The 72,089-nt window shown below is 40.1% G+C and overlaps 2 protein-coding genes and 1 long non-coding RNA gene across 3 annotated transcripts; 2 read left to right on the top strand and 1 right to left on the bottom strand.

Annotated features, from left to right (window-relative positions):
• Positions 1-28,062: 28,062 nt before the first annotated feature.
• LOC127440573 (uncharacterized) lies at positions 28,063-32,447 on the top strand. The gene is made up of 4 exons (XM_051697258.1): positions 28,063-28,405; positions 28,602-28,928; positions 31,286-31,311; positions 32,436-32,447. Exons 1-4 carry the CDS (start codon positions 28,090-28,092, stop codon positions 32,445-32,447), a joined length of 681 nt encoding a protein of 226 aa, XP_051553218.1. The 5' UTR covers positions 28,063-28,089.
• Positions 32,448-34,018: 1,571 nt separating this feature from the next.
• Positions 34,019-64,741, top strand: dhx30 (DEAH (Asp-Glu-Ala-His) box helicase 30). Its single transcript, XM_051697468.1, has 20 exons — positions 34,019-34,302; positions 34,394-34,521; positions 37,074-37,184; positions 37,896-38,068; positions 39,175-39,283; positions 39,443-39,592; positions 41,904-42,056; positions 42,181-42,657; positions 42,868-43,251; positions 46,122-46,197; positions 46,301-46,405; positions 51,022-51,197; positions 51,301-51,507; positions 52,921-53,002; positions 54,922-55,115; positions 56,097-56,244; positions 57,342-57,499; positions 57,893-57,996; positions 59,205-59,344; positions 59,829-64,741. The coding sequence occupies exons 1-20, from the start codon at positions 34,128-34,130 to the stop codon at positions 60,092-60,094; spliced, it is 3,516 nt and encodes a 1,171-aa protein (XP_051553428.1). The 5' UTR covers positions 34,019-34,127; the 3' UTR covers positions 60,095-64,741.
• Positions 64,742-69,925: 5,184 nt separating this feature from the next.
• Positions 69,926-71,373, bottom strand: LOC127440932 (uncharacterized). Its single transcript, XR_007897242.1, has 4 exons — positions 71,128-71,373; positions 70,933-71,035; positions 70,781-70,837; positions 69,926-70,038 (listed from the first exon to the last, which is right to left on the bottom strand). It is a non-coding gene; the product is annotated as an uncharacterized LOC127440932 (long non-coding RNA).
• Between the last annotated feature and the right edge of the window lie 716 nt (positions 71,374-72,089).

Here is a 72,089-nt window from a genome sequence, read left to right as displayed (position 1 = left end):
TTAAAATCAGAAACATGCTAAATGGGAAACTACATTGAGCAAAAATGTTGACATTTCAATTGACTCTAGAAATGCAGTTAACCTTGCTTCACTTTTACCTGATGAAGGAATGACTCATAACTGTGTACATGCATTACAACATGACTAAGTCCTTTGAGCACAGAACTCTTACGGACACTATAAATCACTTTATAGATGGTTCCAGGTTTCATGAAAAAGGAGTTCGTTACACAGGCTGGGCTGTCATTAATAGACATTGCAAAACTGTCAACTGTGAATCTCTTTCTGAGGGTGGTGCTCAAGTGGCAGAACTGATAGCCCTTAAGTGACCATTGCAGTTTGCTAAAGGGAAAATGGTTAATGTGTACACAGACAGCAAATACGCTTATGACGTGGTGCATGATTTTGGACCTGTGTAGAAATGCAGCGGATTTTTAACTACTGCTGGATTACCCATTTCTCACCAGAAACAGGTTGTCGAGCTAATGGATTCATGCTCGCTCCCCACAGAGTGAGCCGTTATCAAAGTTACAGGACACACCAATGACAACTCCTTTGAATCTAAAGGAAAAAATGCAGCTGATCTGGCTGCACGAGAGGCTTCTCTCTCTCTCTCTCCAGTGGATGTGGAAGATGTGGAAGTAAATGATAGACATTTTTTAATTTTATGCTATTAATGATGGGGATGAGCAGGATCAATGGACTAAGTTGGGTGCACAATTGAATTCTGATGGACTATGTAAATTAAATGATCGTACTGTATGTCCTACTTCTGTACATGTTGAACTCATGTCTTTGTATCACAGTTTAGCTGAAAATCTTTATCGCATGATTTCAAAAACATGGTGGTGGCCAAAAATTAAATCCGCTTGCATTGATTTTGTAAAAGATGTTGAGGTGGTGGGGGCGTGGTTGAACGCCGGCTTGTGAATGGAGAGCAAGATCAGGAGATGAGAACAGTAAGGATCATGACCTGACAATGATTGTGTCTAACAGCTGTTTGTCATTGCAGTGAGAGTTGGAGACAGATTTAAGAGCGAGACTTAATGCCAGTGAGGGGAGAGAGAGAGCTACCACATGCCTACTGAGAGTTGTGTGCTGCGAAGAAATTGATTTGTTGGAAAAATAAAATACCTTTTTGTACTGGAACTCGCCGACTCCCACTTCCTCCTTGCACCCCATCACAAACTCTTTACAATGAAGCTGAAACCCAGGATTGGAGGAAGAACGCCGCTATGGAGGCCTCACCTCTGAAGGAAATGTTTAGGACCCTCACCAGCATCTACCAGTCGCAGCATCAGGCCCTCTGAGCTGTGCACTGAGCAGGAGCAGTGGTTCATTGCGCTTCTCCAGGCCCAAGCTCTGGAGCTTGCTACCCCAGGAGGGGGCTGCCGCTGTGACCCCGGACCCATGACCACCTCGGCCTATATTCTCCTCATCAAGATGGGCCCCCAGGATGATCCAGAGGCTTTCCTGGAGCTCTTTGAGCGGACGGCGGGGACATGCAGTTGGCCGAGCACTCAGTGGGCAGTCCGCTTATTACCGCTGTTGTCCGGGGAGGCCCAACTCGCAGCGCAGCAGTTACCAGTAGAGAACCTCCTGGTGTATGCTGATCTAAAGAAAGCCATCCTGCAATGGGTCGGCTGGACTTCAGAACAACAGCACCAATGCTACCTTTTGTTGACCCTTGGTGAGCACGGCCACCCATTTGCCTTCACCCAACAGCTCCGGGACGCCTGTCAGCAGTGGTTGCTGGCTGAGCAATGTGACCTCGGTGCTGTGATCAACCTAGTGGTACTAAAGCAGTTTATTTGGCGTACTCTGCCAACTCGGGAACTGGTGAGCCCCAAGATCCTCTTTTCTATCTCTCTCCTGTCTCCCCTCACTTGCTCTCCTCCCCTTCCTCCCGTCCTATTCCTTCTCCCCGGAAATGGGTAGTTCCCCCTCCCAAACCAGCTCCCCGGCTTTGGGGATTGCACATCCTGCCGGTTTCCCCTGTCCATCTCCGCTCTCACTCCCAGGTCGGTGAATCCACCGCCACGGGTGGGAAGTCTGGGCTGGTGTGCTGGAGCTTCCTCAGCCCTTAGAGGATACCCTGCCAGGGATTTCCCTCTTGAGCAGACACGAGATGAGACCATTTGGCACAGGATGCTCAGACAAGAGAGGATACAACCCAGTTGTTGATACTGAAGAGCCGTCGGGAAATGTTATTCCAGACGGCTCATCATAATCCGATGGTGGGTCACTTAGGATGAGAAAACACTAAATGGTCTAATGGCCCGTTTTTATTGGCCAGGCAATAACAGAGATGTTCGCAAGTGGTGTGCGGCATGCCGTGAATGTCAGCTGGTGAATCCACCGGCCACCACAAGAGTGCCTTTGCGCCCGCTTTCTTTGATTGAGGCCACTTTCGAGAGAATTGGCATGGACCTCGTCAGGCCATTAGAGCGGACGGCATGCGGACATCGCTTTGTGCTGGTTCTGATGAACTATGTAACGTGATATCTGGAAGCAGTGCCTCTACGCAACATTTCAGCATGTAGTGTTGTGGAGGCACTATTAAGAATCATCTCCCTAGTGGGGATTCCAAATGAAATCCTCACCGATCAAGGCACTACTTTCATGTCACGTACACTACGCAAGCTGTACAGATTATTGGGTATTAAATCGATGAGGACAAGCATGCAAAACCCACAAACGGACGGCTTGGTCAAACGGTTTAATCAAACCCTGAAAAACATGATTCGTAAGTTTGTGCACAAAGATGCTCGGGATTGGGTTAAGTGGCTTGAACCCCTGTTATTCGCAGTTTGAGAGGTCCCACAAGCCTCCACGGGGTTCCCCACATTTAATTATTGTATGGGCGTAAGCCTCGTGGTGTCTTAGACGTTGTGAGGGAAAATTGGGAGGAGGGACCTTTTCAAAAAGCAAAAATGAATTCAATACTTTCTTGACCTGAGAGCAAAACTCCACACATTGGGGCAACTATCACAGGAGAATTTGCTAGAGGCTTAAGAACGTCTGTCCCAGCTGTATAACAGGGGAGCTCGGCTATGGGAATTTGCACAGGGAGATAGAAGTCCTTATATTACTACCCACATCAAGCTCTAAATTACTTGCAAAGTGGCAATGACCCTTTGAGGTCACACGGCAAGTCGGGGAAGTCGATTATGAGGTTAAACGAATGGATGGGGAGGAGCACGGCAAATTTACCACCTCAACCTCTTCAAATGAACCTCACAAAACACCATATCGAAACAACCCCAGGGGTAGTGGTATGCTGTTGTCCCTACCGATTACCCGAGCACAAAAAAAAGTGGTTCGGGAAGAATTAAAGGCCATTCTCAATATGGGGGTAATAGAAGAATCCCACAGTGACTGGGCCAGCCCGGTGGTACTGGTCCCGAAGAGTGATGGCTTGGCCTAGTTCTGTGTGGATTATAGAAAAATCAATGCAATGTCTAAATTTGATGTGTATCCAATGCCTTGTATTGATGAACTGCTCAATCGGTCAGGCACGGCTCGCTTTTATTCGACACTGGATTTAACAAAGGGTTATTGGCAGATCCCCTTAACACCAATGTCCCGTGAGAAAACTGCCTTCTCCACCATTTGGCTCACACCAATTCGTGACCCTTCCGTTCGGTTTGTTTGGGGCCCCGGCTACGTTTCAGCACCTTATGGACCGAGTTCTCAGACTGCACTTTGCGTACGCTGCTGCCTATCTGGATGACATCATTATATACAGTGATGTTTGGCAGTGGCACATGCAGCAACTGAGGGCGGTTCTGCGGTCGCTGCGACAGGCGGGACTCGCAGCAAAAACCAAGAAGTGCGCAATTGGACGGGTAGAAGTATGGTATCTGGGGTTCCACTTGGGTCACGGGCAGATGCGTCCCCAAATTGATAAGACTGCAGCGGTTGCGGCCTGTCCAAGACCCAAGACCAAAAAGAAGCTGAGACAGTTCCTGGGGCTGGATGGCTATTATAGAAGGTTTGTGCCCAATTATTCATTCCCGCTGACCGATCTCACTAAAAAGGGAGCCCCAGACCTTGTTCAGTGGTTGGAGCTGTGCCATCAGGCTTTTATGCAGGTGAAAGCTGCGCTTTGTGGCGGGCCGTTGTTACGTGCTCCTGATTTTGCTCTCCTTTTGTTGTACAGACCGATGTGTCAGACAGGGGGTTGGGAGATGTGTTGTCCCAGGTGGTCGAGGGGGAGGAGTGCTCGGTGCTGTACATCAGTCAGAAGCTTTCGGCGAGAGATGTGAGGTAAAACACAGTTGAGAAAGAGTGACTGGCCATGAAGTCCTCATGAAGAGTGACTGGCTCCATTGCATGAAGGATACCTACACATGGATCATCCGTTGGTCTCTGGCTCTTCAGCCTTTTAATTTTGAGGTGGTCCACAGGCCAGGGGCGCAGATGGCTGTTGCGGACTTCCTGTCAACCACCAGTCGTGCGGTGGGGGTATGTGGTGGTGGGAGCTTGGTTGAGTACCAGCTTGTGAATGGAGAGCAAGATCAGGAGATGAGAACATAAAGGATCATCACATGGCCATGATTGTTTCTGACAGCTGTTTGTCAATGCAGTGAGAGTTGGAGACAGATTTAAGTGCAAAACAGACACCAGTGAGGGGAGAGAGAGTGAGGTGTGCTATGAAGAAGTTTTGTTGGAAAAATAAAATACCTTTGTGTTGGAACTCTCGCTTCTTCCTTGCACCCGCATCACAAACTTGTTACCAATGTCTAGTATGCTTGAAGGTAAATTCCCCTTCAAAACTGAAAATTCTTTTGGGGCATGCTCCTATGCCACAGGGCCTGTTGAGACATTTACAAATGGATTTCATTGGTCCTTAACCTCCTAGTGGGGGTTGTACATACATATTAATGATTGTTGATTTGTTTTCAAGATGGGTGGAGGCTTTTCCACTGAGAAACTGTACAGCAGATGCCACAGCCAAAACAATGCTTAATAAAGTATTCCCTAGATGGGGACTGCCTTTGCAAATTGATTCAGATCATGGAACTCATTTTACTGGTAATGAAAAATGTCATGAAATTGATGGGAGTCAGACAGCATTTTCATATACCTTTTAGACCGCAGTCTAGTGGTTCCGTGGAGCGTACAAATCGTACTTTGAAAACTTCTCTGAGAAAGAGTGTGTTGGAGTGGGGGAAGGGATGGCACTCAGTTTTGACAATGATTCTCTTTAGCATGAGGGCTAGCCCAAACAAAACAATTCAGCTTAGCCCTTTTGAGATCATGACAGGCAGATACATGCATCTTCTGTGGGATGCTCCTTTACAACATGAGGGTCCTACATGTCCTATGAAAGATGCTCTTCAAAATTATTTGAAGGTTTTGGATCAAATCTTGAAAGATACTTGAGTAAGTGTCATTATTAGACAGGCCTAAACAGGTCAAAAACATCCAAAACAAACACCGAATCTCCCTGAAGTTGAAGTTATGTTGCAGCGTGAAATTGTTACTCTTCTTGCTCCTAAATTTGACAGACCTTATATCGTATTGTTGACAACAAACACATCTGTCTTACTGGATAGGGGAGCTATAGGGTCAGTATGGAGGCATTGGTCACAGGTGAAACCCATTGGGAGAGATCACACCTAAACCCTATTTCCTAATTTTCCCCTTGAGTAACACTCACATTGTTTCTTGCCTTTTGTGTAACTAACCTCATTCTGGAACCAGTCTCTTTTCATTGCAGATGGCTGGGCCAGACAATTTATTGAACGTACTGCAGGATGAAGTCCAGAGAAATAGAAGACTGAAAACATTATTGAAGAAGATTCATTATTGCCTTGTCATTTCTAATGTGGATTCAAATTTCTCTCTGGACAGGTCGAAATCATTCCTTTACTACCAAATGGGAAGTTCAAGACTGCCATCCATCAGGAGTTAAATCCCCATGTCCAGAACGTAAACATTTCTGACTGGACGGTGAAGCAATAGTGATTTATTGGCTTGGTCACTCCCCAAATTAATCAGAGAGCACCCTAATATTACAGAAAGGTTGTGGATAAACAGAGGAGACTTGAATGTCTTGATGCTGATTTCACTACTCTCAGTTGGATTCCAAAAAACCCTAGCTCAAGAAAATTCAAGTGCATGTAATGTTACACTTAACCATATAGGCCATTATGTAATCAATCAGAAGCCTGTAAAAGATAATAACAGACTGAAACGAGCCATCACAGATAATGACAGACAATATGAAATAAAAAGCAGATTAATCAGATTCCCTCTACAACCTAAAGCACCAGATCCCAGACATATTATGTCTTACCATGTAACAGCTGCTCGAGACAAAATAGAGTCCAAGATGGTAGTGAAGAAAGTGATCCATAGCTATATTGACAAGAATAGCTTTGCCCGGGAAGTTCCTTCTAACTGGTACAAAAATATAGTGACAGATATCTTTCTGATGAGGTGGAATGTACTTAAGCCAGTTAAAGCACATGTTGTTTGATGGGATGTAAATAGAACCTACGGGGCGATATGTGATCGATTGGGTAGAATTAATAAGACTTCAAAAGATGGTTTTGATATGAATGGAGAGTTCCAACAGACCTGTGTAATGCATCTTTTGTTAAACTAGATTATAATTGGGATGGTTTTACTGATGTCTATATACAATATAACATGGCAATGATGTTTGCTAACAAATCAGTTATTAGAATGGAACAACTTTGATCATTTAGAAAGAAAATGTCAGAATCCCACATTCATGGTTTATAATACAACTGTTTGGATGCATTTGAATATGTTCCACTTGATTAAGGAAATTATCTCCAGTAGGATTATCAAATTACTTGTGCCTGTGTCATTTACTGATCTTGAAATGGAAAGATTACAAGCCTTTCCCAGTTTTCATGTGGCCTCGGGTTTCAGATGTAGCTCTAGGAGATGTGTGGATTGATCAAGAAAAACAATTTTTGCAATTTCTAAGACCAATTCCTTCTGTACAAGTATTAAGGGATCTTCAATCCAAACCCAAAACTGGACAATGTTCCAAATTCAAATAGTTCATGCTTTTAGTCTTGATTGGAAATCAAAAGACAGTTGTTTTTCATGCAAACTGTGCAGAGATTGACTCCTGTGTAGCTGAATTTTGTAGAACAAAAATGAGTATTATCCAAAACTAAAATCTAAACTCGCACAAGTAGCTTCCATTGACTCATTTCTGAAACAGATCAAAACTAATGATGTGTTTGCAGGATATGAATATCTAAAATCCGCCTGGCTCCGATCGGATGGTAAACCATTCTTATCTAACTTTAATTGCTTTAGCTATAGCTTGGATGTTTGCATTTACTGTTGGTAGTGTTTTCACTGATATATCAGAATCTGTTGAGGAATTAGTTGAAGAGGCTTGGGAGGATTTTGTAGAAGCTTCAGAATCTGTAAGAGTTGGTTTAGGGAGATATTTATTGTATGCTTTTGGCGCACTAATGGGACTAATTGCCCTTTTCTTAATTGTATGGATGATGTTTCACTTTTGCTTTTCATATTTGTTCAAGTCTGCTTGCAGATCTGTGAACCCCTCTGAAGAAGATGAATGTCTGGTGAAGCTGGCATTGAACCTAAGAACCCATCTGAGGGAAGAAAACACCAGTGCCTCGTTGTGAGTGCGAGGTTGGGGAGCTTCTACATGGGGACCAGAATTTTTAGATTCTGGCATGTCAATGTAGAAGTGAAAACGTTTGTGTGACCCGTCAGGGGAGCACATGCCATATCTCTCACCTCTTTAGTGTCATCACCTGTAGACCACTGTGGGGTGTTTGACCCCATACCGGTCTAAAACGGGGGAGTGAAGGGGTGAATATTCAAATATCCTTTTTTTCTTACAAGTTATACATCATCTTTTATAATCCTCATTTATTCTTGTTATATTTATCAATTTTCTATTTTCCTTTTACAATAAGGTGCAAGTAACATGTATGTCATCTGTGGGGTGACTGAGGGTATGATTTATATCAGGAATCACAATAACAGTGATTATTTATTTAGCCCGGCTCCTGGAGGATATGCATTTATATTGTACTGCATTTATTCACAAAACGATATATCCGTAATAATCATTTCATGATCAGTCAACTATTCTATAACCATTTGATTCTATTTTAATTCAGTCATTAGTAATTGTATGAGAGAGAGAGATTTTAGTTATGATTTTATTATTATCCATGTTTTTATATGGTTCATAAAAGAAACCATGGCATACAATATCTAACTCATGTAATCATTTAAACTGGAACTTCCGAGTTTCTTTATAACATTTTATTGTCATATTAGGTGACTATATGCCGCGTTTGGCCTTGTGTGTGTGTGTTCTATTGTTTTTCTCCTGGCTCTGTCCTAATTTTCCACAGATGGCAAGAGGCACTGCATTCCATTAAAAATTAGGGAGAAAGACTCCTGTCCTAGGGAGATAGCGCCTACCTGTTGCAATATCTAAATCATTCAGTGTTTGGATTGTTTACTATAACACGTAACTGCCATAGTCAAAGACCTCAAGGATTTTAATTGCTTTCCTTGGTACTTTCTTGATGAAAAGATAAAGTTGTAGTCATAACTTATCGCTATCCCTTGACATCTGCACATAAGTTCTGTAAAACCAATGATAGGAATATGATGATAATGTTATGGCTACCTAATGATTGTTTGCACAACGGTGGAAACAGACCATATTTGTAAAGTGCTAAGATGTTTGAAGTGACCTATCAGAATCTCAGAAAGTGTTGTACTGTGACACCTCCAATTCAATTAGCATATGACTATAATTGCTTGTGAATGTTTTTGAAAGTAGGCTTCTTTTTCTTCTGTATTATTGAACTACTGGATCCCATTAACTTGATGTAAATTGGAACTGTAGAGAACAATCAGTAAACTCTCTCTCAATTGATTGCAAACCTGAGCCTTGAGTTTTTATTCCTCAATATTCATACTGGGGACCAAACTGTTACCCCCAACACTGCCATGTTTGTTGATTTGTCCACTTGATATTTTAGGATACAGGTATGTCAGCACTTGTAACAAAAAGCAGCACACCAGATTTCAACATCATCATCGATCAAACAGTTGTGGAGTTTGAAGCATTATTAGTTATAGCATCACCTATTGGCGGAATTCTGTGAAATGATGTGTGCGTCCTCAGACTGTCCAAAACTTGTTACTTCTATCTAAAGTCATTTTTAACTATATAGAAATGAAATAGGAGACAAACATTTGTCTTGACCAGAGGAAAGGATTCAGAGGAAAGAATTGAGTTTCAGAGTTATGTGCAAAATTAAAATACAAGTACAAATACAACAGGGTTTCAGCAGCTGCTTGGACCCCTAATATATAACCATGTTTACTTTTATTATATTTATTATATAGGAATATATACCACCAGACATGCAATATGCATCTTAACTGCTTTATTGTTCTACAAACAGTAAGTCATATTTTACTTCAATATCATTACAGTAAAATAGGAACTTAACAAATAGGGGTGTAAATCGGACGTTTCATCACGATACGATCTTATATCAATTCTCTTGGCCTGCAATCTGATATTTGCCGATACTTCAGAGTCTGCCATGATACGAATTCGATTTTATTCAATTCAGGGCCCTGCGATCAATATTCCGATATTATGTGCCTATTTTACACAACTTGTTTTTGCCCTCAAATGCAACCAAAATATAGTCTGAATATTTTATTGAGCTCTCTGAAAAGTGTAAATTTAGTATCCACATTGGGACATCCACAACAAAATAAGGTACTTCAGATATTGAAAAAAAATAAAATAATAATAATAATAATATAAAAAATAATGGCACACACAAGGTGATCAATCGTTTGATTACAGCTTATTTTTCAGTTTAATCCAATTCAAAGTACTTACATACCCATGACTCGTTTCCAACTATCCATGCTATCCGTGGTTTTCTTGGCTACAACTTCCACAGTTGTAATGAAAAATTCTGTTACAGTTAACTGGGATAAATGCTAGTAAGGGTGTTGATGTGTAGATGTGTAAAGTCTTATAACTAATGCTAGTGCTGAGCAGCAGGTGATTTCTCTCATTAGTGCCGTTCAGAATGTCGAGATGTTTCACATGATGGTTGAACCACTCCATAGTACTTTAAAATAGCTAATTCTCATGTAAAATTTAAATGGGTCGCATACACAACGATATCGATGGAAGCCAGAATTAACCACGCATGTGAGCCGCTCTGCATTTGTCACGAGAGCTCACATTTTAAGAAGCGCCCGGTTGACATGCTCGCACTGATCCGGTCACTGGAGCTTGCACTGGTAAGCCCGGCTGACACATGCACATGGATAGCAGGGCGCAATTTGGCTTCACAGACACTGCACACATCCTTGTCCCACATGAAAAACATATTTAGTGCTCATAAAGTGAAATGTAATAAGGTTGCTTCGTCGCCTGATGGAAATGTGTATGGACGTGGCTGACATGAGTATTTTATTATTATTTCGTTTTTTTTTTTTCTCCCCTTTTCTCCCCAATTTGGAATGCCCAGTACCTAATGCGCTCTAAGTCCTCGTGGTGGTGTAGTGACTCGCCTCAATCCGGGTGGCGGAGGACGAATCTCAGTTGCCGCTGCGTCGGAGACCGTAAATTCACGCATCTTATCACGTGGATTGTTGAGTGAGTTACCGGGGAGATGTAATGTGTGTGGAGGCTTCACACTATTCTCCGTGGTATCCATGCACAACTCACCACGCGCCCCACCGAGAGTGAGAACCACACATTATAGTGACCATGAGGAGGTTACCCCATGTGACTCTACCCTCTCTAACAACAGGGCCAATTTGTTTGAGACCTGGCTGGAGTCACTCAGCACGCCCTGGATTCGAACTTGCGACTCCAGGGGTGGTAGTCAGCGTCAATACTCACTGAGCTTACCCAGGCCCCCACTGACATGAGTGTATTAAAATAAATACAATTTCTATATCGATATTTACGCGTTGTACCATTAACACTGGATTGTTGGTTATTGGATCAATGTATCGATCCAGATCGATGGATTATTACACCCCTAATACCAAATACCTGTAGTTTTGATTAAACAAGTTACTTACTGCAGTCCAGATGGTCTGTAATGTAGTTTGATTATATGCACTATGATTATAGGCAATGTTAATGCTATACATTAATCCAATTTGTTGGGGAAATGCACAAAATTACAAAAAAAAAAATTGTGCCACATGCTACTTTTGCTAAACAAATGTTCTTTTCAATGAAACTGGCCATTTGGGAGAGATTTCATGCTTGGGTTTTTTTTTTTTTTTATTTCATATTTATGGTGGAACTGAACACAATTTTTTTAACTTTTACAACGCTGGACAAAGCTTTTAAAATATGAAGTCATACATTATTACCTGATGTGCTGACATCTCCAGAATGAATTGTTTGGTGGTCTTCTAGGTCACAGGGTTTAGTAAAGGTTTTTCCACAGTCAAGGCACATATGGACACTCACATCTGTATGTCTTTTCTGGTGCTCTTTATAATGGTCAAGCTCTAAGAAGCTCCTTCCACAAAGAGAACACAAGTAAGGCTTCTTATCTGCATGAATTTTTAGGTGTCTTTTTAGGTGTGATGAACAAAAAAATTTTTGACCGCAAAGATCACAGTTAAATAGTCTTTCTCCAGAGTGATAGCGCAGATGAACTTTGAGATGTGATGCCCGAACAAAACTCTTGCCACACTGAGAACAGTGGTGTAATTTCTCTCCAGTGTGAATTCTCATGTGTCCTTTAAGGCTGTCTTTACGTGTGAAAGTCACTCCACACTGTTGGCATGTGTAAGGCCTCTCTCCAGTGTGAGTTCTTATGTGGATATTAAAGTGTCCTTTATGTGTGAAACTCTTTCCACACTGAGGGCAGGTGAAAGATTTTTTTGGTTTTGTTCTTAGAGTTCTTTTTTCAGAGAATTTCTTTTCAGTCTGTGAGCTACTGGAAGACTTTTCTCCTTCGATGGAATCATGAGTTTTCTGAACCTGATGTTTCTCCTCCACTTCATTCAGTTCTTGATTTTCTGCATTCTGCTCCATGTCTAAAATGAACAAATTTGTCCAAATTAAATTCAAAAGGCACAAATGAGGAATGAAAAAGTGATCCCCAATATAATGGCAACAGAGGCTAATTATCAAGTATTTTTTATAGTATGTTACATACTTTAAAAATGTTAAAAAAAAAAAAAAATCTAAATTTTCCATGTTATTGCCATCAACTATGGTAAGTGACATGTAAAGAAGGTTGCAATGTTAAATGTAACAATAATATTCTACTCTTACGAGGGAGTAGTAGTATTAGCACTCCAAGCACAACAGCAACAGCTATGATTAACAAAATTAAACCTAAAAGAGCTGCTGTTTGTAGCAACTTCATAGAAGCTTTAAGCTAAAAAAGTACAATAAAAGTACTGTTAATCACAGATCTTATTTTACTTACAAATCAGAAATATGCTCAGTACCGCCACTCCCTATAAGCATACTGCACAGTCCACGTAGGGCACCAACTCCCTAAGAGGGCACTATCTTACCCTAAGGGTGCACCAGAAACTCCAACTGCTGCCCTCTCGCATGTTATCCGTTATTGAAGGACCCGATAGCAATTCCTGAGGGAACTTCCACTGGATTTTAGAATAGCATATTCAGGACCGGCACTGGTCAAAATGATTCCCTACACAGAGTTCCTTGATTGTTGGTGGTGGGGTTTTGGGGGGCGTGGCGGCATGGAGGTAAGGGTGTGTGTGAAGCGATAATCAAATTGATGTCATTACTTTTTTTGCAATGGCTCCACTGAGGAATAATAATGTTGTCACTTACTCTGTTTACAACCCCAATTCCAAAAACTTTGGACAGTATGGAAAATGCTAATAAAAATGCGTGATTTGTAAATTCTATTCTCCCAGTTCTCTAATGAAACACTACAACACATTATTTGACATTTTACTATGTGAATAATGTTTTGTTTTTTTTGTGAAAATATACATTTCAAATCATGTGATTGCAACATGGCCCAAAAAAGTTGAGATAAGAGCAATTTAGGACTAATAATCTGAAGAGTTGAATAAGATGATGTTAAACAGGAGAGGCAATAGTATTAGAATTTCAAGAGCAAGGATGGGTCAAGGCTCACCAGTTTGCCAACAGATGCGTCAGCAAATAATTCAACACTCTGACAATAAAGTTCCCCAAAGACATATTGTTAGTATTTTGGGCATTTCACCATCTACAGTGCACAATATTGTTAAAAGGAATCCGGACAAATATTGATGAGTAAAGGGCAAGGCCGAAAACCAATTCTGTAATGGATATAGTGACTTAGGGCTCATGGGCTCGGGAATACTTTGGTTAACTTTCGTCAGTCAACACCAATAGCCGCTGCATCCACAGGTGCGAGAAAAGACTTTACAACGCATAGCAGAAGTCATCCATCAACACTGTCCAGAAGCGCCGCTGAGTTCTCTGGGCTCGGTCTCATCGGAGATGGAAAGCAGAACAGTGGAATCGTGTTTTGTGGTCTGAGTCCACATTTCAAATAGTTTTAAGAAAAAACCACCATCTTGTTCTCTGGGCCAAAAAGAAAAAAAAAAGACCATCCAAGCTGTTATCAGCATCAGGTCCAAAAGCCAGTGTCTGTTATGGTATGGGGGTATGTGTCAATGCCCATGGCATGGGTAATCTATGAGGGCACCATTAATGCAGAAAGATATGTAAAAATTTGTGCAACATACACCGCCATGCAGACACTGTCCTTTTCAGTGATGTCGCAGCATTTTGCAGCAGGACAAAGTCAAGCCACATACTGCCTGGATTACAAGTGCAAGGCTGTGTAAGCAGAGAGTATGTGTACTAGATTGTAGTGTATACGTGGCCAAAGTTTCAGGAGAGACAACTGCATTTAAATGCGGGAGTGAAGCACATACATTTTTATTCTGTGTACGGAATACAGGACTGATTCCCGCAATTGCGACGATTGACAAGTGATAACCATAGTAACGCTGCAGCGTCTCGCGCCTGTGAACAAGACACATGAATGCCACCGGTTTAACCCTGTAATGGTTAAAGTGGCAAGGAGGTGGCGGGAACCGGCTGAACAGTCAACAAACTTTTAATGTCAAACTTAAAACAACATAAAACATAAGATGAACACAGACACACATGCAGCACGGCCGCGTGTCTCTCTCTCTTGAACTGGCGTCTTCGGTCCCCCTTCATCTCGCTCTTCCGCTGATCATCCGATTCAGTGCTGGCCACACACCCTCACTGCCCGGCCACACCCTCCTCATCACACTCCTCCCCCACCCGATACAGGCCGGGGTGCTACCAGACTGACTTACTCTCTCCAACCCCCCCACCCATCTCTGGTGAGGAGACACTGCCCTTCCGTCCATTCTGTCAGCCGGTGGTCTACCCAAGACACGCTGTCGCCCGGTCCTCAACTGCTCCTCCACCCTCTGCCGGACAACAGCTCGCTCCTCCCCTGGCAGATGGCAGCGAGCCCTCCGACACCTGACAGACGGAACTGCTCCTCTCCTTCTTGGCGGATGGCAGCAGTTCCTCCGGCTCTTGGCGGCTGGCAGCAACCCCTCTGTCCCCAGGCAGACGGCCGTGGCTGCTCCTCTGACGGACGGCAGTGGCGAGGACTCCATGACAGCGCATCCATCCTCCCTCCCGGGCTTCGCCACCACTGTAACAGTTACGGAGGAGGCAGGAACCGGCTGAACAATCAAAGTTTTAATGCAAAACTCAACATAAAACATAAAGGACACACACACACACACACACACACACACACACACACACACACACACACACACACACACACACACACACACACACACACGCAGTGCATGCGTCTCTCTCTCAAACTGGCGTCTCTGGCCCCTTTATCGCGCTCTCCTCCTGCTGATCATCTGATTCAGTGCCGGCCTTGCACCCTCACGGCCCGGCCACGCACTCCTCCTTGTCACAAACCCATTTTGTGTTTGCTGTTTTTTAGCAAAGAGATCATCCACCAAATATGTATTATTATCCGGCAATGTTAATTAGCTGTCGTCGACAGAATGGCTGCATTTTGTTTATGCGCATCTAAGCGGCTTTTGTTAAACAGCGTGCTCTCTCTATGGACTGTTATGTACCGGTTATCCCGAGACCACAGAGCTGATGAGAGAAACTACAGTGGAGAGAGACTGGAATATACAGTGACAAGAAAAAGTATGTGAACCCTTTGGAATTAACTGGTTTGCTGGATTAGTCATAATGTGATATCATCTTCATCAAAGTCACAAGTATAGACAAACAATGTGCTTAAACTAACAACACAAACAATTATAGTCTTTCATGTCTTTATTGAACATATACCATTAAACATTCACAGTGCTGTGGAAAAAGTGATCCCTTGGATTTAATATCTGGTTGATCCTTTGGCAGCAATAAACTTAACCAAGCATTTCCTGTAGCTGCAGATCTTCCTTACAGATCTGCTTCAACTCAGCCATTCTGTAGTGGATTTACTTCAATGTTAAGGGTCATTGTCCTGCTGCATCACCCAACTCCTGCTGCATAACCCAACTTCTACTGAGCTTCAGCTGGCACACAGCCACTCTGACATTATACTGTAGGATGTCTTGATAAACTTGGGAATTCATTTTCCCCTCGATAATGTCAAGTGGTCCAGGCCCTGAAGCAGCCCAAAATCATGATTCTCCCTCCATCGCACTTCAACGTTGAGGTGATGTTTTTATTTTGGAATGTTGTGCCCTTTTTACCCCAAACAATTCAACTTTAGTTTCATCAGTCCACAAAATGTTTTACCAGTAGGGTTGTGTAGAGTCAAGGTGGTCTTTGGCAAACTTCAGGCGTGCAGCAATGTTTTTGTTGGAAAGCAGCAGCTTCCTTTGTGGTGTCCTGTCATGGACACCATAACTGTTTAATGTTTTCTTTATAGTAGACTCATGGACAGAGATGTTAACTAGTTCCAGTAATTCCTTCTAGTCTTTAGGTGTCACTAAAGGGTTCTTTTGTTACCTCATGGGGCATTCTGCGGTGTACCCTTTGAGTCATCTTGGCTGGTCGGACACTTCTAGGGAGAGTAACCACAGTACTAAATAGTCTCCATTTATAGACAATTTGTCTAACTGTGGACAGATGAATATCTAAGCTTTTCAAGATAAATTTGTAACCCTTTCCAGCTTTATGCAAAGCAACAAACATTGATCATAGGTCTTCTGACATCTCTTTTTTGCAAGGCACGGTCCACATCAGCAAATGCTTGTGAACAGCAAACTCAAAATGTTTGAGTGCTTTTTATAAGTCAAAGTAGCTCTAACCCACACCTCCAATCTCATTTCATTCAACTTCTGCCTCTAATTAGCTTTTGTTGATATCATTAGCTTAGTGGTTCAGATACTTTTTCCAACCTACACATTGAATGCATCATTCAAACATTCACCATGTACAAGAACAATACAATAATTTGTGTGTAAATAGTTAGAACAGATTGCGTTTCCTCAGTATTGTAATAGTTTTTTTGTGATCCAATCCCACAAGTTTGATCGTATGTATGAAAGAGATAACAGACAATTCTACTCAGTTGCTTTTGTGTTTAGATTAAATTTCAGCTAGATCTGGGATAAATAGCATGCCGTTTTTTTCGTGCTTTCTTTGTCTTTTCTTGTTGCACTTTAATGTCATGCAGTAACACACTGACATAGTGATTGATGCATGTCATCTTGAAACTGAGTCCCTTCCATCCAAATACGATCACAAGTTGTCACAAAAGCGCACTTAAGCGACCAGGTGTAAACAGTGATTTGTCTCACCTGACTACATGTGATTGGATCATCCGAGACGCGTGACCAGTGGGCTGCCAGGCTCCGGGGAAGCCCAGCTTGCTGCTCAACAACTGCCAGCGGCTAACCTCCTGGTTTATGAGGACCTGAAGAAGTCCATCCTGCAGCGGGTTGGCTGCAGTCCAGAGCAGTACCGCCAGCTCTTTCGATCAATGAAACTGGAGAGGACCGGCCGCCCGTTTGCTTTCCACTGATGGAGGTCCCCTTTGAGAGAATTGGAATGGACCTCATTGCGGACATCACTTTGTATTTGTCCTAGTGGACTATGCAACACGATATCCGGAAGCAGTGCTTCTACGCAGCATCTCAGCATGCGGTGTTGCAGAGGCACTCTTCAAAATAATCTCCCGGGTGGGGATTCCAAAAGAAATCCTCACCAATCAGGGCACAAACTTTGTCTCAGACACTAGGTGAGCTGTATGAATTACTGGGCATTAAATCAATCCGCACCAGCATTTACCATCCACAAACATATGGCCTGGTGGGGCGATAGTTCGTGCACGAGGATGCTAGAAATTGTGACAAATGGCTCAATCCCCTGTTATTCGCAGTACAAGAGGTCCCGCAAGCCTCCACTGGGTTTTCCCCATTCGAGCTGCTGTATGGGCGGCGCCCGCACGGCGTGCTCGATGTCATACGCAAAGCTTGGGAGGAGGGACCTTCAACCAGTAAAAACTGAATTCAATACATTCTTGATCTTAGAGCAAAACTCCACATTTTGGGGCAACTAACACAGGAGAATTTGCTCCAAGCTCAAGAACAACAGAGCCGACTGTATGACAGGGGAACTTGGCTGCGGGAATTTGCACCGGGAGACAAAGTGCTCGTATTATTCCCCACATCATGCTCCAAATTACTCGGCAAGTGGCAAGGACCCTTTGAGGTCACACGATGAGTGGGGGATCTTGATTATGAGGTAAAGCGAACCAATAGAGTGGGCGCACATCAAGTATACAGTATCATCTCAACCTCCTGAAATTGTGGAGGGAGGCGGTCCCTGTGATGTTGGCTACGGTAGTTCCGGAGAGGGCGGAGATCGGGCCGGAGGTGAATACAAAATAATTTCGGTCACTTGCAGAGACCACCTCTCACCATGTCAACTCGCAGAGGTTGCCAAGTTGCAACAGGAGTTTGCACCGGGTTGTCCGAACCTCATCCAGCACCACATCGAGACTGAGCCGGGGGTGGTGATACGTAGCCATCCCTACAGATTGCCAGAGCACAAAAAGAAAATTGTCCAGGAAGAATTGGATGCAATGCTCGATATGGGGGTAACAGAATCCCACAGCTATTGGTCCAGCCAGGTTGTTCTAGTTCCTAAGTGCGACGGGTCTGTACGGTTCTGTGTGGATTATAGAAAAGTCAACGTGGTGTCTAAATGTGATGCACACCCAATGCCTCGCGTTGATGAGTTGCTCAATCGGTTGGGCACTGCTCGTTTTTATTCAATACTGGATTTGACAAAGGGTTATTGGCAGATCCCTTTGACACCAATTTCCTGTGAAAAAACAGCCTTCTTCACACCGTTTGGATTACACCAATTTGTGATGCTTCCGTTCGGTTTGTTTGGGGCCCCGGCTATGTTTCAGCGTCTCATGGACCACATCCTCAGACCGCATTCGGAGTACGCCGCTGCTTATTTAGATTACATAATTTACAGTAATGATTGGCAGTGGCACATGCAGCATCTGAGGGCGGTTCTATCGCTGCGATGAGCGGGACTCCAAGAAGTGCGCAATTAGGCGTGTGGATTCTGGGGTTCCACTTGGGTCATGGGCAGGTGCGTCCCCAAATTGACAAGAATGCGGCGATTGCGACCTGCCTGAGGTCCAAGACCAAAAAGGGGATGAGACAATTCCTGGGGCTGGCTGGCTGTTATAGAAGATTCATGCCTAATTATTCGGATGTCACCAGCTCGCTGACTGGTCTCACTGAAAAGGGAGCACCAGACCTGGTCCAGTGGACGAAGCAGTGTCAACAGGCGTTCAATCAGGTCAAAGCCGCACTTTGCGGGGGGCTGCTTTTACATTCACCTGATTTCTCCCTCCCTTTTGTCTTGCAGACGGATGCTTCTTACAGAGGGCTGGGGGCCGTGCTCTCGCAGGTGGTGGAGGGGGAGGAGCGCCTGGTGCTGTACATTAGTCTCAAGCTCTCGCTGAGGAAGACAAAGTACAGCACCGTAGAAAAGGAGTGTCTCGCCATCATTTGGATGGTCCTCACTCTCCGGTAGTACCTGTGGGGGCGGGTCTTCATCCTCTGCTCAGATCACACCCCACTCCAATGGCTCCACCGCATGAAAGATACCAATGCGTGGATCACCCGTTAGTATCTGGCTCTTCAGCCGTTTAAGTTCAAGGTGGTCCACAGACTGGGAGCACAGATGGCTGTCGCCGACTTCCTTTCCAGAAATGGGGGGGGGGGGGGGGAGTGGTAGACAGGCTGGATGCCTCCCCGGCCTGAGTCGGGCAGTGGGGGATATGTGGCAGCGGGGGCGTTGTCAAGCATCCGTCCGGAGAGAAAGGGTGCTTGCACATGAGCTAGATTATGTTTAACGCCTGTTTCTAATTCCAGTGAGCATGGGGAGAGTGGCATATAAGCAGACAAGGGCGCCAACAGGGCTCGTGGAAACTGATTTATATTTGTGAAGCTAATGTGTTTTAAGTTCATGAAGCTAATGAGTTCGAGTGCCTACGTGCCTCTGAGACTGTTGAGTTTTGTGAAGCTATAAAGCATTGAAGTGGCCAATTAAAAGCCTTACCTGAGTCTGGAAAACCTGCTTCCCTGTGTCCTCCTTCCCTTCTGTTTGTGGAAACCCTCACAAGCGGTAGTCACTACCTGAATTTTTTTTGGAGTTTATTTGGTTGTAGAATGCGGTTGTCATTCCCGTAAATTAATGAACTGTGTGTGTACAGAACAGGATTAAGCACAAGAAGGTGAACTGACAACCATATTTAACTGCAGTGTGTATGTGGCAATTGGTCTGTCTGCAATCCTGACCCGTCTCCAATTAAAAATATGTAATCTGAAGTGCAAAAACAGCAACGAAGGCCCCTTAAAATTGCACAGCTGGAGACCTGCATAAATGGATGAATGGGGAAAATTCCATTTGCTAAACGTAGACTTGTGTCTTCAGTGCAAAAACGCTTAAATGTTATTAAAAGAAATTGTGATGTTACACAGCGGTAAACACTAGACTGTCCCAAATATGTTGGAGAATGTTGCAATCATCTGATGTGAATAAAATTCACAAGGTAAAACAAACAATGTGTTGTGGTGGTTTCAAGAACAGGGTGAACAAAATAAAATCACACTCTTAAAAGAAATTTAGAGTTTATAGTTCAATTATGAACTTCCACCTTTAAAAACGCCTCCATGCCCCTCGCACCCTGGACCCAGGAGGGAAGAGCATGCGGCCATCGAACCTCACCCTTGATACCCAGACCTAACCCTGTCTCATATTCCCCACTGCACCACGAGGACACCAGATTCCCCTTTCTTTTATCAACAAATAATTGGCCGGGGCTAGGTTTCTCAAAAGTATCGCAAGCTTAGATACCATTGGCACCAATGGTTTCTACGATTTACTTAGGCTTATGGTGCTTTTGGGAGACACAGCACAGGCCAGTATGTTGACCTCACTATACAAGAGTACTTTAAAAAAGCTAAGTGCTATTGCACTGAAACAGTGTTCGAAAAAACAAGTATAACCTAGCCTTAACGATGTTTGATGAAGAGGACAATAATGGTGATAATAGGCTAGGTTACTTTATTAGTAAATTACATGCTCAAAATTACTACAAAAACGGTGCCATTTCAGATCACCACATGGTCTTTTTCACGAAGAATGTTCTTAGATGAAAACTACATATTTGGGAGAGATTTCATGCTTGGAATTTATCTGAATTTCATGTAATTAATGTTGTAAATAAACAAACTTCGGTCACTGCTACAACTTTGGACAAAACTTTTAAAGTTGTGAAGTAGTACATTATTACCTGGTGTGCTGACATCTCCAGAATGAATTCTTTGATGGTCTTCCAGGTCGCAGGCTTTAGTAAAGGTTTTTTCACATTCAAGGCACATATGGGCACTCACATCTGTATGTTTTTCCTGGTGCTGTTTACATTTGTCCAGCCGTGAAAAACTTTTTATACATACAGCACACCAGTAACGCTTCTCATTTGCATTCCTTTTTTTGCATCTCTTCAGGTCTGAGGCCGGAAGAAAGTTTTGACTGCTCTGATCACAGTTAAATGGTTTGTTTCCAGAATGATGGCGCAGATGATTTTTGAGAGTTGAAGCCCATGTGAAACTCTTGCCACACTGAGAACAGTGGTGTAATTTCTCTCCTGAATGAATGTTCATGTGATCTTTCAGGATTTCTTTACGTGTGAAACTCTTTCCACACTGAAGGCATGTAAAGGGTTTTTCTCCAGTGTGAATTATCAAGTGTCTCTTCAGGCCATCACTGCGTGCGAAGCTCTTTCCACACTGAATGCATGCAAAAGAGCCTTTGGCTTTGGTTCTTCGAGGTCTTTTCTGAAGGCATTTCTCCTCCACTTCATTCAGTTCTTGACTTTTCTCTTTCACTTCCATCAGGTCTAAAATTAAAATATTAAATTGCAAAAATGAAAAGAAATCAAGGTGACCTCCAATTTATTGCCAGAAACATACCAAGTATCTTTTTTTTTTTTTTTATCGTTAATTGAAGTGTTTACTTAGTGCTATAAAAATAGAAATTAGATTATTTCATACAAAAATAGTACACCAAAAACATACAAATATCTAAACATTCGATAAATGAAGGCAATTTAAGCTAAATGACATAAGATTATCTTATTAAATAGTAGCCTTAATTTATCTGGTTTTAGATTTCTGTGAAAACACGAGAATATCTTAAGAAAAACAGTAAGAAAGATCTTAATAGGTAAAACAACACACAATCTTTTCTTGTTAAGCAGAAACCCCACTAAAATTTGTTACATTTGTTTGAAAACAAGACTTAATATCTTAGTCTTAATATTTTTACTTGTTTTAAGGATGTCAAGATATTTTATTGGAAAAATAAGTCAAAAATACTCAGAAAGAACACATTTTTTGCAGTTTATGACTTGCATACAATGTTATGATCATTTAGGACCAATTTTTTACAATGACTGTTATATATATATATATATATATATTATATAAACATACACTATATTGCCAAAAGTATTCGCTCATCTGCCTTTAGACGCATTTGAACTTAAGTGACATCCCATTCTTAATCCATAGGGTTTAATATGACTTCGGCCCACCCTTTGCAGCTATAACAGCTTCAACTCTTCTGGGAAGGCTTTCCACAAGGTTTAAGAGTGTGTTTATGGGAATTTTTGACCATTCTTCCAGAAGCGCATTTGTGAGGTCAGACACTGATGTTGGACGAGAAGGCCTGGCTCGCAGTCTTCGCTCTAATTCATCCCAAAGGTGCTCTATCGGGTTGAGGTCAGGACTCTGTGCAGGCCAGTCAAGTTCTTCCACACCAAACTCGCTCATCCATGTCTTTATGGACCTTGCTTTGTGCACTGGTGCGCAGTCATGTTGGAACAGGAAGGGGCCATCCCCAAACTGTTCCCACAAAGTTGGGAGCATGGAATTGTCCAAAATCTCTTGGTATGCTGAAGCATTCAGAGTTCCTTTCACTGGAACTAAGGGGCCAAGCCCAGCTCCTGAAAAACAACCCCACACCATAATCCCCCCGCCACCAAACTTCACAGTTGGCACAATGCAGTCAGACAAGTACCGTTCTCCTGGCAACCGCCAAACCCAGACTCGTCCATCAGATTGCCAGATGGAGAAGCGTGATTCGTCACTCCAGAGAACGCGTCTCCACTGCTCTAGAGTCCAGTGGCGGCGTGTTTTACACCACTGCATCCGACGCTTTGCATTGCACTTGGTGATGTATGGCTTGGATGCAGCTGCTCGGCCATGGAAACCCATTCCATGAAGCTCTCTACGCACTGTTCTTGAGCTAATCTGAAGGCCACATGAACTTTGGAGGTCTGTAGCGATTGACTCTGCAGAAAGTTGGCGACCTCTGCGCACTATGCGCCTCAGAATCCGCTGACCCCACTCTGTCATTTTACGTGGCCTACCACTTCATGGCTGAGTTGCTGTCATTCCCAATCGCTTCCACTTTGTTATAATACCACTGACAGTTGACTGTGGAATATTTAGTAGCGAGGAAATTTCACGACTGGACTTGTTGCACAGGTGGCATCCTATCACAGTACCACGCTGTAATTCACTGAGCTCCTGAGAGCGGCCCATTCTTTCACAAATGTTTGTAGAAGCAGTCTGCATGCCTAGGTGCTTCATTTTATACACCTGTGGCCATGGAAGTGATTGGAACACCTGAATTCAATTATTTGGATGGGTGAGCGAATACTTTTGGCAATATAGTGTCTGTTCATGTGTGTGTGTGTACACACACACATACATATGTATCTCAAGGAGAGAAAGGGGCTGGATGAACAGAGTAAAAGTGACTAATGACATTCCAATGACATCAGGACACAAACAAAACTTGTAATTATTTTTAGGCTAATAATGTTGTCTTTTTTGGATAAATTGGATGGTCATGCACAGCAGTTCACAAAATGATATGCTTTGTCATTTGTGGGAAAATGCTTGTGATGCTTAAATACTCTGCTGAAGTCTCTTAGTAGACACGTAGATTTTAATGTTATATTTTATATAGTATAATTAGACTTGTTTCTGTCATGAATGACTCTGTGCTTTATCAGTGGTTTAATAACTCACCCAAAACACACAAAAGATGTTCATTTGTTGCCACTGGCATAACAGTGTGATGATTTAAAATGAAATGATACATTTATTGTAGTAATAATAGGTTTTGTGTTGTTTGATATAAAGTGATTTTCCATAAAAGACTATTTTTGTTAATAAACGGAAGATAAATTATTCTTTGAATGGTTCTTTAAGCCGTTTCAATTATTTTTTATAACTGTACAAGTGTTTTTATTTTAGAAAATGACAATAGTCTGAATGAATATGAGCTGGCCATCTTGAATGACAGAAACACGGTTTAAAAACAAAACACTATCTTTGATGAAGAGTGAAATACTTGAAATAGGTGCACATCTCATAGTGTCATGGGGGGCTGAGTCCCCCCTAAGACTGAAATGCTAGAATCGCCCCTGAATACAGCCACAAAAACTGTCTGGAGTTCCTTATAAAGACACCAACCTCTTTGTTCCTCTGTATACTCTTGATGCCTCTGGATCATTAATGTTTCACTCACCTCTCATCATTTTCATCTTAAAAACGGGCAAATCGTCAAGAATTCAGCTGTTCCACTTCTTGTTAATTAAGCTTGATTAGAAACGTTTCTACTGGCGTCTTAAGATGGTTGGCAAACAAACGGACTTTTGCTGTATTTCTGCTCCCTACTGGACGGAGTGTTTAGCGCCAAAAAGGTTACTACTAACTAACTAACTAAATGTGATAAGATAAGGCACTGTTCAAATCCTTTTAAAGAGATTAATGGGCGGATTTCCTCTTATGTCAAGCTCCAGTCTTCTGAAGTAATAGCTCTGCCGTCAGTAGGTGACAGATGTTTCCAATAGGATGACCTAGAACTGAAACTTTCTCAACAGCCATTCAAGACCAATTAGTGCCTCACAGGCACCAAAGGTAGTGAAGTTAGTAACGTTTGCCATCTAGTGGTGCTAACAAACACGCTCACACTTTAAAACCGATTTCAATCCGGTTCACAGTATTTTACTTTCAGCGCGCGCAACACTCTGTGACTCTGCTGATATTGATTTAGCTCGAGGAGTCAATCACTAATCACTTCTGAGAATCTTACGTACCAGTTTGAGCTAGTGGACTGTTATTTATTCATCAAACGCACTCATGAGCTCAGTCATCAGAAACTGTTTGAAGATCCGGAGGAAGATGCGTCTCAACGCTGGGTTTTTTCTGGCTTTATTAGCGATGGCCGGTAAGTTGATTTTGGTGGTGAACACATTAGGTTGCTGTTTTAGCCTTCAGCACGTGCAGTGATATTTAATTGAAATTCCTTGTTATAAAATGTTCTTTCTCCACACGACAGAAACTGAGAAACTGTTCTTGGGTCATTCCGCGAAATATTTGGTCTCCCTCTTTAACTTGTGTAAATTATTATTTTAATAATGGATAGCTGATGACCCTTACGACCTAATATTGTTGGCAATTTTCACGATAGGGCAGCATATTCCAGTAAATGTATTTATAAGTTGTTGTTTTTTTTTCATTAGAGTGCACCCTGTGTTTCCAACTTGTCCTTGGGTATTAACAAATATGTAGATTTTGAAAACAAACAACAACAAAAACCCACATGGAAATGAGCTTTTTAGTATGGGTATGTGACTAGTATTACGTATATTTTTATGTTTTAGTGAACATTATACTGTATATGCATATACAATGATGCTCTTTTTGTCCAGATGCATTCAATTATTCAGAAATACATAAATGCAATTCACACAAAACATTACTTGAATACACCTCTTCTATTAGGAGCATATTTTCAATTTCCGAGTTTGAAGTTATTTTTGATATTTTTCCTGGGGCTTAAAGTAAATGCCAGCCCATCTGGCACCAACAATCATCCATGCTATTATCTAATCAGCCAATTGTGTGGCTGCAGTGCATAAAATCATTCAGATACGGGTCAGGAGCTTCAGTTAATATTCACATCAACCATCAGAATGGGGAAAAAAATGTGATCTCAGTGATTTCTACCGTGGCATGATTGTTGGTGCCAGATGAGCTGGTTTGAGTATTGCTGTAACTGCTGATCTCCTGGGTTTTTCCACACACAAAAGTCTCTAGAATTTACTCAGAAAGGTGCCAAAAACAAAAAACATCCAGTGAGCGGCAGTTCTGTGGATGGAAATGCCTTATTGATGAGAGAGGTCAACAGAGAATGGCCAGACAGGTTCAAACTGACAAAGTCTACGGTAACTCAGATAACCGCTCTGTACAATTGTGGTGAGAATGGGTTGGCACTGTTTTGGCGGCACGAGGGGGACCTATACAATATTAGGCGGGTGGTTTTAATGTTGTGGCTGATCAGTGTGTATATATATTAGGGTTCATATTTAGGGATACTAAAGGGGGTTGCACACCGTACTAAAATTTGAAACAACTGTTTTCAATGTAGGTATGCACATCGCCACTGCCACTCGGTGTCTGTCGGTGGCGCCCAGCTACAACTCTGGAGGTTGCTCAAATTTCTGCTGCGCCTCGGAGCGCAATTCACAAATTTTCCATTAAATTCAGCCCAAATCATGATCAATAGACATAGATTATTTACTCTAGTTTTCTTCATTGTTGAAGAAGGGAAAAACCTTGGTAACTTGGTGTGTACTGTCTGCCACGTGAACCACATGGACATGCCCCATGTTTGATACCTGTGCCGTGTCCTAGACGCGACGCAGCGTGGGATTCTCGTCCGGTGTGCAACTGCCTTAACTTGATAACAACAAATAAAAAAAAAACTCAGATTTTTGATGAAATAACACAGATTACTTGTCTAAAAGAACTGCATAAAGTCTTATAGATACAAATTATGCCTTTTCTGTTAATTTTTCTGGATTGCATGTTAAATATTTTAATTAAATGTTATGATCAAATTGTGTTTAATCAAATACATACTGTACAGCTTTAATCAAATGAAAATATAACACACACACACACATTGTTGAAAAGTATGTGTATATATAATATTATAATTATTGGTTTAAAAAAAGATGCACAACAGAGCTTTACAGTATTAATGAAAACATTAAATGAAAACAATTTGATTAACTGAGGCAAAAGGCTGCCATGGCTGAATCACAACATGCTGATATTCAGTAAACTTGCTTATGTGATATTGCTTACAGATAATAATACTAATAATATAACCATTTAATATTATATTAATGTTATTATGAGTATTATTGCGACTGCTTTGAATATATATTTTATACAGTAGTAATATTTTTCTGTCGTAATGTCTTCAATTTCATGCAATCAGTTGAATAGAGATCTAATTTCAGCGGGACTGTTATTTTGAAAGATCTTTGAAGTTCTTCCTGTTTGTGAAGAGTTCCTTATATTAAATTTCTCGTGACTCACGATCTGAAATCTTCAAGCTGCAAAACAGAGAAAGGGTTCATTTGAGAGTTCACAGCCGTTTATACACTTAACACACTGATCTGTTGCTCTGCAGATGGATACTATTGGACACACTGCATGAAAATCAAGCATTAGTAGTGTGTGTTGCATTTGTGTTGTGTTTGTGTGCGTGCCTGTGTGTGTGTGTGAAGGAGATGACAGGGCAGAGAGGCACCTCGTGCATACTGTGGTGCGCAGCGCATGTGACTTATTTCATTATATTACATCCTTCTGCTGTTTAATCATCACACTTGGCCATATAGAGGCTTTTTTTATTATTATTTTGAAATGGTTTTTGATTTAATCTCAAAACTCTCACATTACATTACATTTTGTTAATGGCAGCATACTGTAATATGGTACAGAAAATAAAAAGATGATATCATACCATTTTACATTTTTTGGTATCGCGATATTCCATTAGTACCGGTATACTGCGCAACCCTAATATATATATATATATATATATATAATTATGAAACTATACACAAAAATGACATTTCTAAGAACTTGACATAAGTGTTTTTAACTAGATTTTTTTTTTTTTTTTTTAAAGATTTCTTATTTTTAACACCTCAGACTACCTTATTGGTCAATGACCCATATATTATTATTTGTTTTAATTAAGCTTGCAATGACATGGTTCAATTTCTTAAAGACATTCTTCTCTAATGGAATATTGAAAATTTTAAATCACATTTTTCAATTGAAAAAGGCACAGATTTCACAGAATGACCCCATCCTTTCACCTCTTCTGTAATTTTTTTTCATGAAACAAGCATCAGTTAATCAAACTCATACTGCACAAAACTGTAATTTACACCAATGATTTATTTCTAGAGTAAAAATACATCTGAGCAAGGACTTGTTGAAACGGCTTCTTTCTCAAATCAAGTATTTTTCTGCTAAGAAAGCATCTTCATCACTAATACACTGTGTTTCTGTGTTTCTCCAGGTGTGTTTGGTGCAGAGAGAGACAATGAGACCATGTCAGTGGGAGTGATGGAGGGAGATTCAGTCACTTTACACAGTGATTTTAAAGAAATCAAGAGAAATGATTACATCATGTGGATGTTTGGACCTGACAGTGCAGACATTCGCATAGCTGAAATATTTAAATGGTCCTATATGCTCTCCATATATGTGTGCGACAAGGGGCGATTCAAAGACGCACTGCGACTGGACCATAAAAATGGATCTCTGACCATTAAGGATATCAGAATCGAATACTCCGGCCTTTATAAATTAGCCATCATTAACAAAAGAAAGACTTCATACAAGAGATTCAGTGTTAAAGTCTATGGTGAGAAAGTTCTTTAAAATATACACCGTTTGGCCAAACGTATGTGCACTCCTGAATACCACACACACACACACGTATAACATTTTATTTGAAGTGCATATTATTTGAAAACTGCAAGTGTCAAATGTTGCTTAACCCAGGGTTAAACGTGGCTTTAACTTAAGATTGTTTTGTATTTATTTGTCATATATTCCAGCTCCTCTGCCCACTCCAGTCATTACCAGGGACTCTTCACAAACACAAAATTCTCAAGCATCAGAAAGATCTTCAGGCTCAAAGTGTGTCTTGCTGTGCTCTGTGAGGAATGTAACACAGGTGACTCTCTCTTATTACAAAGGCAGCGGTTTAATCTCCAACATCAGTGGCTCTGCTCTCAACAGCACCCTGTCTCTACCTCTGGAGGTGGAGTATGATGATAAAAACATGTACAGCTGTGTGGTGAATAATGCCATCAGCAGCCAGAATGCACATGTCAACATTACAGATCTCTGTTGGCAGTCGAGGCAGTTCGACAACACTGAAGGTATGGCAAGTTCAGATGATGATGATGATCACGTGACAACATTAAATCAAGGGCTTTGCATTTTATTCTATCCTGACCATATTAATGGGTGCACTATAACAACCTATAGACTGCTAACTTAACCATTAAATGCATGGGTGTTTTGCCAGTCATTATTACATACCTCGGTCCATGCACATATAACCATCAGAAATGGATCCACAAAATGCCCAGATAGTGTCAAATTTTCAGTTAGAAAAGAATATGCACTGGCAGCCAAAGGTTTGGAATAATGTACAGATTTTGCTCTTATGGAAAGAAATTGGTACTTTTATTCAACAAAGTAGCATTCAACTGATCACAATGTATAGTCAGGACATTAATAACGTGAAAAATTACTATTACAGTTTGAGAAAATTTGTTCTTGCTCAAAGCGACGATTCAACAAATTAAAGAATTCATTACTTCCACTGAAGTTTTATGAGATGCAACTTATTGTTAAAACACATTTAGCTACACATAACACAAGCTACATAATAGAAGAAAAAAAAACTTTTTCTACACAAATTTTTGTAAATAAAAAGTATTGAAATACTTTCCTTGCATCTTGAATACATAAGTATAAACAACTTAATCATTGATTTAAAAAAAAAGTTTTCAGGCACATTTTTAAAGGTAAAAAATACGTCCAAAATGTGCCTTTTCATAAAAATGTCAAAAATATCAGTTTTTATTATTATTTTTTTTATTCACGCTTGGTCTTGTGGGTCCTCTCTGTTTTTGTTTTCCAACGCAAACAACAAGATGTCTACCTACACGTTTGATTTGGTGGACAAAAGCGTGTTTTTATTTATTCTTTTGTAATTTTTTTATTTTATTTTATCCTCTTTTTCTCCCAATTTGGAATGCCCAATTCCCACTACTTAGTAGGTCTTTGTGGTGGCGCGGTTACTCACCTCAATCCGGGTGGTAGAGGACAAGTCTCAGTTGCCTCCGTTTCTGAGACGGTCACTCTTATCACGTGGCTCGCTGCGCACGACACTGCGGAGACTCACAGCATGTGGAGGCTCATGCTATTCTCCGCGATCCACGCACAACTCGCCAAGCGCCCCATTGAGAGCGAGAACCACTAATCGCGACCACGAGGAGGTTACCCCATGTGACTCTACCCTCCCTAACAACCGGGTCAATTTGGTTGCTTAGGAGACTTGGCTGGAGTCACTCAGCACGCCCTGAATTCGAACTCGCGTCAATACTCGCTGAGCTACCCAGGCCCCCTGAAAAAAGTGTTTTTAAATATTAATCACATTTTAAAACCATTGTTTCACTGCTTACTTTTTAGGAAATATATAAAGAAAGATTATTCCGCTTTACTCATGCCAACATTTTTTATTTTTTTCAAGAATTTCTGCATTTAATGGGACTTTTACTGTCTCTGGATGGTTACACCACATGACATTTTTACTTTAAGCCCCAGAAACAATATCAAAATAACTTTAAATGGAGAAATTGATATGGTAATCATCATAGAAGAGGTAAATTCAAAGTTTTGAATTTGAACATGTTTTGTGAGAATTGAAATTTTTGCATTTTTTTTTTCTTCAAGCTTTATTTGTATTTACGTCTGTAAGAATGTGTAGTACATTAAAACAGAGAAAGCATGTACACAATACAGCCGTTTAGAGAATATGAAATACAAAAAAAATTGAAATCTGGATACAAAAAAACAAAAACGAATTATTAAAAAAAAATACCATTTAGAAAAATAAAACAAAGAACAAGAAAATGGCAGATACATGCTATTATTTGGGGGAAAGTCTTTTTTTTTTTTCCTGAGTGACTCTTGCTTGGAGAAAGCCATATCATACTGATCATGTGTTGCACTAACTTGCTATAGTTTACTTCCACGTTGCTGCTTCGTCAAATATAAATCAATTCAATCACTGAAACATCACCACCCTAAGTAACAAGTAGCATAATTTATGTGTACACACATACGAGATACTGATAATTGACCATTGCTGTGCAGAAAATGGGCATGATATATAGTAGTTGTCATTTATTATGTTCCTGCAGATCGTGTACTGTAATGCAAAGAGACAAAATACATTTGTGCTAATTAGATATAGCATCAAACTATTAAACAAATAGTATCAAGGTATACTTCCATTACACTGAAGGATATATGAACTAATTAGGCCTACATGGAGAAATGTTCCATTGTACTGTGTTCAGATTCATATTTATGTATCTGTCCTTGTGACTGACTGTTCTGTCCTGTTCATCATTCCAGACGTCTCTCTGCTGTACTGTTTAATTCTCCTCGTGCTGATTCCTCTAGCTCTCGCTGTGATTGTCATGATACTGTGTGTCTGCAGGAAACGTAGAAAAGCAGAACAAGAGGGTAAGTTCATATTTGTTGATCAGTCAGCTTTGTCCATTGTTTTGCTCCTTTAACATTTAATCGGGTGTTTGTTTTAACCAGCTGATGGAAATAGCTGAATATTGCTACAACTGAGGACAAAATGCATCATTTGTACAAAATGTACAACATAGTAGTAACTCTGAAGAATTACAAGTCTGCTAGTGTGTGTGTTGGTGTTACCATCACTCAGAATGTCCTTCCAGACATGAAGATGATGATGATGATGGTCTGATGCAGTATGTTTTTAAAAACCTTCAGTGCTTGGCTCAAGCTGTGTGTTTTTATATGCCTCTTGTGTGAATTGTAATATTTCACTTTTTGTGTTGCTTGAACATTGTTGTGTTGGAGCTGATGTTTTAATCCACATTTAACACGAAGCACTTCATGCCAGATCATCGTTTCTACCTGTAAATGTATTTTTATGAAATTTTATAAATGTATTTATTGAAATTCTAGCAGCTGCAGCGTGTATTGCTCTGTTTTAATTTGTAAAGTAACTGATATTTTTGGTTTATCATTCTCAGTGGCTCATTCTATATGCGAATTGCAAGCTTGGATCTGTTTTAAATAAACTGTTTTAAATGTGTTGTGTTTATTCATTTGAGGAAGTGTTTTTTTGTTAACCTTTAAACACATACCAGCATGAGGAGCATACCTCGGGTCTTTAGTGACCCGGGACCTCAATCCACCCCCTGTACCTCATTCATTTAGTATTCCTCAGTCTCTCTTATAAATAGTGTAACACAAAAAATGTACAAAATCATTAGAGACCCTGTAAGTTTACTATCTCAGTTTTATTATAAGAGATATTAGTGCTTTTTTTCCAAACAAAATGATTACCATATCTGTGTGATTTTTCTGTGCAACAATGGTGAAGTATCAGTTTTAGAGGTAGACCGATATATCGGTTTTACCAATTAATCGGTGCCGATGGTTGCTTTTTGGAACTATCGGTTATCGGCAAAAATCTATCCCGATAGTTGCTGATAGATTTTTCATAATTTCTTAATTTCAAAATAAGAGTCCCCAGTGTGTTTCAGGCTTATTAATACTTAAAAGTCCCACGTTATGCACCAAATCTTTTTTTTTCTGGTTATTTTCAGGATTTTGGTTGAACAATAAACCGCATCTGGGATTTGATTAATTCTGGCCTGTTTTTCAGTGCCTGCCACAGTTAGGACATTTTTTTTACATTTCTATTAATCGATTTTAAAAACTATCAGCCAATTAATCAGTTACTGCCCTTTCCCACCACCTTAGTTATCGGGATTGGTAGTTATCGGTTGACCTCTAATCAGTATCCCATATGCGTGAACACCTACATGTTACAGTATACATGCTATTTGTTACTCAAGGTGGTGCTGATGATTCAGTGATTGACTTGATTTATATTTGTCAACGCTATTTGATGAAGCAGCAACATGGAAGTAAACTATAGCAAGTGTAACGAGCAGTATGATATAGCTATTGGCATTTGGGTGCATCTGTTTAGACTCAGAGTGCCTGAGAAAATACATATGTGTAGCTCAATATGTGTTTGACTGCCAGTTGCATCTCATGAAATTTCAGTGTGAAAGTAATGAATCCTGTTCTAGATTTGTCCTGATTTGTTGCAACATCAAAATATTTTACTTCTTTTTTTTTTTTTTTTTATTTCCTTAAGGAAAATGTACTTGTTCCTGGTTGCAAAGTAAAAAAAAAAAAAAAATGGCTAGGGGGCATTTTACCATACACTTACACATTCGGCATTCAACAAATGAGTCTCCATTGTGATTGGATCAGTCACTGTGAGCCCACTTTGAAACATTTTCATAACAAATCTGTTCACCCCACTGAAGAACTGTGTATAATAGGAGCCTTTAGCACCTGCAACAGGGGGGCTTTTTACCCCAAATACTATCCTTTCACTTATTAGACAGTTTTATTTAAAAACTTTTGATTTAGTCACTTTGAACAAAACTGAAAATGACATAAGTATTTTGTCTCAAAATAAATGCGATGATTTTAGGGATCCTCAATAGCTACATATATTTGCAAATCAAATGAACCTTTAGACATTGCACAATATTTCCTCATCATGAAAATATTGCAGTGTGTCGTGACAAACAGGTGTTTAGGAAAGTGCTGTGGTAGTTTCTGTTGCTATTTAGTGTTTTGGGAGAAAATCAAAATCAAAAGTGCCTTTAACCCCGTTGTACAGCTAAATTAAACTAATATAATTTAAAATATGTAGTTTTTTTATTTTATTAAAGATTACTCAAGCAAATTTTATGGAATGTTTGTTATGAAATGGGTCTCAGAGATGGGCCACTTCTATTAATATGAATGGGCGAAATTGGAACGCCCAACTGTCAACAGACGTAGAACGGAAGTCCCGCCTTACAGGTAAAAAGAGCCAATCACCTTTTAGATACAGACATCGCCTGTCAATCAACTTGGTAACGCGCATGCGCATTAGCTATACAAGACGGGAAAATTGCGTGTTTTAGCGTAATATGAGGTAAAGAAGCGCAATTTATGATGCCAATATTATAATATTGTATTGCTTCTTTAAAATGTGTTCTTTGGTCGTAATCTTTACCAACCGTTTTTCAGATTTCGGTCTTTTCGCATTCAAGAAGATAGGAGCTGCACTGTCATGACTGTAAATAGCCTTCTGAAAGCGTTCCAAAGATGGCCGACAGTGGACTGACTTGCTAGAAAAAACTTTGACTCAGTTCAATTTCCACTCCTTTCAGTAGATGCCGCTGTAACTCACAGTTTTGCATATAAAGCGGCGAAGAAGACATTTAAACATGGCGATGTCCTGTACAGCACTCGTGCGAGCCCGAGCACTGATCGCTTTAAGGAGAAAAACTCTTGAAATTACCAACCAGGTCGGCTCACATTGGACATTTGTTAGTCGATACAGGACTAAAGCTGGTGTCATTCATAAACATCGCCATTCTCCGCCAGAAACAGTTAACAGAGGTAAGTGATGTGACGTAAGTGAATACAAACACATCACGTAATGAATATACCAGTCGCTGACAAAGTGCACATCACATATACCTCCGTACAGGTCGTCCTGATCTTCTTCAAGAGTTTCCTGAACCAAAGAACCTGCTGTACGCCACACTGTCCCGATCACTGGGACTGTCTGACCTCTCTCAACACATCCAGTACAGCTGCACTGATGGGGAAGTCAAGGTGAACTTACCGTTTACTGCTTTAAACCTTGTGCGACCTTCGGGACATTTTTGTCTTTTTCATTTTTTTCGATAATTTTGGCTGCGTTAATGCCAACGGCATACATTTAGACAAAGGTGTGTATTTCGGGGGGAATTGTGATATTTCAACCTCAGTTCCTATAATACATCTGTAATTCACTGTGTTCACAAAATAGTTACACTCAGGATCCTAAGGACAAAAATGTCCCCATTGAAATCCATTAAAACGGCAATATTTAATCCCAGTGCCATTAAAGCATAAAATCATGAATTCTAGGATATTATACTTTTATCCCAGAGCCCTGGCTTCAAAATTTACATTTTTAATATTTTTCCACCAGATGGCGCCATTTCCCCATGTTTAGCCTATGGAGCAAATGCATGCTTTTCCCCTGTTTTCTGTTTGCTGTATTACAGAGCACTGCAGGCCAACTGAATAAATGTAGATAAAATTGTGTGGGTGTGTTGGTATGGATTTCAGAGTGTGTTTTGTATGTGTGTATTAAGTGTGTGTGTGTGTGTGTGTGGAAAAACTACAGTGGCATTATATAAACTGGCATTTAAAGGGTTAAAATCCTGAAAATGAATGAATATTTGGTAGTTATGATCAGGATTGATGTTGGTTAAAAAAAAAATTTAAGTCATTGAAAGTGGAAAATAATATTATATATAATATTATTATGGCAGTTTTTTGCCACTGCCATTTTTGTCCCCTAAGGACCTCTGAGTAACTTTTTTTTTTTTTTTTAAATTGACGCGCGGGTTAAATGACAATCAGTTGTAAAAATTGCGTACATTTGTATTCTGTGGTGTGCATGCAACTTGTGCATTGTGAAAATGTACATTTAGTTTTAAAATGCATATTTTGAGTTTGAGAAATGTGTAACACAATCTGCAAAAGAGGCATATTGGGATTTAATAACAACAGAACATTTTCGAATAAAATGTTTATATTAGGAATTAATTTAATGTTTATATTAGGAAAATAATTTAATTTAACATTTAACTTGAATATGGGTCTGTAAAAGACCTTCACAGCAGGAGGACACAGGAGAGCGGTTTCCTCACAAGTAAGGCTTTGATTAATATACTCCAGCGCTTTACAGCTTCACAATAATAATTCATCAGCTCCACAATAAGGTTTCTTGCCCCTAACTCTCTCTCCGTATGCTGGTGGCGTGGCCGCTTATATGCCGCTCTCCCCATGATCACTGGAATTAGAGACAGGTGTTAGACATAATTTAGCTCAGGTGTAAGCACTCTTACTGCTTTCTCTCTCCCCGGACGGACGCTTGACCACGCCCCCGCTGCCACAGGGTCATTGACAAGTAAGGTTGTCCGAGGTGATTAAAAATAAGAAATAAAAAAGTCAAGTTCTTAAAAATGTGATCTTGGTGTCAAATTTATAGCATTTTCTAAGAAAAAAAAATTATTTCATGACTTTAAAAATATTATGTGGTGTAACCAAGTAAAAGGTATTAAAAGTCTTTCCTTGCAGAGTATAAACAACTTCGGCTAATCAGTCATTTCAAAATCGTTTTTAAACATTTTTCAAGGTGAAAAATATTTGTAACAAATATCATGAATTTTTAAGTCAAGAATATCAATGTTTTCTCAGGGTTACACCAAATGACCTGAGCAAAATGTGCCGTTTCATACAAATGTCAAAATATTGATATTTAATGATATGACACAATTTTTATTTGTTTAAAAAAACAAAACAAAAAAACGCATGACGACAAAATGGCTACTTACATGTTGGTTACACCACATGACTTTGATTTGAATTGCATTTGTAATGTATTTTTGAATAATTTATTAATAAATGACCATCACGTCATTTACCCGTATATCAATTACAATTTATATTTTATGATATTTGAAGACAAAGTGAAAACCACTACTTTAAGAAAAGAGGGAATTCCCTTTGGACTGCTTCCTGTGTGTAAATGTCTTTGTAATTTATGGTTGTATATATCTGAGTGCATTTTGAATTAATTCTTTCTTATTAATATTGATATATTTTGCAAAAAGTCTGAATTTCATTTGTCACACTGTATTACAGTTTGTGGTGTTCTAGTAAAGTCCACATTTGTGCAAATTTGTCTATTGTTACCATGACAGCCAGTAACACCACAGACAATATACAGACCAAAAGGTTATATTTTTAATAAAAAGCATACATTTTGCATTTTGTTTGTGGTGTTTCTTTAAAATGTATCTGAAATTTCCTTTATTCGGAGCTAGTTAATCTTAAAGTTTTCAAATCTTAAAAATAATCACTATAAAGTTATTGTCATGTCTTTTTCCCCAATTGTCACATTTCTGCCTCTTGTTTGTCACTGCAATTGGAGAATGACCTACTAGTAATTCACATCAAGCTACTTATTCTGTTGCTTTATTAAACTTGAGCATGATTCATGATTCAGAAGCTGTCCTGTGTAATTACTCCTTACTATTTTAATTGTCTTTTAATACATTTTTCTACCCTGTTGATGTGTTCTTCAGAGTGACTCTGCTTGTTGTTTTCAGAGAGCCACAGTCACACTTCACTGGCCAGTGAGAATCGAGACTGAGGGTTTCGGGTCTCGCAAGATCGAAGCAGAACGTCAAGCAGCAGCAGCGGCCTGCTGTAAGCTGAGAGTAAGTATGAGCTGTAGGCTCACTTGACCGTCACTCTAGAACAGAATACAATCTTTGGAAATCGATGTAGAAATTGTATGTACAACTATGCAACATATATAGTAACAATACAAAACAAATCTTCAGCATTTGGTGCTATAGGGTCATTCTGTGTCAATTCAACTTGAAGTCCCAGGCTAAAATTTATGACAAAAAAATAGTCAAACTTAAATGCCATGGAACAATATTTTCTGAGTAATCCGTTAGTTTGTAGAGGGGGGTCAAAATGACAAATTTCGCCTATGATTTTGGAGCAAAACGACTGGTAAAAAATTAAGGTGGCAACACCGTTATTAATATTTATAAACGATAGGTAGACATTTTACTAAAATCAGGTCACTTGAACTCCCCTTGTTGAATTATTTATATATATATGTATATATAAAAGATGGGATTTTTATCATTTTAATTTCCAGTTACTTTTTGTTGCACGGAAAACAACAAGCTTCATAGCATGTGTAGCATGCACATTTGTTTTTGTACTGTTTGTCATTTGACTCCCCCCCCCCCCCCCCCCCTCAAATTTTGACCCATGACATTTAGTTTGGCTTTCATAGCCATTTAGGTTTATCTTAAGTATTAACAAAATAAAATTTCAGCTGGTGAAGTGTCAGAAATGTGGACACTTTTTGCAGGTTAAGTCATCTAAAGAATTATGCATTGTGTTTTCAGGAGCTGGGTATTCTTGGTCAAGGAAAGCAGTCGTCCATAAAGGGGATGTTGAGACAGCCACGGACGCAGACTTCTGTGTGGGAAGATAAAGAGAAGGATGAGGCTGTCTGTGATAACCTTCAGTCTCTGCCCATCCAGAAGAGCACATCATGGAAGCCCTTAATAGCCCAAAGGTAATCTTTTACTCTACTATAATACTGTATTCCCTGAGTTTGTAATTTCAAATTTTTTTTTTTTTTTGTAATTCCAGATATACAAAAACATGTAGTAGAATTAAATAACATGGCTCCAGGACCACTTTGCAGTTACCAACAGGATACAGATGTTGTTAACAGAGTAAACATTGGGCGAAATACAAATAATAGACTGTGTACAGAAGAAGAGATTCAGGTCTAAGTCACTGATTCAGGACACAGTTGACTTTTTCAGCACTGGGATAATAGTGATGGATTTAATGCAGGTCACAGGGAGATTTTTAAGATATCTTAAGTACATCAGCTACTAGTTGATCTCCTCAATCTGCATCATCATTGTGATATTAAGCTGGTCAGCAGACACTGACCACATGCACATAAGAAAACGGTTTATTCCAGGGTTTTTGCAGAAAGCTGTGTTGTGAAAGGACAAACGGAGATTCATGAAGGAGTGTTGAGTTGTCAGGTTGAAATGACTGGGAGAGCTGTGTCATTGATGTAATATCAATAGGAAAAGCAATGTGCATGATTAATAGGGCCCACTGATGTTGTGTATAACAAGAAGTGAAGAGGTCCGAGCACTGAACCTTGAGGTACACCAGTGGTTAGTTTGAGTCTTGAGCTACGTCCACACTTTTTCTCTACGTTTTGGCCTTCCATCCACACCGAGACGTTGTTTTTGTCCAGTGAAAACTGAGCTTTTCAAAAACGCTCTCCCAAGTGAATACATTTGAAAATGCCGTCTTCGCGTTGAGTGTGGAAAGGGAAAATGGTGATATTCGAAAACAATGACGTATTTGTTGTCATGTGATGCAGTCATGTGATCCATTCAAACAAAAACAATCAAGATGGCAGCCCACATTGTAGCAGCATTGTTGTACCTACTATTTATTCTGAGAGCATTGTTAAAGATAAATATTGCTTTGTACAACCTTTACATTCCTTCAAAGGCGATGGGAAGTTTTCAATCCTATTTCGATAAAAATCTATCACACACTGTTCGGCATCAGTGAGTTTTGTTCATGTCATAATTGTGCATTTGGAATGATCTTCATTTCTAGATATTTTTTGTTTTTTATTTTTAGGCCGTTAGAAGATGATCCAAAAGTCACCGAAGCACTTTCCATGTTTCCAAAGCCAAAGGCACTTCTGTCAAGTGTCATTCAGGTGGCCACATCATCCTGTAGAGTCAGAGTAAGTTCTGAAATGTCATTAACTACCACAAACATCTATTGAACAACTCTGATCTCTGTTTTAATAACTCTAAGAGGATTATTCTAAGAAATAGACAAAATATTTTTTTTCCACACTTTCTTCCTCTTCATTACAACCTCTCCTTCCTCCCATATATAGGAGCTGCTTCAGTACAGAATGTTAGGTGGAAAGATAAAGACATGTGAGTTGACTGTACACTGGCCAGAGGAGATGAAGTTCACAGCCTGTGGCCGTCGCAGACTGGAGGCAGAATCAAAAGCAGCAGCACTGGCCTGTCTCAGGTTTAAGGTTGGTCTTAGATTTGTTTGTGCATTTTATTGTGCAGTAATAACTTTGTACTGGAAAGCAGTCAACTCAGAGTGTTTTTATAGTGTAGATGCATCTTAAGGCAGACACCCAATGAAAAAGAAACTGTAGTTTTGTGGCTTTAAATCCATGTCAGCTAGCATTGAGGCCATCTTCAGTCGCCAACCACTTTATTAGGTACACCTATGCAGTTCTATGGGCGAAAACGGCTTGTTAATGACAGAGGTCAGAGTAGAATGGCAAGACTGGTCCAAGCTGACAGCAAGGTGACTGTAACACAAATAACCACACGTTACAACAGTGCAATGCAGAAAAGCATTTCTGAACGTACGACACGTCAATCATTGGGGCAGTTGGGCTACAACAGCAGAAGACCACGTCAGGTTCCACTTCTGTGAGCCAAGAAAATAAAACTGAAGCTGCAATGGGCCTACCATCTGTGTACCTCATCAGACCAGGCTACGTTTTTCCATTATTCAACTGTCCAGTTTTGGTGAGCCTGTGACCACTGCAGCCTCAGCTTTCTGTTCTTGGCTGACAGAAGTTGAACCCGACGTGGACTTCTACTGTTGTAGCCCATCCGCCTCAAGGGTCGACATGTTGTGCATTCAGATATGCTATTCTGCTCACTACAGTTGTACCAGAGGGGTTACCTGAGATACCCGTCTGGCTATTCTCTGACCTCTCTCATCAACAAGGCATTTCCGTCCACAGAACTGCCGCTCACTGGATGTTTTTTGTTTTTGGCACCATTCTGAGTAAATTCTAGAGACTGTTGTGTGTGAAAATCCCAGGAGATCAGCAGTTACAGAAATACACTATATTGCCAAATGTATTCGCTCACCCATCCAAATAATTGAATTCAGGTGTTCCAATCACTTCCATGGCCACAGGTGTATAAAATGAAGCACCTAGGCATGCAGACTGCTTCTACAAACATTTGTGAAAGAATGGGCCGCTCTTAGGAGCTCAGTGAATTCCAGCATGGTACTGTGATAGGATGCCACCTGTGCAACAAGTCCAGTCGTCAACTGTCAGTGGTATTATAACAAAGTGGAAGCGATTGGGAATGACAGCAACTCAGCCACGAAGTGGTAGGCCATGTAAAATGACAGAGCGGGGTCAGCGGATGCTGAGGCGCATAGTGCGCAGAGGTCGCCAACTTTCTGCAGAGTCAATCGCTACAGATCTCCAAAGTTCATGTGGCCTTCAGATTAGCTCAAGAACAGTGCGTAGAGAGCTTCATGGAATGGGTTTCCATGGCCGAGCAGCTGCATCCAAGCCATACATCACCAAGTGCAATGCAAAGCATCGGATGCAGTGGTGTAAAGCACGCCGCCACTGGACTCTTAGAGCAGTGGAGACGCGTTCTCTGGAGTGACGAATCACGCTTCTCCATCTGGCAATCTGATGGACGAGTCTGGGTTTGGCGGTTGCCAGGAGAACGGTACTTGTCTGACTGCATTGTGCCAACTGTGAAGTTTGGTGGAGGGGGGATTATGGTGTGGGGTTGTTTTTCAGGAGCTAGGCTTGGCCCCTTAGTTCCAGTGAAAGGAACTCTGAACGCTTCAGCATACCAAGAGATTTTGGACAATTCCATGCTCCCAACTTTGTGGGAACAGTTTGGGGATGGCCCCTTCCTGTTCCAACATGACTGCGCACCAGTGCACAAAGCAAGGTCCATAAAGACATGGATGAGCGAGTTTGGTGTGGAAGAACTTGACTGGCCTGCACAGAGTCCTGACCTCAACCGGATAGAGCACCTTTGGGATGAATTAGAGCGAAGACTGCGAGCCAGGCCTTCTCGTCCAACATCAGTGTCTGACCTCACAAATGCGCTTCTGGAAGAATGGTCAAAAATTCCCATAAACACACTCCTAAACCTTGTGGAAAGCCTTCCCAGAAGAGTTGAAGCTGTTATAGCTGCAAAGGGTGGGCTGACGTCATATTAAACCCTATGGATTAAGAATGGGATGTTACTTAAATTCATATGCGTCTAAAGGCAGATGAGCGAATACTTTTGGCAATATAGTGTACTCAAACCAGCCCATCTGGCACCAACAATCATGCTACGGTCCAAGTCACTGATGGTTGATGTGTACATTAACTGAAGCTCCTGACCCCTATCTACATGATTTTATGCATTGCACTGCTGAAACACAATTTGCTGATTAGATAATAGCATTAATATGCAGGTATACCTAATAAAGTGGTCTAAGTGTATTTCTTTCACCGGATATGAATTTAAAATGTGCAGCATTTTACATACATTAATATGACTTTATCCCAACAGGAACTGCAGCTCCTAGATGAGCAGAACAATCCTCTCACTCATGCCAGATACTATCAGGAGGAAGTACGTGAAGCTGGTGAGAGAGAGAGACAGCCGTGTCGTATCGAGATACGTGACAATCTAGAGCAGAGGATTCAAGAGTACCTCACGCAGGTGAAGTGCAAAAGAATTCACTCAGGACTGATGCTTTTCAAATCAGCAGGCGTGTGCAATTTCTTTTGTGTATTTCCTTTATTGATTTTATGATTTCATAACCATTTGACATCTGTTTGTTCAGTATCCAGTGGAGACTGAAGTGAAAAGGTTGTGGGATGAAGAGGAAGAGCTTGCAGTTCAGCATGAGTCATCATCCATTAATGATGATGATGAGGATGATGACGTCATTATAGATGCTATTACCAATAAACCATACCGCGCCCTGCAACCTGAAGAGGCGGAGAATCTGAGTGACCACCTCCTTAGCCTGTGGATGAGGGTGGGGCCTGGTCGGGGTGCGGAGCTTCCGGTGGACTCTTATAAAGAGAGCGTGCTGTCAGCGGTGGATTCTTCACAGGTTGTTGTGATTGCAGGAGAGACTGGCTGTGGTAAGACCACACGGATCCCACGGTTTTTGTTGGAGGGGAACGTCAGAAGGGGAGACGGGGCCAAATGCAACATCCTGGTCACGCAGCCCCGCCGGATCAGTGCTGTGTCTGTTGCACAACGCGTAGCACATGAGATGGGTCCTGCGCTCCGGCACTGTGTGGGATACCAGGCAAGAACATACAAATATCTTCAGCCCATTGAAATTTCTATCTCTCTGTCTAAACTGCCAAACATTGGCTGTGTTAGCAGACCTCACAGCATATCATTCTAATAGCCGAACACATTAATGTGGATTTGTTTTTTTTTTTGTGTTGTATAAAGTCACTTGGAGAATGGAGAGTATTGTTCAGTGTTTAAAAGCTGTCTCTGCCTCGTACAGGTGCGTCTTGAGTCGCGTCCACCTGAGCGCAGCGGTGGAGCTCTGCTCTTTCTCACTGTTGGTGTCCTCCTCCGTAAACTGCAGTCTAATCCCAGTCTCCAGGGCATTAGTCATGTCGTGGTGGATGAGGTCCATGAGAGAGACGTCAACACCGATCTGCTTCTGGCTCTGCTGCGTTCAGCCCTCAAAGAGAATCCACACTTTCGAGTGGTTCTCATGAGCGCTACGGGTGACACACAGCGACTGTCTGAGTATTTCGGCAGATGCCCGGTGGTACGTGTGCCTGGATTCATGCATCCTGTGCAGGAGAAGTACCTGGAGGAGGTGGTGTCAGAGATGGGTCGACCGTTACACTTGATGATCAGAGAGAAGAGAAACAAACAGGTCAGTTTAGAAGACTTGAATTAGTTTTTAGGTTTTAATTTCACTTGGCTGTGTGGTTAATGCTGCTATAATTGTGCATAAAAATGTTCTACATTGTGAAAAAAAAAAAAAAAAAAAAAATTTGCTTCCAATAGCAACAAAGATTTATTTTTTCAAGATTAGTCTAAATGTGTTGCTAACAAAGATTATTTTGTTGACCTTACTAGGTTGGGAACCGAGAACCATTTCTGATTCAGAACTGGGTCAATAAAAAAAAAAAAATCGGACTTTCGGGTCAGTTCTCGGTTCTTGAACATGCATTTTTCTGCTGTTGTGGACTGGACACCTGACAGTGATAGGCTAGAGATTGACCGATAACTAAGGTGGTGGGGAAAGGTTGATAACCAGTTAATTGGCCGATAGTTTTTAAAATTGATTTATAGAATGTCAAATATTTTTGTTCTTTCCTTACTGTGATGGGCACAGACAAAGAGTCCTAAAGGCCTGTTCAAACAAAGAACTATAATGATAACTTTAAGCATAAAGTTTTAAAAATCGTTCTTACTGTAAGAGACCACAACTATAATGATAACAGCAATGTGGAATGATATCGTTGGGATCATTTTCCAAGCTATTTTATTTTATTTTTTTCCCGCTGATGAATGATAAAAACGTTGACAGCCAATCAAAGTCCATCAAACTTTATAGGACTCGAGCCGCAACGTGCACTCATCTTCAAAATAACACATTCCAGCACCGGATGGCCATTTGTAACGCGCACGAACGAAATGGCAGCTCCTCAAGAACCGGCAATGTTTTTCTGCATTTTTCTTCAGTATTAACGGAGATGATGAAAAGCTAGCTCAAGCTGGTAGCATAAAATCACCTAAGGTATCCAGCGCTAATGTCGACAACATTGTCTTGTCTCCTTTGAAGATGTATTCATCTGTTTTTCTTTTGGTTTCTTTGTGAAACGTAGAGCAGTAGCAGTTCATCTACATCTATTTTCTTGACTGTAAACATAACTGCAGTGCGCACATAGAATAAATAGAAAGTTATCTTCTTGGTGTGGATGCTAATATAGTTTTCTTTTTCATTCTTGGTGTGAATGGGCCTTAAATGGATAAAATCCCAGATACAGTTTGTTCAACCAAAATCCCCCAAAAAATAAATAAATGAAGATTTGGTGCATAACACAGGGATTTTAAGTATAAACAACCCCAAAACAAACTAGGGACTCTTATTTTGAAATGACGGGATGATGCAAAAAACTGTCGACATAGATTTTTGCCGATAATTCCAAGAAGTTACTATTGGCACCGATTAATCGGTAAATATCAATATATCTGTCTACCTCTACTCTAGGCCCTTTCCCACTGTAGGAACTAAAGCCTGTTTTATGTTCTTTTACCCTGAACTAGTACTTTTTGTTGCTTTTGCATTTGAGGAACTATAGTTTTAAACATTAGCTCATACTGTGGGTAGGAGAAGCGGGACTGTCATTGGTCAAACACATGATGCACAAAGCAATGAGAAATGCGAGGAGACTGCAATGCCATGAATAAACAAACTTGTAGCTGCTAGCCTGCTACTTGGAGGATTGCGCTAATTTTACAATTCCCTTAACAGAAATAAGGTGAAACCAAAAAAAGTATCCAAAGAGTATTACCTGTTTCACATGTGTGTGTGAGGGGTGAGCAGAGCTGCTGTGTGACTTCAACGAGAGACGCTTTGAGTTTTCAGTGTATCTGTACTATGTGACTGTGTGGCTAAACATCAAATCCTTCCTGGGATAATGGACAAAAATAATAAGATGTTTGTTGAGAGTGGGTAAATGAAGTCTATTATAAACGTAATCATCATGAAGTCTAATTTACATGAGGAAATATTGCGTGCATGTTAATGCGTGGTTAACTTACATCAAGACATCTTTTTCAGTCATTGAGTATTTCAGTACAGTATGTTATGTTGAGACATAAAAGCCTTTTGTGAAAGACTGAGTTGATGAATTGGTTTATAGTGCTTTTTCAACTTTTCTGTTGAGTTCTACATGTGCTGCATGGTTAAAAGGCTGATCGAACACCTCATCTCTCCTCCCACTGTGGCTTTAGGGACGCAGCACCTCACACACGGGTCACGCACCCATTGTAAAGGCCGTATCCTGAAGACATAGTTTGTGTAAAACAGCCCTAACAAAAGTATATCTCTGATCCTGGCGTCCTCCATCGGTGGTGGTGGTCCTATTGAATCGTGTGTACAAACATGTCAGAAGAAGAATGGTTGGCACTAGATAGATGATGCCTCTGGGGTTTCCTTTGAGTGTGCAAATGCAATAGAGGGAAAAGTCTCCCGTTCCTCTTAATAGTTCTCATCTAGAAAGTCCAACAGGGAAGTACCGGAACTGTATGTGGGAAAGGGGCTTCTGACATCATTCAGCACTTACTGAATCCACAGTGCGAAACATGTATGTGACCTTTGTAGTCTAATTTCTGACTAAATTACTCTAATGAGCTGGGTCTTTTGAACTTACAGCGCGAAACATACAGCGCTTCCTACCCAACTAATGACTCTTAGCGGCCCATTCTCTCTTGTGACTAAAACAAAACTTACTGTACTGTAAATTCATAATTTGTCATGTCTGACTTGAAATGAACCAAGAATTCTGTGTAAGTACTGGTTGTTGATATGCTTAAAAGCAATCTTTAGTTGCCTTGAAAATAATTCTTAAATTTAGTAGACTGTCTCTAATATATAAATGATGAATAGAATAGTTTTCTTGGTTAAACCCATCAATTTGAGTTAGACATTTGAGTTTAAGTGCCCTAGGGATTTTCATTGTGAATGGACCACAAACTCACCATCAGCTAAATAATGTTGTCCTCCGTCTTAAGGAAGAAAATGATGCTGCTCCTGATCTTGACCTAGTAACTGATGTGATAGACCATATTCATCGCCGTGGAGAGCCAGGTATAGATCATTTGACGGGTGCACCAATTAAGAAATTTAATATTTTATCACTGATTTTCAACACTTGCAGAGTTGAGAGATAACCATGTTTGCTCAATTCCAGGTGCTGTGCTGTGTTTCCTCCCTGGATGGCAAGACATTAAAGCTGTGCAACAGAAACTGGAAGAAAAAGAAGCGTACAGATCAGGCTCACAGTTGATTTTACCTTGTAAGGACACCAGCTGTAGGTGTATTTGTGGGGTTTAAAAGAAGATACCGGAGACCTTTCAAGATTACACCACACAGTATAGTGGTCAGCTGATTTATTAGCCATTTTTCTTGGCAGAATGGCAAATATAATGCCTTTAAAGCTAAAGTATGTAAAACAAAATTCTGTGTTCAAATATTTTCTCCTATCCCAGCTTAATATGTAGAGACAACTAATAAGTAAGCCATTTGTAGGTTATATTTCCTGAAAACTGTAAACATTGTCTCTGTGACACTAAAAATTCCATTTGGCAGCGCTAATCTTGCTAAGAATAAAAACTAACATTTTATGTATCCTTAATACACACAATTAAATATTTGTGCGTAATTTGGCAAATATACAGCTTGATTGAAAATGAAGCCCTATTAAAAATCTCCTCGCAAGTAATTGTCCTTGATTTTTCTTCATCACTTCATGTCAAACATGCTCTTCAGACACACCTTTGTTGAATCGGTAAACAAGTATACTAACTTAAAAAAAATATATTGATTTAATATTTTTGAAAAATTTAGAAATCATTTTCACACAAATATTTTAATGATTTCACTCTTTTGTTTATATTGTCAGTTTTAAGCATGTATTTGCATTTTTATAATGGATTTTCATAGTTTTATATTGAAAGTCTGGGTCTGGGACAAGGCTAAAACTGTAACATCTATACATAAAAGGCATTGGAAAGTACAAAAAATAAGTGATGAACCCTGGTCAAAATTTGATTGAACCTACATATAACAAAAAGAAAAAAGTAGAAATCTGTTTGTTTGAATAAAAATCAACCCCAGAGGCATGAAACTGACTGAAGTTGAAGAAAAACCCATATATATATGTGTGTAATGAGGTTCAAGGAATGAGAAAGCGGGAGACGGCGATTTCAACTAAGGAATGTCACTTTTTATTAACAGAAAATAGACGTGTTCGCTTAAAGCGCAACGGTTAAGCTTCAACTTAAACACTCAGACGTTGAAACCCGGCAGCGGCCAACACACAAGCAGCTTCTCAGCTGGGCTCTCTCTATCAACTGCCGCTGACTCCTCTCCTTAAAAGCCCCAATCACTCCTCACTCAAACACAAGACAGTGTAAATCATTCACCACTCATCTCCCCTGCTTCACTCTCCACAGCACGGCTCGGCCACGCCTCCGCCTCCACATACCCCCACCACCCGACTCAGGCCAGGGAACCGTCCGTCCTCAAATTTAAAGGGCTACCAACGAGTGATTAGCATCTTTCAAGTGGTGGAGCCATTGGAGCGGGGCGTGGTCCGAACAGAGTGTGAAGGCCCTCCCAAGCAGGTAGTATCGGAGAGTAAGGACCGCCCACTTGATTCCCAGATACTCCTTTTCTATCGTGCTGTACCTAGTCTCTTACTGAGAGCTTTTGGCTAATGTACAGCACAGGGCGCTTCTCCCCCTACACTACCTGGGACAACACAGCCCTCAACCCCCTCTCCGATGTCTGTGACCCAAGTGGAAGCCCAGATACTGTACTTCCACCTGCCCAATTGCACACTTTGGATATGCCATGAGTCCCGCCCACCTTGACGACCTCAGGACAGCCCTCAAATGCTGGACGTGCTATAGATGATGATATCATCTAGATTGGCAGTGGCCTATGCAGTGTGTGGGCGAAGGACTTTGTCCATGAGTCGCTGAAACGTTGCTGGGGCCCCAAACAAACTGAACGGAAGAGTAGCAAATTGGTGTAAGCTGAATGGAGTGCAAAAAGCCGTTTTTTCTTGGTACATGGGAGTCAAGGAAATCTGCCAGTATCCCTTTGTTAAACCCAGTGTCAAATAAAAACGAGCCGCACCCAACCAATCGAGCAATTCATCAATGCGAGGCATTGGGTTTGCATAAAATTTAGACGCCACGTTCACTTTTCTATAATCCACACAAAACTGGACCAACCCGTTATTCTTAGGGACTAAGACTACCGCACTGGCCCAGTCACTGTGGGATTCTTCTATTACCCCCATATCAAGCATAGCCCTCAATTCCTCCCGCACTACCTTCTTTTTTTTTTTGTGTTTGGGTAAATGGTAGGGACGACTGCCTACCACTACCCCTGTGGGTGTTTCAATATGGTGCTGTATGAGATTCGTACGCCCGAGAAGAGGTGAGAACACATCGGAGAATTCTCTTTGCAACCTGGCAACCTCCGCGATTTGGGATGGTGAGAAGTGGTTTCCACAGGCAACCAGGGTGACTCGATCAGTGATTTTTAAATTCACCTCCGGACAGAGCTCCTCCCTCTCCGGGACCACCATCGCCAAAGTCACGAGGACTGCCTCTCTCCATAGTTTTAGGAGGTTGATGTGGTAAATCGGATGTGCTCCGCCTCTATCCATACACATAACCTCAATCGACTTCCCCGACTCGCCGTGTGACCTCAAAAGGCTCTTGCCACTTTGCGAGTAAATTGGAGCTTGATGTGGGTGGTAATACAAGGACTTTATCTCCCTGTGTAAATTCCCATAGACGAGCCCCGCTGTTATATAGCCGGGATTGACGTCTTTGGCCTGTAGCAAATTCTCCTGTGATAGCTGCCCCAATGTGTGGAGTTTTGCTCTCAGGTCAAGAACTTATTGAATTTAGTTTTTGCTGTTTGAAGGTCCCTCCTCCCAGTTTTTCCTCACAACATCTAAGACACCACGGGGCTTATGCCCATACAATAATTAAAATGGGGAGAACACTGTGGAGGCTTGTGGGACCTCTCGCACTGCGAATAACGGGTTCAAGCCACTTATCCCAATTCTGTTCATATTCGTGCACAAATTTACGAATCATGTTTTTCAGGGTTTGATTAAACCGTTCGACCAAGCCATCCGTTTGCGGGTGGTACATGCTTGTCCGAATCGATTTAATACCCAATCATTCTTTCATGTCATATACATTAATGCTGTAAGTAGTACCTTGATCATTGTGGATTTCCTTCAGAATCCCCACTCGGGAGATGATTCTGAAGAGTGCCTCCGCAACACTACGTGCTGAAATGTTGCGTAGAAGTACTGCTTCCGGATATCGCATTGCGTAGTCCACCAGAACCAACACAAAGCGATGTCAGCCTGGTCCATACCAATTCTTTCGAAGGGGACATTGATCAAAGGAAGCGGGTGCAAAGGCGGTCTTGGGGTGGCCGGTGGATTCACCAGCTGACGTTCACGGCATGCGGCACACCACCTGCAAACATCTCCTGGAATGCCCGTCCAATAGAAATGGTCCATTACATGGTTAAGTGTTTTTTCTCACCCTACATGACCCGCCATCAGATTATCATGAGCTGTCTGGAATAACATTTCCCGACGGCTCTTTGGTATCAACAACTGGGTTATATCCTCTTGTCTGAGCATCCTGCGTCACTCGATACAACCTTTTACAATCATTTATAATAGAAAAGTACGGAGCTGACACAGACGGCCCTGGCTCCGCCTCCCCAGCCAGCGAATCGTGAACCACACACCGAGACACTTCGGTGCAGGACCCATCCACATGTAATGTCCCCAATAACGACTGAAATGCCGGCCAGTTCGTACGCAAAATCAGCGGATGGGTGAGATGAATACTAACCGCCACCTCTACTCTATATTTTTGCCCCTGAAAGTGAATTGCCATGGGAACTAAGGGATATTCGTGAATGTCCCCATGCACACACCTCACCTTCACCCTACGTGCTGTACCCAAACCTCCCGTTGAACCAAGCTTTGGTGAATCAAGGTTTGATTACAACCCGAATCTACCAAGGCTCGGTATGTACCCCTTAAAATACTCAATGGTATCTGGTACATCCCTGCTATGCGGTGTATCGGGGACCCGGACCGACATGCCCACATCCATGCGGCAGCAAGCTCTGGAACACCCACCGGTCCTCTGCCTGGGTTTGTAGAAGCGCCTTGAAATGTTGCTCCTGTTCCACTCGGAGCTCCAGGAGGGCCTGGTGTTGAGTCTGGTGGATGCCAGCGAGGGTCTTAATGATGTCCGCTAAAGGCGAGAACTCCATGATGACGTGTCTCCCTCAGTTTTGGGTTTCGGCACCAGTGTAATGAGGTTCAAGGAATGAGGAAGCGGGAGACGGTGATTCCAACTGAGGAATGTCACTTTTTATTAACAGAAAATAAACACATTTGCTTAAAGCGCAACGGTGAAGCTTTTAAGTTAAACACTCAAACGCAAGCAGCTTCTCAGCTGGGCTCTCTCTCTTGACTGCTGCTGTCTCCTCACTGAAACATAAGACAGGTGTTAAGCACAGGTGGAAATCATTCACCACTTATCTTCCCTGCTTCACTCTCCAGAGCACGGCTTGGCCTTGCATCTGCCTCCACAACATGATATAATACAATTCCCTGATGACAAATGAGATGGTAATACTACACATTTACTTTTACATCGTATTTACTCAAAATTCACTGTAATATTTGAGTTAATTGATCAATGAAAATAATCTCAAAATAGACAAATATCATCTCATTAATCAGCCTAGCTGATATCACTGAAGTTGGTCTAGCTTTTCATATACTGTGTGTCATTGGTCTAATATCCACCCACAGTTGTTTTAAGGGCTCCCTTTTATGTTCTCCTCTAGTGCACTCCAGTATGGCTGTAGCGGAGCAGCAAGCTGTGTTCCAACGCCCCCCAGAGGGTCAGCGCAAAATCGTCCTGGCAACCAACATTGCTGAGACGTCTATCACCATTGACGACATAGTGCATGTGGTAGATGTGGGCTGTCAGAAAGAACAGAACTATGACCCCAGGACTAAGGTAAATGATGACAGAATTTTCCCTTTTGTTGTTATGAGAAATTCATAGACTGTGTAAAATTAAAGCAGTCTTGAGTGAACTGATTGTTATGTTGCATATTTAGGTCTCTGGTTTAAATACAGTTTGGATTTCAAGATCAAATGTGACTCAGCGGAGAGGAAGGGCGGGTCGGTGTCAGCCTGGACATGCCTACCACCTGTTCCCACGACAACACCTGGACACCATGACCCTGTTTCCTGTCCCTGAAATTCTGCGAACCCCTCTGGAGAGTGTTGTGATTCAGGCCAAGATTCATTGTCCAGAGAGCAAAGTGAGGGACTAAATGCATTATAAGTTCTGTTTCAAAAGCATTCCATGTTTTTGAGTCAAGACAGCTGTGGTTATTTTGTTCTACTGTTTAAATGTTTTAGGTAAAAAATAAATAAAAAATAGCCAATAGGATTTAGTTTACAACACAGCCATGAACCATGATTTGTTACTTGGTAGTTGGTTGCAGCTGGTGTTAAAGGGATAGTTCACCCAAAAATGAAAATTTTCATTTATTTACTCATTCTCATGCCATCCCAGATGTGTATTTCTTTCTTTCTTCAGAACACAAAGATTTTTTGAAGAATATTTCAGCTCTGTAGGTCAATACAAGTGAATGGGTGCCAAAATTTTGATGCTCCAAAAAGCACACAAAGGCATCATAAAAGTAATCCATACGACTCCAGTAGTTTAATCCATTTCTTTAGAAGCGATTTGATAGGTGTAGGTCAGAAACAGAATTTTTTTTTGCTTAATTCTTCTCCCTGCTCAGTAGGATATGCATGAAGAATGTGAATCACCAAAAACACAAGAAGAATGTGAAAGTGATCTTTTCCTCACCCACACCTATCATATCACATCTAAAGAAATGGATTAAACCACTGGAGTCATATAGATTACTTTTATGATAACTTATGTGCTTTTTGGAGCATCAAAATTTTGGCACCCAGGGGCAGTGGTGGCTCAGCGGTTAAGGCTCTGGGTTACTGATCAGAAGGTCAGGGGTTCAAGCCCCAGTACTGCCAAGATGCCACTGTTGGGCCCTTGAGCAAGGCTCTTGACCCTATCTGCTCCAGGGGCGCTGTATCATGGCTGACCCTACACTCTGACCCCAGCTTAGCTGGGATATGTGGAAAAAAAAGAATTTCACTGTATATGTGCAAATGTATAATGTGTGATAAATAAAGAAAATTATAATTATAAAAAAATATTTGAATTGTATAGACCTACAGAGCTGAAATATTCTTCTATAAACCTTAATTTGTGTTCTGCTGAAGAAAGAAAATCATACACATCTGAGGTGGCATGAAGGAGTAAATGATGAGAGAATTTTCATTTTTTGGTGAACTATCCCTTTAAGGGGAGGGACATTCACATTCTAGAGAGCATTTGATTGGACAAAAATCTGTATAGTGGAAGATGAGTCATCACTATTTTTGGTCTATTTTCCCAGAAGAGAAAAGCTGTACATTTAGCAGTGTACCTCTGCTAAAAGTGATTTTTTTTTTTTTCAACTTTTAGGCATGCACGAGCATATTGCTGGCTTTAAATGAACTGGAAGCCACAAAACTCAATTCTTGCTTATTAAAGCTTATTTTTGGCAGTACTCCGCAACAGTACATGGTGTGTACATTTTTTTTAATTTGCTTATTTGCAATCATTTTAATCCTATCTTTGTGTTGTCATCTTCATGCAGGTTGTGGACTTCCTGTCACAGGTGCTGGACTCCCCAGACCAGCATGCAGTGAAAGTTGCTGTAAAGAACTTAATAGATATTGGTATGATTTCATGGTTTTGTTATTGTAATTTATTTGTAATATACAGTGGTGGCCAAAAGTATTGGCACCCTTGGTAAATGAGCAAAGAAGGCTGTGGAAAAAAAAATCTACATTGTTTATCCTTTTGATCGTTCATTCAAAAAATTCTCAAAAGTCTAACCTTTAAGTAAAGTAAAACAATTGAAAGAGGAAAAATATCTCATTAAATATTTTTCTCCAAAACAAGTTGGCCACAGTTATTGGCACCCCTAGAAATCCTTATGAGTAAAATATATTTGAAGTATATTCCCATTCATATTTAAAAAAAACATTTAGTACACCTGGGTGACTAGGAACATGAAATTGTTCAGCCATGACTTCCTGTTTCACAGGAGTATACATATGAGAACACACAGGCCAAATTCCCTTAATCAGTCACAGTGGGTTAGACTAAAGAATATAGTTCTGATGTGCGGTAAAAGGTTGTTGAGCTTCACAAAATGGGAAGTGGCTATAAGAAAATAGCCAAAGCATTGAAAATACCCATTTTCAACATCAGGGCAATAATTAACTAGTTCCAATCAACTGGAGATCTTAAGAATCAGACTGGAAGAGGACGTGTGTCTCTATTGTCTATATAGAGGAGGATGATTTGAGTGGCCAAAAAATCTCCAAGGATCACAGCTGGAGAATTGCAGAAATTAGTTGGGTCTTGGGGTCAGAAATGTATCAAAACTACAATCAGACATCACCTACTTCACAAGAAGTTGTTTGGGAGGATTTCATGAAAAAAGCCTCTGCTCTCATTCAACAACAAACTCAAGCGTCTTCAGTTTGCTAGACACTACTGGAACTTCAAATGTGACCAGGTTCTATGGTCAGATGAAACACCAGAGATTAAGTACCACCCAATGTCCACGGTTAAATGTGGTGCTGTATCTTTAATGTTGTGGGGCTGTTTTTCTGCCAGAGGTCCTGGACATCTTGTTCGGATACATGGCATTACAGACTCTATCAAATACCAACAGATAAAAAATCAAAACCTGGCTGCCTCTGCCAGAAAGCTTACAATGGGCTGTGGTTTGATCTTCCAGCAGGACAATAATCCAAAACAAACATCAAAATCAACACAAAAATTGTTCACTGACCACAAAATCAAAGTTCTGCCATGGCCATCCCAGTCTCCTGACATGAACCCCATACAAAACCTGTAGGGTGAACTGAAGAGGAGAGGCCACCAACATGGACCTCTGAATTTGAAGGATCTGCAGAGATTCTGTATGGAGAATTGGTCTCAGATCCCTTGCCGTTTGTTCTTGAAACCTCATTAGGCATTGTAAGAGAAGACTCCGAGCTGTTATCTTGGCAAAGGGAGGTTGCACAAAGTATTGATTAAAGGGTGTCCGTTATATTATGGCCAATGCGTTTTGGAGAAAAAATATTTAATGAGATTTCCTCTGTTTCAATTGTTTTACTTCAATCAAAGGTTAGATTTTTTTATTTTTTTATTTTTTATTCAATATCAAAAGGATAAACAATGCAGATTTTTTTTTTTTTTCACAGCCGCCTTTGCTCATATTTACCAAGGGTGCCAATATTTTTGGCCACCACTGTACTTTAGGGTTGGATATCGATATAGATTTCCCAATTTGATATGATTCTGATTCATACAGGTAAATTTCACTGTCCATTTTGCTCACAAATGAAAAACAAAATTATCTCTCAGCTAATGATGTTAATTACACAGGGAACTTAATATATAACATATATTCAATATGTAAAAATTAACAACAGGGCCCACACTGTGCAGTTAAATTGCTATTTATTTAACACTAGGTTAAAAATATAGATATTGCAATTAATCACGATTTCTTTTAATGATCCTGATATAGATCCTTAAATCTTGATTGTTCTCACTCTCTCTTTCTCTCTTCTGTCAGGTGTTCTGGATGGCTCTGAGAATCTGACTGCACTGGGAGAGCGAGTGGCCTGCATGTCATGTGACCCACGCTTGGGGAAAGTGTTGGTTTTCTCGTCTCTGTTCTCTTGTGTTCTTCCCATTTTGTCTGTGGTAGCGTGTTTGACCCGAGATCCATTCTACAACAGCATGCAGAACCGGACCCTTGTCTCCAAGGTCAGAGAACAATTTAAAAGGATAGGTCACCCCAAAATCAAAATTCACGTGTTGTTCCAAACCCATATGGTGTTTTTTCCATGGAACACAAAATGCGACTGAACAAAATGATGTTGGCCAGAATTTATCTTTTTACTGTACAATGAATGTTTATGATTCCATTGACAGAAAATGATATGGGTTTGGAACAACATGAAGGTGAAGAAATTATGACCATTTTCTTTTTTGGGTGAACACTTTCATGTTAAATTGTGTTTATCCTTATTAACAGAATTCACTTATTTATAAAATTGTAATGCAAAAGTTTATTTATTTTTTAATACCTGAAGGCTTGTTTATTTATGTATTCTTTTAGGACTTTCAATTGAATTAATTACTTTGCTAAATTCACTAATAATTCACTAAAGTTAATTATTTTTATTAATACACAACAGCTCATTTATTGTGCTTTTTTTGGCTTTCAAGTGCTTTAATTAAATTATGTACATGTGCCAAATTGATTATTGTATCTTTTTTTTTTATATGCTTAAGTATTTTTTATTTTTTTTTAACCAAACAGCTAATTTATGTCTCTTTTTTTTTTTTTTTTTTTAGGGCTTTTAATTGATTACAATTTGAACTGAATTTAGTACATGATTAAATTAAATCAAATTAATCGCAATTAATAACATATCAATATTTGTTGAGAAACCCCCATATGATTATGAAAAGTGGCTTTGGAAAACAATATATTGTTTACTTTATTTCTATTATCATCTCTTGCTATATCTCGCACCATAAGTATGATGTGACCATATAAAAGTAGTACAAAAACTTAGTTTGCATTTAGGTGATAAATCAAGCTTAATGCTCAGATGAAAGGAAAAGTTACAGAATTTGTGTGTGGCATGATTAACTGCATGTTATAACATGTTAAATTGACAGCCCTAATTTAAAAGAAAAAAGAAAAGAAACATGTTCTTTTGTTGTCACTCTATGCAGGCTAAGAAATCTTTGAGTGGTTCAAGCTGCAGTGATTATCTGGTCTTCAGTCGTGTTGTTCAGAGCTGGAAAGAGCAACATAAGGAGGGCAGACAGGAGTATCTGGACAAATACACTCTGTCTGGAGCCAGTCTGAGATTTATACATGGTGAGAGACCCATTTATGAGATATTGAGTCCCGCTGTCACACAAGTTGTCACAAGGGCAATACTGTATCGTTCACTATTCTGTCCTCTGCATGCTTGTCTGATTAGCATGCATATACATACTATACATACTCAATATTCATACACCATACTTTTAAGTTGAAGAAGAAGCTTGAATGACTACTCAAACTCAAGACCTCAGGACCTTGAGATCTCATCTGATTGGTCAAGTCTCTTCTTCTACTGCTTAAAAGTATTTATAAATGTATATTTATGCTCACCAGACGTGCATGTAGAGGACAAATGGCACTATTATATATATATATTTAAAGGTGCACTCTGTAATTTTTGCTTGTCATCTTGGACTTATAGTGACACTTAGTGGTGTAGATGCAGCATTATTCAAAATCAATAGTTTTCAGTTACAGATGTCATTGTAGAAATTCACTATTCACAATCAGCCATGAATAATTTAATCCAAGAGTGAAAGTGTCCAATAACAAGATGTTTACTGAGATTAAGAAAGTAGTATTCAGCTGGTCAAAAAAAATTGAGTGTACCTTTAAAAGATTTAGCCAGATCATATTTTCAAAATAGACTGTTTTGTTAACTAGTGTTGCATAGGGTGCCCTACAGTACTACCACAGTAATCAAGCTTCAAAATAGCAATGGTACCACAGTGTTTTTCATTTATTACAGTTGTATGTACTGTATGATCGTAATATTCCCAGATAGTAGCAGTTGTGAAGCTGCATTTGCACTTCGCCGCAATAAGGGCATGTATCTGATCCCAGTGCTACAGTAGAGGCTGCTCAAACAGGACGCTAGACCTTGGACAGCGAAATAGGACAAAGCACGGGAATCTCGAGATGCACTTTTCCAATTTAAACTCCTTCCAACTTGATATAGCATTTTAAAACACACTGCATGAGATGCTGAAAAAAAGATGTCCATCTAATGCATGTTTACATAGAAAAACAATGGGAAACGAATGTAGATGGACACATCAGTTCTGTGAGCGGGCCCTTCAGCGAGATGCTGACGAGAGCAACCAAACAACCAGAAAATGAGAATCCTCATTTCTTTGTCTTTTTAACAGGTCTGATGCAGCAGTTCAGTGAAAATATTTGTGAGGCCGGACTGGTGGACCATTCAGCTCAATGTCTTCGTCTCTCCTCATGGCTCAACCAGCACAGTCAGCAGGAACAGCTCATTAAAGCAGTGCTGCTTGCAGGCCTTTACCCTAATCTAATACAGGTGAGACACATACACATTCGCTTAATTATAGTGATATTTTTATGATATAATGAACAACATATCGGTAACCGGATCAGTATCAGCCATATGTAGCGTTGTTCTTAGTTATCAGTCTGGTAAGGTCAGTATTGGAAGCAGATAATTTTACACCCTTATTCAAACAGTTTATGTATTTTTGATCGATTTCAAAAGCACTAAGCTTGTCCACTTTTTCCTGCAGTACAGTGTTTTGATGCATGATTTCACTTTTTTCAAACAGGCAAAAAAAGAACAGTTTTATAATTTCAACAATTACATTGTTATTATATACTTCATAAAATAAATATATTGGCTATCTGGCTATTCTATATTGGTACATCCATATCTAATAATCCTGTATCTGAATTTTACCAGGTGAAAAGAGGCACAGTGACTAAAGGTGGAAGATTTCGTCCAGAAACTATTTCCTTCCGCACACAGAGTGGTCCTGTGTTAATGCACCGCTCCTCTGTCAATAGGTAAATACATGCGGCACAGTGAAAGATTAGACATCTGTTGTAGAAAAAGACATTACCTTCAGTTGCACTGAATGGACGGTGAGGTGTTTTTTTTTTCTTGATTCAAACTGTTAAGATCAGAATGAAATGATCATGGATCTTGTTAAAAAAAACGTAAGTTACTTTTTTTTTCTAAAGGCACTATCACACAGGACGCGACACAGAAAGCGAGACGTATTGCCAACAAATGGTCCCTTCACACCAAAAACCAAGCAAATTCTTGCCGTTTGCACATACACTCTTTTTAAACAGGTGGTGCTGATTGACAGTCAATTTTACTTCGTAAGTTGCGCAATGCACCTTTCAGCCGGTCCACCCTCCGCCTACCTCAGATGAGAAGTACTTGACAAATTTGCAAAACAACCATCGAATCACAGTATGAAAGACAAGAGTTCCCTTTCAAGTCGATTACTTTGACGCTGCGTCAGAAGCTGACGCTGTGGGAGCTCTCCCTAGAGGCGGTGACCTTGAAACTAGGGCTGTGTGGATGCATTTTAATATCGATGTATCGCAATACTTTTTCTCATGATATTGTATCAATACTTTAGATCCATGTATCGATATTGACATCATGTCAAGCATTTCAATGAAGAAGCAGGTTGCCTAAATAAGTGCAAACTCTGAAAGTGGGGCTGATCAGTGCAGTTATAGACACTTCTATGAGGTGCGACACAATGGGCCTCTCTCACGTGTTTGGCACTCTAACCGGGCAAAAATAGAGATTTTCCCTCTACAATAAGAGTAAATAACTTTAAAATGTGACTAAAATGTCTGTGATTAGCCACTAATACTTAGTACAAATTGCCATGTAAACAATAAATATGTAACAAAATGGGAAAATGTATCGCTAGGTGAAAATCCGTGTTTTATGCATATGTGTGGGTGCTTTGGAAGCAGCCTCGGGTCACCACCTTGTACGACACACCCACAGGCCAATGACCATTGTCAAAAGTCTGACTACGCAAGACTAAACATTATCTTTATTGTTTGTGCCACAAAAACAGGATACTTCAAAACCCTGTTAATGTTGTAATTAAAATCTATTGACTGGGCAATAGCCATACCATATGTGACTGGATATGTTTAACTTTTACCCTTTAAGAAATGTGACTCCCATTGTTCTGTTCAGTTATCTGGGCTCATCTGATGTGTGTCATTATCTTGTTAAGGGGAGAGCAGAAACTCTCGAGTCGCTGGCTCACGTTCTTCTCTGCTGTGATGTCCAATGGTCAAGTCTTCATCAGAGACTCTTCTGTGGTTCACCCACTCGCTTTGCTGCTCCTCACAGACTGTGACCTCACGGAGAGAGGTAATACAATTGCATATTAGCAAATACAATAGTGTATCTACCGCTTTGTTCAGAAAATCCGATTTTGTTTTATTTATTTTTTTACACTTCGTGTCAAATCTTTTTAGTTATGTTGAGTAAACCGCAAAAAACTCATTATTTATGACATTTTCACAAACCTGGATCCAAACCACATTTGAATTTGGTTTGAAATCTGATTAAAGTCTTATTTTTGTATTTTTATGTTTTCATGATGATATCATTCATAGCACAATGTGTATGTATCAGTTGTGTCCGAACTCGCACTTTTTTTGCTCACATTTTCAGATTATTTCTTTACCGGCTCTAAAAGTGACCTTATAGATCGCTCATAAAAAATCTAATCATATATATGCGGTGTGAACAAAGCCTTGGATGCCATAATTTTTTACTTCATGCCGAGCTTTCTAGATGCACAGTGGTAATACATTACATTTTTTAAATAAATGTACTTTTGTTTTTTAAGTAATAGGAGATCGTGTTGAGGTGGCTTTACCAGGTCATGCGCTTATACGATGGGAGTTTCATCCTCACACCTGGGAGTTGCTGTGGGATTTGCGCACTTCCATCCAGGCTATGATCCACAGGAAACTTCGACCCTCTGGATTAAAATCCAACTCCACAGAAAACAGCTGGCAAGACAGTCAGCTTGTATCTTTATTAGTGGACCTTCTGAATAACACAGATTCAGGTGCTAGAAGTGATCATGATGATGGATCAGTGGAGCAATGACAAATAAACATGGAAAAGTGGACAGCAAATTTTGGGTCAAGGCTGTTTTAATGTAAGCATGCACAATGTCTGTGACACTGTAAATTAATTGAGACATTTTCACATTCCAGCCCAACAAAGACTGAGATGTAAGAATGATTTTTTTGGGGAATGTTGTGTTGCAAAGTCTAATCTAATTTAAAACTAGAATTGTTCCTAAGGGTGTATAAATTCAGCTATATTGCTAAAATATTATGTGTTGCATGTATATATGCATCTGTATGTGGCTGTTAAAGGAGAAAAAGACTGCTGTGTAGTTTGTTGTCATCAGATTGAAAAAATAAAATAATTATATTAGTATATTAAAATGAAAAAGACATAAAACTGCTAAATATCTTGATGCAAATGCAACATTGAAGCCAACAGACATTTGTTGTGGTAAAACCTGAACAATAAATGAACAGAGCATGAGTGATTTGAGGATGCACCTCAGTATATGTATTAAAATACTTGTATTATAGATAGTGTGTGTCAATTTAGGACTGTCTCTTGGAACAGGGTTCCCGCAGGTCCTTAAAAAGTCTTAATTTTACTTTTTAAAATTTAAGGCCATAAAACTTCTTAAATTACAAGAAGTCTTAAATTTAGTTTACTGAGGTCTTGCATTTTTGGCCGTAAATAGAGGCAATGCTTAAGAGTAGAATCTGCTTGAGTCAAAATCATCATCATATCGCTCTCTCGTGCAGCCAGCATTTAGCAGCTGCCGCTTGAGTTTAGTGTGAACGCACAAGGAAGCGCATTTTTACTGAACATACGATGTTACACATGTATAAACTCGTTAATCCGTAATGCAAATGGTGTTATTCTGCGTCCCTGTAAGCGAGCGGTGCGCTAACACTATTGCTCCTGTTTATAATCTCCGTTTTACACATCCGGGCATTTGCACGTGATGAAATCGTACATATTTATACAAACGAAATTGTACGAAATAGCCAACTCGTAAAATCTATATGAATTTTCATGAGATCGGGTTGTCGCCCCTATTTATAATCAACAAAGCTGTCAACATTGCAGTTTGCAAGCACGCAAGGTTGAAGTGATCTTTTGACGCCTTTCAAATCGTGGCGCTTCCTTATTTCACACTACCTTTGACAAGAACTGTAAAGCTAACAGAACTACTCAGCTGCAGAGTTACACTTGTTACATCTCTCATCTCCATCTCTCTAGATCTGACATATACAGCGATTTTCTCTGCCATCTCAATTTAAAAAATGTTGTAATAATATACAAAACTATAATAGAATTATATAAATATTATAATATTAATAATATACATAATATGAAAATATATTATCTATATAATGTTTAGTATACAATCTGTTACATCATTACTAATTATGCAGCACAGTTCTCTTTCATAATTTAATCTTTTAACATTTTCAATACATCTTGTCAACTTTAAACAGCCATTTTTAAGGTAACTGACAAGTTTTGACTTTTATTGAGATATTTCACATAAAAATTAAATTTCCTCACCTTCATGCTGTTGCAAACCTGTATGACTTTATTATTTCAGTGGATATCAGAAGGAGATATTAGGGAGTTTCAGTCACCATTCACTTACATTGAATGAAAAACAAGATGCAGTGACAGTTAATGAGACTAAACGTTTTGCTTAACATCCTTTTTTGTTCCACGGCAGAGAAAATTCATTCAGACTCACCTTATTCACTCTAGCACCATGTTTGATTTTTAATAGGAATGGAAACAAGGCTGTGAGGGATAGACTTACAGTCTCTTCAATGGACGAAGGGTATAAAGCTGTAAAAAGTGTTTTTGAAAATATATCTTTCAATGTTTTGTCTGCGGAACGATCCAAAAACACTAAACTGCAGTACAGCCCATTGAAGAGACTGTACGTCTATCCCGCACAGCCTCGTTTTCATTCCTATTAAAAATGAAAGATGGCGCTGCTGTGAATAAAGTCTAGCATGTGCTGAATAACATTTATATATTTTGTCTTGGCAGATAACTTTACCAAATACGTTAACAGGTAGTTAAAGGGCAGTTCATTTAAAAATGACATTTCTGTCTATTGAATCACAAACAAGTGACTAAAGAGAAGGGTCACAATATAGGTTACATACTTTAGGCTACGTGCATTCTTAATGAATTCATTTAGAGTTTTATTGTTGTATTAACTTATTTAAAACACACACACACACAAATGCACAATAAAATATATTTAAAAAAAAAAAACATGTCCAGAGACATCCAAGTAGCATCAGTGGTTTTGTATTTATCAGCTAATGAATTATTTCGTTTTTTTTTTTTGCAAAAGTGGTCTTAAATTGATGTTTTATTTGGCCTTAAAAAGTCTTACATTTCATTCCTTCGAACCTGCAGAAACCATGTGGAAGAAAACACAGCTGTCTGTCTGATCCAGTCAGATTTATTTCACTAATGCAGTTAATAGTATCAAAGATTTTCCCAACTGTACATAACAAAATGCACAAATATATTATGGACTGTTTTGTAAGCTCACTATATATTACACAGAAAAATAAATCTGTCATTTTATATGCATAATTTAATGCACAAATTAATGGCAAGCCGTTGTACTATGAATTTTAAAATATACTGTATGTGAATGCGCTTTTGCATTTTAAAAAACTTTTTAATCTGTTATTCCACAAGGTTGTTTCATTATAAGTGCTTGGATATGTTAACACACATTAAGGATGGATGGATGGGTGGATAGCATTTGTTGGAGGAGGGGGTGTAATTTTCTAAGCCCGTCGGGCCCAGGGTCGATTTAAACGTTCCCTTTAGTGTGGCCATAGCGGGCCCCCCTTTTACCATGGGCCCCAGGGAGGCTGCCTATACTGCATACTGTATCAATAAATATAGATGTGATCAAAAATATCATAAGAATTCCTAAAATGACTTTCACACAATTTTTAGTTATTTTTTGTGTTTAGTAAATATATGTGTATAAATCTGAAGAGAGATATGTCAATGATTTCCTTATTGATCATAACCACAGCAAAGTCCATCCCCGAAACCGTGATGCGTGCTCTTGATGGTAAAAAAAAAAAAAGCTGCCTCCAGAAGGTCGTAACTTGCAATTACTGCGACACATCTTTCAGGGGTCCTGCAACTGAAATTCACACATTGTGTTCTTGTATAGAGGAAAACTTAACACAAGATTATGTCTGATTTGTGAGTGGATTGTTCTATCTAGCAATGTCAAATAACTGGAAAGGTCATGGAAAAGACCATTTCACTGGTTAAAAGGGTTGGAAACCATGTAGAAACTGTAAATGTATTGCCTTCGAAAGCAATGAAAATGAAATTAAGGATATACACTGGCGGCCAAAAGTTTGTAATAATGTACAGATTTTGCTGTTTCGGAAGGAAAGTGGTACTTTAACAAGCTTCATTTAATGAACCAAATAGCTTTCAGCTGTGTTTGATATAATAGCAAGTGATTTTCTAGTACCAAATTAGCAATTTATCATGATTACTCAAGGATAAGATGTTGGAGTGATGGCTGCTGGAAATGGGGCCTGTCTAGATTTGATCAAAAATGACTTTTTTCAAATAGTGATGGTGCTGTTTTTCAAATCAGTAATGTCCTGACTATACATTGTGATCAGTTGAATGCCACTTTGGTGAATAAAAGTACCAATTTCTTTCCATAAGTGCAAAATCTGTACATCATTCCAAACTTTTGGCTGCCAGTGTATATGGAGTTACAATACTCTTAATGTTTAATAAATGGAACCACGGACAATTAATGTATTTAATATAAGATTGCAACTCCTCAACATAGAAGATAAACACATCCACCCCCCTAAACAACTTGTTTTTTTACACCATATTTGAAAGCTGTGGACCTGAGAATGAACTTCGCTCACTGTGTCAACTTTGGACAATGCTTTTTCCCATGAGTCAGTAGATAACATAATGAGCTGAAACTCCTCCCAAATAAAGTGCAGCTGTATGGCTTCTCTCCAGTATGCACTCGTTCATGTTTGTGCAGGGATCCTAGCTGAGCAAAACTCTTTTCACAAAGAGTGCACTTGTAGGGTTTCTCTCCAGTATGGATTCTTTGGTGCAATTTCAAGTCGCTGGCTCTGATGAAGGCTTTACCACACACTGAGCACACATGATCTTTCTCGCCGGTGTGTATTTTCTGGTGCTCTTTTAAATAGTCAAGCCATAAAAAGCTCTTTCCACAAAAAGAACACAAGTAAGGCTTCTCATCTGCATGGATTTTTTTGTGTCTTTTTAGATGTGAGGCCAAAAGAAAAGTTTGACCACACTGATCACAGTTAAATGGTCTGTCTCCAGAATGAAATCGCTGATGATTTTTTAGATTTCTAGCCAGGTTGAAGCTCTTGCCACATTGTATACATTGATGTAATTCCTTTTCTGAATGAATATTTCTATGCCTTTTAAGGTTGCTTGGATGTGTGAAACTTTTTCCACACTGAAGGCATGTGAAAGGGCTCAAACCAATGTGAATTCTTATGTGCTCCTTAAGACTTCTCTTGTGTGTGAAACTTTTTCCACACTGGAGGCATTCAAAAGAATTTACTCCAGAGTGAATTCTCATGTGATCAGTAGGATTTCCTTTCTGTGTGAAACTCTTTCCACATTGGGTGCATGCGAACGGCTCTCTCCAGTGTGAATTCTTAAGTGATCCTCAAAGTGTCCTTTATGTGCAAAACACTTTCCACACTGAGGGCATATGAAAGAATTGTTTGCTCCTGTTATTTGCTTTCTTTTTGGAAATAGAGCATTTTCAATATGTGAGGAATTAAAAGATATTTCTCCCATTATGAAATTATGATGTGTCTGATATTGATGTGTCTCCTCCACGTCATTCAGTTCTTGACTTTCCTCTTTCGTATCCATCAGCTCTAAAATGAACATAGTAAATTGTCAAAATTCATGTCAAGAAGGAAAAATGTAAAAAAATTCAAATATACAGTAAGTGAACTCCAATTAAATAGCAGTGAGCAAAAGAGGTTAAGTACATAAAGTCCATTATCATGGTAACTCAATCACACTTTTTAGACAACTGCTATACATTACAATCATTTGGAATTAGTGCCCGACCGTTATATCGGTCGGCCAATATTAGCCTTTCACCGATATATCGGTATCGGTGTATATGTTTACCGATATGCGCAGATATGTAAAACTTTTTTCAGAACATATAATGCAGAAAACAATGCTTTAGAATTGGTGACATTACGTAGTTTGTCCAGCAGAGCACGCTCTGACTCCACTGTTTGCATAGCTGAACTGACGGTGGCTCTGCAGACAGGGTGGAGTTAGGCGGTGTCTTTTCGGTAAGTTGTTAACTAGTTTGTGAAATACATACTGGAATGTTAATAAACAATGACCCCATCATTTTCCATCTAACTAATATAACGTTAACCCTGTCCCTGACAACCATGTCACTCATGTCTGTTTGCTGTTAGCCAGCTATAGTTTGTCAGTGCAGTAAGTAATGTAGCAGACTGAAAGGTAAACATCAGAGCATCTTTTTGCAGCTCAGCAGACAACGGTGTGGTGGTGGATTGTGTCTGAAGAGTGTTGATTTCATGCTATATTATTACCTAGTTGGTGAGACGCAATGCTGGTCCATCTTTTTCTCTACGTGACAACAAGCTTATAGCTAACTAGCTAACCACATAGCTTTTTTCATAGCTTGTCAGCTGAGCGGAAGCTAATGTGTAAACATGTATTCACCAAACTGTTTTGTTCAGGATTCGCAGTTTGGTACCCCCTTCAACCGAACAATTCCAGTCGTTGCATTTATAAAATGTAATATTTAAAAGTCTGGTTTTCCACCATTGAACGTTTCTCCTGAACTTGTATAGCAGAATACGGTGTAACACTACTGCCACTATTTTTCTCTTGTCTCGGCAGGTGTAAATGCTTCTTGTTTTACAACCTGCCAATAATTGACAGGCAGTATTAATATAGTCCGCATTTGACTGATACTAAACAGTACTGATGATTATTTATTTATTTTATTTTAATTTATTCTATATTTTCTCAGTGTTCATTTCTAGAATTTGTTGACAATGTATAATAATAATGTCAAATATTCTTTGATAAAAATATTTGTTTAAGAAAGCAGCCTTCTGAGTACCTTTGCATAGTCATATTGGTGCAAAATCTGTAAACATATATCGACTCAAGATGGCGCCGAGTATGGCTGCTGCGTTGCGAGCTCCGACACAACATGGCAGTGTTTTGTTTGTTTTGTTTACAATTCTTATGTTTTTTGTCTTGGATGTTGTCTGCCTTATTGTCTACGACAGACAAACACTTTTGGACATTGGTTCAGCAATTACACACCGTAAACCAGACTTCAAATTCCTCAATGCCGACCCGCTGTTTACAAGCACGCAAGCGGAGCCCTTTGTCTGAGGAAAAGGGGAAACAGAGCCGGCGTTCTCATCAGAGTAAGACGCCACGCAAATCGACCCCCGCTACCCAGTATTCTACTGGCAAATGTTCAGTCTCTAGATAACAAGCTCTGCGAGCTGAAAGCGCGGATCTCTTTCCAACGAGATACGAGGGACTACTGCATTATCTGCCTTACGGAAACTTGGATGTCTGCGGAGATTCCAGACTCAGCCATTGAATCCACAGGGTTCTCCATGCACCGAGCGGACAGAGCGAAAGACCTCTCAGGTAAAAGCAGAGGTGGTGGTGTATGTTTTATGATCAACAAATCCTGGTGTGATCATAGGAACGTACATTCTATCAAGTCTTTCTGCTCTCCTGATCTGGAATTTCATATGCTTCTGTGTCGACCATTCTGGCTACCGAGGGAATTCACAGCGGTCATTATCACTGCTGTGTACATCCCCCCACAAGCCGACACAGACCAGGCACTCAAGGAACTGTATGGGATTATAAGCAAGCAGGAAACCACGCACCCTGAGGCCGCGTTTATTGTGACCGGGGACTTTAATAAAGCCAGTTTAAAATCAGTCGCACCAAAATACCACCAGCACATTAGTTTCAACACATGAGGGGACCGGGTTTTGGACCATTGCTACTCTCCCTTCCGGGATGGCTACAAATCCCTCCCCCGCCCACCATTTGGCAAATTGGACCACTCTTCCATTCTGCTTCTGCCTGCTTACAGACAGAAACTGAAACAGGAAGCACCCACCCTCAGAACGATCCAGCGCTGGTCGGACCAATCAGACTCTACGCTACAAGACTGTTTTGATCACACAGACTGGGAGATGTTCCAGTCCGCCTCTGATGACGACATCGAGCTTTACGCTGATAGCGTAATGTGTTTCATCAGAAAGTGCGTAGAGGACGTTGTTACGACCAGAACAACATGGATCTATCCGAACCAGAAGCCATGGATTAATAGCGATGTTCGCGCGGCACTTAATGTGCGGACCTCCGCTTTTAATTCCGGGAACGCAGAGGAGCATAAACAAGCCAGTTATGCAAAACGCCAGTACAGGAACAAGATTGAAAGACAGTTTAACACCACCAAATCTAGAAGCATGTGGCAGGGAATTAACATCATCACGGACTTTAAAGGGAATAAAAACTCCGCCATGAACACCGCTGCCTCTCTCCTGGATGAGCTACATACTTTTAATGCTCGTTTTGAGGGAAATAACACCGCCCTCGTGGAGAGAGCTCTCATGGCTGAAGCTAAAGAGGTTAGTTCACTCTCTGTCTCTGTAGCAGATGTAACCCGATCCTTCCGACGGGTGAATATCCGCAAAGCCGCGGGCCCAGACGGCATTCCGGGCTGCGTCATCAGAGCGTGCATGAACCAGCTGGCTGGTGTTTTTACGGATATTTTCAACCTTTCCCTCTCTTTGTCTGTAGTCCCCACATGCTTTAAAACATCCACCATTGTGCCTGTTCCAAAGCAATCAAAAATCACTTGCTTAAATGACTGGCGTCCTGTTGCTCTGACCCCCATCATCAGCAAATGCTTTGAGAGACTAATCAGAGATTACATCTGCTCTGTGCTGCCTCTCTCTCTAGACCCATTGCAGTTTGCTTACCGCAACAACCGCTCCACTGATGATGCCATTGCATCTACAATACACACTGCTTATGTGAGAATGTTGTTTGTAGACTACAGCTCAGCATTCAACACCATAGTGCCCTCCAAGCTAGATGAGAAACTCCGGGCTCTGGGCTTAAACAGCTCGCTGTGCAGCTGGATCCTGGACTTCCTGTCAAGCAGACGCCAGGTGGTTAGAATAGGCAGCGACATCTCCTCATCACTGACCCTCAACACTGGAGACCCACAGGGCTGTGTTCTCAGCCCACTCTTGTATTCCTTGTACACCCATGACTGTGTGGCAACACATAGCTCCAATGCCATCATTAAGTTTGCTGATGACACGACGGTGGTAGGTCTGATCACTGACAATGATGAAACAGCCAACAGAGAGGAGATGCACACTCTGACACACTGGTGTCAGGAGCACAACCTCTCCCTCAACATCAGTAAGACAAAGGAGCTTGTGGTGGACTTCAGAAGAAAAGACAGAGAACACAGTCCCATCACCATCAATGGAGCACCAGTGGAGAGAGTCAGCAGCTTCAAGTTCCTGGGTGTCCACATCACTGAGGAACTCACATGGTCCATCCACACTGAAGTCGTTGTGAAGAAGGCTCATCAGCGCCTCTTCTTCCTGAGATGGCTGAGGAAGTTTGGAATGAACCGCCACATCCTCACACGGTTCTACACCTGCACTGTAGAGAGCATCCTGACTGGCTGCATCTCCACCTGGTCCGGCAATAGCACAGCCCACAAACGCAAAGCACCGCAAAGGGTGGTGCAAACTGCCAGACACATCATCGGAGGTGAGCTTCCCTCCCTCCAGGACATATATACCAGGCGGTGTGTGAAAAAAGCTCGGAGGATCATCAGAGACTCCAGCCACCCGAGCCATGGGCTGTTCTCACTGCTACCATCAGGCAGGCGGTATCGCAGCATCAGGACCCGCACCAGCCGACTCCATGATAGCTTCTTCCCCCAAGCAATCAGACTTTTGAACTCTTGATCTCCCACGATCAAAATACATCAGCACTGCACTTTATTACTCTTACTCTTATATCTCACACCGGACTGTCATAAATTATATTATTATTATATTATATTCTCTCTTAACAACTGACTATCAACCGACAGCCTGAATGTCAATACAGTACAATACTGTACATTCTATATGTACTATATATACTTTTTTATTGAATAATGTGTATCTATATTGTGTGTATTGTATACTGTACAGTGTATGTTATTATTTGTATATTGTGTTGTGTGTAATTATTTGTATATTAGACTTTAAATTGTGTTGTGTTAATTTGATGTTATTGTAAATTGGTATATGTCTCATCACTGTCACGACTGCTATGTTGATTGGAACTGCACCCAAGAATTTCACACACCATTGCACTTGTGTATATGGCTGTGTGACAATAAAAGTGATTTGATTGTATTTTATTTGAAAATTGGTGAACAATCCACATAGAAAATGTCTGTTTTCATTCCAGCTCAAAAATTAGCTATATCGGTCACCATATCGGTAATCGGTGAATTTCCACCCTCTAAAATCGGTCTCAAAAATCCCATATCGGTCGGGCTCTATTAGGAATCATTTTCAGTTCTTTGGCTGCATTATTTCATGCATGCTATTCATTTCCAATAAACTACATTCACCAAATCTGCCTGAAGCTTTATCACAGCGAGCAGTCGCTAATGAGGAATCAAGAATAGACACTAACCTCTTTGTTTCTCAGTATCTTCATTTGTCATTCTCAATGCTCCTGGATAACTCATGTCCTCACTTTCCTCTTTAACAATCAATAGTATGTCATACTTGTAGGACGATGGGAATTACTCCAACATTTATTTGTGAATTGCTACAGGAGTGCCTTTACTGAAGGAATAAAAAAACATTTATAGATTGTAAATTAACAACTTCAAGCATGAGTTTTTTTTTTTTAACAGTTATTATGGCCAGACACAGCACAGATTATACAGTACCAATTATACAGACTATGCTGTAATTTTTGTGGCAAGGGTTCAGTAAATCAAATTTCTAAGAACGTTGTGCAACAGTATTGATATATACCTCTTGGTTTAGATATCATCAGAAGTGCCATTATTATTTATTCATTAATAATTGTCAAACATTCTCAATAGCAGCTCTATTAGCATCTCTTAAGTGGGTATTGAAATACTGTTGGATGATATCGGCCTGATACATGTAACAGGTCAATTTTACGTAACATCAAATACAATTTAGATCTGGACAAGATATGTGCCATTATACAGTAAAAAGGTACCACAATAATTTAATATATTGCTGTGTGATATTCCTATTGTGAGTAGCGATATATCGCTGAGGCCGATAAATAGGACGGTATTCGGACTTTTTTAAATATCGGCATTGGCCGATAAATTTTCCTGTTTGCCCGATTTTTTTCTTGAGGGCACCAAAGATCGCCTGCTTTCATGTGAAACGACTGAGACATGTAAATGACCAGTTACGGTTCATTTTGTTGTTATGTGCATCATGTTCCTACAATAATAGACCGGTGTGCAACAGTGTCATTTAAACGGTCCGCATATCAGAGCCGCAGCAGACACGTTTGAGCTCATAATGTTAAAATGCTCACCTGTTTCATTACCCCTCTCTCTCCTCAACAGTTCCCTGTAACTTGTAACTGTCTTGTCTAATAATAAAAAGGCAAATATCAATAAAACTAATATCATATATACCGTCTGCTAATATGCATATATCTCGTTTAAACAGATGTAATAAACCAACCTCACACAACTTCAGCAGATCCAGCATCCTGTGGAGTGCTCATTTATTTACCTCTAAAGCACATATTCTAACAGTCTCTCCTGAACAGTTCCCTGTAACCTTTCTAATGATAAAAGGCAAATATCAATAAAACTTCTATTATATACTATTTGCAAATATGCAGATATCTCGTTTAAACAGATGTAATTCACGAACCTCACGAAAGTCCAGCATTTTCTTCCCGTCGAGCGCTCATCTAATATCTTCCTCTGAAGCACATATTCCATCAGCCAGAATCAAAAACTTCAGGATCAGGATCAAAAGTTCGGCTGGATCCGCATGAGAACGTGAGTGCAACCAAAGTCTTTCTAGCAAATCAGTCCACTGTCGGCCATCTTTGGAATGCTCTCGGGAGGCTATTTCCAGTCATGCCAGTGCAGCTCTTATCTACTTGAATGGGGAAAGACAGAAATCTCCAAAACGGTTGGTCAAGATTACGATCAAAGAACATATTTCAAATCAGAAGTAAAATCTGACAACACTGGTATCATAAATGGTGCTTCTTCACCTCAGATTGCGCTAAAAAATGCAATTTTCCCAGCTTTTATAGCTAATGCACATGTGCGTTCTTGAGTTGATTGACAGGCAATGTCTGTATCTAAAAGGTGATTTCTACATCTATTGACTGTTGGCTGCAGTTGGCCATACTAATTTCTCCCATTAATTTTAATAGAAGTGGCCCATCTCTGCTAAATAGTCTAGTGCAACTTCAAGGTAAAAGTGCTTCATGTGCGCTTTAAGTAAATGTCTTATTCACCATGCACTGTATGTACAGTTGGTTTGATTCTGTGTTTTTTGAGAAAATGCGATTGCTAATGTGGACATGCCATCCATGGTTGCTGGACTACTGTGTGTACTGTTATTTCCTTCTTCCTAATATATTAACAGTTTTTTTAATGTGCAAATAAATCACTAAAATTTGATGACTAAACAGAAATCAGAAGAAACTGCTATCTACCATTTAAAATACAATATTATTTTTTTAGATTCTTTTTTACAAAGTTTTGTGTGAAATTTAGTAAATATAGTGCTAAATAAGAGTTTTTTTTGTTGTTGTTTTTTTTTTTTTTTTTTTTTTTTTTTTTTACAATTTTATGTTTATGTTATTTACTGTATTA

The sequence above is a fragment of the Myxocyprinus asiaticus genome, chromosome 5 (genome assembly GCF_019703515.2).
Source record: "Myxocyprinus asiaticus isolate MX2 ecotype Aquarium Trade chromosome 5, UBuf_Myxa_2, whole genome shotgun sequence".
Lineage (NCBI taxonomy): Eukaryota > Metazoa > Chordata > Actinopteri > Cypriniformes > Catostomidae > Myxocyprinus > Myxocyprinus asiaticus.
The sequence above is the reverse complement of the archived record's forward strand: the minus strand, read 5'-3'. Positions and strand labels throughout refer to the sequence as shown.

Bases quoted from the DNA above. Each gene is read 5' to 3' on its own strand.
- LOC127440573 (XM_051697258.1), top strand. From the start codon at position 28,090: ATGTCAGTGGGAGTGATGGAGGGAGATTCAGTCACTTTACACAGTGAT. The intron at 28,406-28,601 runs GTGAGAAAGTTC...CATATATTCCAG, and splicing joins ATTCAGTGTTAAAGTCTATG to CTCCTCTGCCCACTCCAGTC. The intron at 28,929-31,285 runs GTATGGCAAGTT...GTGTGTCTGCAG, and splicing joins GCAGTTCGACAACACTGAAG to GAAACGTAGAAAAGCAGAAC.
- dhx30 (XM_051697468.1), top strand. From the start codon at position 34,128: ATGGCGATGTCCTGTACAGCACTCGTGCGAGCCCGAGCACTGATCGCT. The intron at 39,593-41,903 runs GTTGGTCTTAGA...TTATCCCAACAG, and splicing joins TGGCCTGTCTCAGGTTTAAG to GAACTGCAGCTCCTAGATGA. The intron at 57,500-57,892 runs GTGAGACACATA...GAATTTTACCAG, and splicing joins TTTACCCTAATCTAATACAG to GTGAAAAGAGGCACAGTGAC.